Here is a 71,581-nt window from a genome sequence, read left to right as displayed (position 1 = left end):
CGTCCGGTACCTCTACAGGCACCGGAAGCGGCTCTTCAGCACGTCGATGGCGCGCTCGACGGTGGAACGCATGGAGCCGTGCGCTGCATTGAATAGCCCCTCTGGAGAGGCTGGACTGGGATGCCCTGGCACAGGTGTAAGCAGCCAGGGCTCCAGAGGGTACCCACTGTCCCCTGTAAACCAGAAATGACGTTCAGTTAAGCATGGCCTTTGTAGTTGTCACTCTCAACACCCTTGATACAATAGAACATTCATAGCAGGTAGCCCACAGTCAAGCTTTGCTGAACTTGACAGTGATGGGAGTGCAGACAATGCATAATTTAGATGTTTAAGGGAGCACCGTTGTAAGAACAGCCTAACTTCTTACTGATATAAATGACGACAGAAGTGTAATACCGTCGTCTACCTGCTGCCTTGGCTTCGTAGGCAGTAAGTAAGCACTTGAACAAAACCTGTGTGTGTTGTATTTCACCGGCAACAATTACCACAACGACGACAATACACGCCAGCGTCTGTATCGTATTGCAACATGCTTTCGTAAGCGTAAACATGCCTGATTTTTCAAGCTTCCGCACATGCACGTTAGCTCCATATATGTAACCGAGGTCAGAGGGCTTTCTTACTGCTTACCGAGAAGAAACTCCCCGTCTGCCAGCAGGCCCTGCTCCACCACCTCACGGCGCAGCCACGCGTGGCGCCACGAAAAAGCATCGTGGTCTGATCCAGGGCAACGCGGATCGATGGCAGAGATCCGCATTGTGGAGTCGCAGACCTGAGAGAAAACAGCAGCACAAGCTTAGTTGTGAACGCCCGCCGTCGAGGCCCGAGCTTGCAGCCAAACACATGCAGTAAAAAAAGGAGAACGAAGCGTACTCACTATCATCGTGTTTAAAGCGTAGTAGCCCTTGCGGCTCCAAAAGGCTGCCCATTGCCCCGCGGCGCCTTGATGGCGATAAGGTTGCCATCCACACACCCAACGACGCCGGGGATGGTGCCGTGGCCGAGGAAGCCTTCCTTCGCCGCCGCCTTCTCTTCAGTGCTGGCCGGGAAATGTACGCATCCCTCCCGCGACCCCACTTTTACTATAGCCGCTGCCACCCGCCTCACACACTTGCTAACTGTTGGCTGCGCGATGTCAACGCTTGCCTCGCTGCCCACGGCACCCTGAAATCCCCCTGTCGCGAAGAAGCGCAGCGCGCACAACACTTGCCGCTGCACAGACAGCGCGCTCACCAGCACCCCTCCCAGTTCGTCCTCCAATTGGTCGCACAGCCACAGTGCCGTCTCCTTCTTCAGTCGAAATTGTCGACGAAATAGCTCGTCCGGCATGTCAAACGCATGTTCGAGCACCCTCCTACGCCGTTGATCGCGAGGCCAACCGCCGCTCAACGCATGATAGACAGCCGCCATTTTGCGTCTGAAACGGTTTGAGATCGCCCGTCCCAGTCTCAAAAAATCGTCTCAATCGGCTCGCATAATTAGGCAAGCAACGTCAACACTTCTGGCACACTTTTGACGTCGGCCGGTGACGCAAAAAACCAATATGGCCGCTGGTCACGACCGACCAATAGGAACGGGGCAAATGAGACACTTTTTGAGACACTTTCTGATTGAGACGATTTCGAGCGACTCGTAATCGCGCCCCTGATGTCAAAAACAGCAGGTAAATCCGCGGCCGCCTGCGAGCCCCGAAAAGACAGGCAGCGCTATCAGTTGGCCACGCATGCCTACACTCTGTCGTCTCGAGCAAGGCGTTATCGCTAAACATCGAGTACGTGGCTCCGAGCGGCCCGGAGCACGCAGGTCGGCCGTTCAAGACATGCATTTTGCCCTCTGTACTGGCTTGCTGGCGGCGCGCGGAGTTGGCGCGGGGCAAGCTGGCCAAGAGAGCCTTTCAACATTGGTCTGTGGAGTGCTGCTTGATTGTACTTTTCCGCATGCGATCGCAGGAGCACCGGTGGCGGCGCGCTGTCGGCGCTGGCTGGCCAAGCATTCAGCTCATGGGGCCAGTCAGCGGCATGGTCGCGGCGGCGTCGTATTTTGGGCAGGTTGCTGCCAGCCGCCAACAGCAGGTATGCCCACTGTCTTTATTCAACTGCTGTGGCGTTACTGACAACTGAAAAGTTTGCAGGTTGCTGCTAATGAAGGGTGCCTGACCGATCCTCAGGGCCATGGGCTGCAAAGAACGTAACACTATGAGGAACGTCCAGACATTCATGCTTTGAAAATGGGGCACGGTGCCGCCTTATTGCAGGAGCAGCCCAGCCCACCTAGACCTCCCAGCACCCCCCCCCCCTCTTCACCAGTTCAGTGGGCAGCGAGCCGGGGACCATTGTATGTGTATACCTTACAGCTTGTGTACACTGCTGCGACTTGATCCGTGTTTCTGCTAAGTTTGGAAGGTGCAGAATTGCATAAACTGGAGGAATTTTTAAACTTTACGTTCTCTTTTCTGGTAGTGCGTTTTCACCTCCTTTTAGCCAGAGTACACTCTAAACACAGTGACCTATAACGTAACCTTTGGACGTGAGTAACTTTTGTCACAAAGGTTACAATTCATGTTTTTTGATGTTTTCATTATGTTTTCTTTATTTTTGTGGAGTTCAAAGGTTACAACGGCCAAAGGCAACCGTTTTAAAGGTTACGATGAAAAAATTTCCGAGTAACCTTAGCGCTGCAACCTTTGCTCAGCACGGTAACCTATATGCGTCGTCAAGCCAGGAGATATGCACATATAGAGGACGTATGCTGCTTTATGTGCGGGAATGTGCTTTTCGAATGCAATGGGGCTGCAGTTTCGACCGCAAGGGGGAGACATCATCGTAAGCTATCGCCATAGAGTTTCTTACTATTACCTAGAGGGAAAGCTGGCAGCCCGTCTATGGGAGTTTGCATGGCGACCCCTCGAGACCACTTCAGCCACCATGGGCGCTCAAAGCATCATGGGGCGGTGAGCTACTTGTTGCGGAACTGCAACTTTCGGCCAAAAAATAATAGAAAAATTAAGCTGTTTGATAACTACAAACGTCCTAATATTCAATATCTTGTCTAATGATTGCAACAAACGAGCAGAAAAGCATTTAAGTGCAAAGTTTGCCCAAAATAAGAGACGACTCGCTCTCCTATTGGCCTAGTAATGAACACTATAAAAACTAATATTTTGTAATTAACAGGCGCACTTTTAAAAGTAAATATGTTTTCAAAAAAGATGTTGTTGCTTAAATACTATAAGAGGTTTTTTTATAGCATTTCGGAAAAGTGAAGCCTTTTATTGGCGTCGTGTGTCGTCGCGTTTTCACTGCTATGGGTTTTGCACACTGCGTTCGCGGGAAAGTTGTCTGCGCACACACGAACAGAGTTTTCGGAATGAAACATCTTAGTAGTGCCACTCCATGTTTCCGAAAAATTACGACTGTGCCGCAACAAGTACTGTATTTTCCGGTGTATAAGACGCGTTTTTTTTTTTTTGCAAAAATCTTGCTGCTGCGTCCTATATCAAGGTTGCGTCTTATATGCGAATTTTCCGTTTTTTTTGCGAGTTCAGAAATTACTCAGGTTCATGTTCAAGCTTTTTTCACGGAAAAAATATTACTACCCATAACGCGGTTGTAAAATGGTTAACACTTCAATACGGAGACCGCCGCGCGCAGCTTTTTTAGGTGAACTTTATCATGAAACGACGGGGTTGACCATTTCCGGGATCTTAAACACGCGGCCGTTTCGGAGGCCCCAAGCAAAGGTAATGTGAAATGCCAAAAGATGGTGACAGTCGCGCTTCTCGCCTTTGTCAAGACAAGCCAAGAGAAGCCGATATTTTTTTTTAGTCACCCTTTGCAAGTACGAAGTGCGAAGAGAATGCTTCAGACGTGTTGCCTTTTCGATAGCGCATCCGAAGATGAAGACTTTGAAGGTTTTATGTAAAAATAAATTGTTATGGACATAAAGAGAGTTCTTTCGCTTTTTTTTCTTTTGTGCTAAAACGTGGGCTGGTATGGCGTGAGTATTGCCTTTTTCGATCACTTAGCGTTGCTTAAGAACTTCTAACACGTACGGTGCATTTTGCGATGGTCACATAAGCATGTTTAATTAAGCCTCACTAGCCTAACTGGGTAAATTGGGGTGCGTCTTATATACCAATTTTTTCAATGACAGCCTGCATATATGACGGGTGCGTCTTATACAAGGGTGCGTCTTGTACACCGGAAAATACGGTAGCTCACCGCCCCATGATGCTTTGGGCGTCCATGGTGGCTGAAGTGCAGCGCCGCCAGCTTTCCCTCTAGGTAATAGTAAGAAACTCTATGGCTATCACATGGGCCCGATACTACTGTTTTGGGTCGCAGCCACATTGAATCGCGCGTCATCATATATCTGCCTTCACATTTACCAAAGGAGGCTGCGAATGCAATGCAAATGCAGTATTTTGCGGCTGTATATATATGAGAACACATCTTGAAGGTTCGATTCCTATCCATGAGTTTTGCAAAGAAACCCAACGTGCCACTTCTCTAAGCATGTTCTGTACCGATTTTATTGCGCGAATAAACGTTAATAAACAAGTATTTCAAATTCCATGTAATTTCTCGATGACTCGGATAGAGCCTATTTCTCACCTTCCTTGAACCGATATGCGATAGCAGCGGCCGCAATTAATAGTAAAAAAGCAGACATATCGAAGGGGAACACCACGGAAGGCGACAGTGGACATAACCGCATTCGCGGGCCGCCGAGTGCGCGATTCGATTTCCCTTCATGTTGCTCTCTTCATACACTTCCAATGTATCAGTTCTGGTTGAAAATATATCTCACAAATGAAAACGTAATGCACCCACGGTACGAACGGCGGCGCCTATAAGAAACGAGTAATTGGCAAACAACTACTCAAAATATGGCATGACAGCCGCTCCAGTATGCGTGAGACGCGCATGCGCAGATGGCCGGCGCTTCACCCAATGAAAAGCGGCGCTTCTGTTTCAAACGCTTGGCATCGTTGCACGCCGGCAAGTCTGGACGGCGGGAAGGCTCGGACGTTGCAGCGTTGCGGAGGCTGCTTTATTCTTGGAACCTTTGGAACCGAGAGTTGGAACCGTTCGTGAACCACGCCGTCTTTTGGTGGCGTTCCTGAAGTGGTTTGTTTGGGGGAATGCCGCTAAGCAGCAGGGACCTGTGGGGTACGCTGCGCAGCAGCTGCAACGAACCTCAATGTGACTGTAGACGCTACGTCGTTGTGTGCTCGGCGGACAGCTCCGCGCCCGGCGCTATTCGTTGCGACTACTGCAATCACGTTCCTGGGGTTCATGGCAGAATGACGAACTTGGGTGAGTGGCTTTTTTTTTACCATATGCACAATAACGACCTGCGAAGCCATTTATTTCATGCTTGTCAAAGTGCGCATTTTATTTGTTTGCCAGAGCAGGTTCATTCCTAAGCCTCGTTGAGTGCACTCAGTAATTTGAGTGCCTCATTCACCTATTGCGTGGGGTTTCGTTGCCAAAAGTTTGGTTATCCAGAATATTTGTTTTCGACTATTGTTGTCGTATGTCATTTGGGGTCATTAGGTGCGATAATACAGGGGTAATCCAGCGCTAATTCTTGATCGTTTGCATGCGTGTGAACGCGGTTTTTTTTTTTCATACGTACAAAAGAACATAAGTAAAACGCACGACGGTACATTTTTAATTAAGGATGCGATTTGGGCGAGTTGGTATCGTAAGCTATCTTATGACGCAATTCCTCATCAGCGCTATGCTCTCGCCTAGGCGACGGCAGTCGTCTCCTCGACTCAAGTGGCGATCACGTGAATCTGGCTCGGTGCGCAGGTCGGTCCCAGTGCCTACCGCATTGCCTGCCTATCCTCTTTCCTCTATTCCCGGCGCCGTCTGGATGACGTTTGTGTTTGTTATGGTTGTTTTTCGCGAGTTCGGCGCTTCGACTCATCAGCGTTGGCGGCGGGAAGTGTAGCGCAGGGTGTGTGGTGCGCGAGCGATCTGAGCGGACGTGCGAGCACAATTAAATGCGCTAACAAGAATTAAGTTGTAACTGCAATATATCCCTTTTTTATTCTCACAAATTTGTGTGAGCGTCGAATGTTCTCACTCGCTCCCCCTCCCGTTTTGGTCATCTCTAAAAGTATTGATTCATATATTGAAAACAGCGCGGGAAAATGAGACGATGTGTCGTGTCTTTCTTTGCTCGTCTCGTTTTCCCGCGCTGTTTTCGCTATGAAGCGGTACTTTTGTTTTAAATCTGAATTTTGGAACTTTGCACGCCGTTTCATTGATTATCAATTGATCGGTGCGTCATACGATTTCGGCAATACAACTGGGCCCATTAAAAAAATTGGCTGTGGTTTGACCAATCGCCATCCTGAGTGAATTGCGGAAGCAACAGCGCAACAATCACAGCAGCGGCGCTGCGATGCGGTGGGCACTGCGGTGTTCTTTGTATACCATGTTTCACTCTGCTAAGAATATCAGCCATGATTTAAGTATGAATGGTTGCTCACCGGCGCTAATTTAACATTCTACAGACTCAACTGCCTGAAGATTTGCAAGTGACTGCACCTCATGTATACACCTGTGCTGAGTGTTTACGCTGGAAGTAGTAAAGAAGTGGTCTCGATCAGCAACGGCAACCTAGAGCGTGCCCTCATCTTCTGCCTGGTGACATATTACATAAAAAACCTCGACTATCCACCGGAATTTTCCGTCATACTCATCCTGCTGCAGAAGATTGCCCTGGCAGACACTTTAATGCCGCGTGGACTACTGACGAACCGACTTAAGGGCTTGTTCATGGTCTTAAAAAAGAATATTTTGTTGTAATTTTCTGGAAAGAAATTTGTTTCAGTTGTTCACTTTCTAATATGTTGAAGTATATTTTGTACAACTAAATTGAGCAAGTTTTTTAACTGCAGTACACAGGTTGATGTACAGTCTTTGTCAAAAGTAACCAGGCTGCATGGTTTACTTCTAGCTCATACAGTGGAGCTCTTACAGCTTCGCTGAAGCTGAAATGGTCGTTAAAGGTAACGACTGGGGGTCTTCTTATCTTCCAGCACCTTTTTGATCTTAAGGAAAGCCAAGAGGGTTCCACTATACAAGCTACAAGCAAACCATGCAGCCTGGTTACTTTTGACAAAGACGGTACTTATGCGAGTGTTGTGAGGCTTATAGCACTGTTAATGTTGCAAGTTATTGGTCATGTCATTGTGCATCTTTGTTAATGAAGTGACTGGAGGAGTCAGAAAGGGCTTTTCTTTATATGATCTAGGCAAGTTGTACTGAATTTGCTGATGCTGTGTACCTCTGAAAGCTGTTAGGTACATGTATATCTCTGGTTGCTGTTTAGCCAATATGTTTAAATCGATTGATTGTTGTTTGCGTTTTTATGTGGCCGCGAGTTTTAAAAGAACTTATGTTATCTGCACTGCTTGAACCACCTTTCTTGATTTCTTATTGTATAGTCATGCTAGTCTCTTTTAAGAAGTGTGGTCAAATGTGTGATCAAAATATTGCCTTCTCTGATATTTTTGCCATTCATATTTTGTCTGTTGTATCCCTCACACAATGTCAAGTTGACTTGGCACTTGGTCTTGAATAATAGAGCTTTTATTTTGTTCTTTTTGGTACTACAATTACAGTGCCTATGTTTTTATTTGCATTGCAATAAGAGTGATATGCCTAGCCAAGCTCTATTCGAAGCGAGACTTCAGCTCAGCATGCTTTATTGAGTTGCTTGTTCAACGTGGTTCTGTTTCGCATGCCAACAGCAATACTGTAATATGGGCCCATATTTTAGGGGCTTGCATGCCCATTTATTGCGATTTCTTTTTGCAAAAAGTTTGCAAAATTGGTGCCTTGAACATACCTGCATCTGTTACATTCCTTAGTTTTTCTTCAGTGTAGACAATATTTTGAACGTTTTGTTGTTTTGTATTTCCTCTGGTCTTGAAGTTGTTGGAGTCAATTAAAAATTTGCCTATCATATGCCGATATTTGCAATTTTTCTCTTTTCTAAACCATTCTCTTGTTTGGCCATTTTTTGTTACATTCAAATTGAAATCCAGCAGAGCTCTGTATTGCATCACCTTCAGCAAGTTGGAACGACATTTTTGCCATTTTTAGGCCAGCCATTGCGGCTTGCAAAGGTTACACATTTTGGAGCACGTAACCTATGGCTAACTCAATGATGTATATCTTTATAAAGGTTACAGCGCTAAAAAGTCGCGTAACCTATGCGTAAAAAGAAGTAACCTTTACCATTTGTAACTTTTACAAAGGTTATAAGTGGAATGGTTACATTCTGTAACCTTTAAATTATAGGTATACTTCAATGTGAAAATGTGCACATTTACAAAGGTTACCCAAAGGTTACCGTGTTTAGAGTGTACTCCTGCTCTTGCTGCTTCTCTGCCAGCAGTTGAGCAGATGTCTCCCCGTCTCTTTCACCCAGTATGTTTCACTGTTGTCTTCTACATGAAATTAGTACACAAAAGACTACTTCCTAGTGGATAGTTTCAGCAAGCCTGAAATGTATTGGAGTAAAATCTGTGGTTAGTTGGTATACCAACTAACGCTGTTGGTATACCAACAGCGTCTGAACCAGCGCCTAATGGAACACGGTCGCAACGTCAGAAACGGGCAAGGCGGATCGCTGGTTGACCACATTCTCGTATGCAAGTCGAAAACCTGTCAGCATTTTTTTGATAAAAGTCTGGTAATAGGAAAAAGCAGAGAAAGGGTAACGCGCGAAATCATTGAAGCCGAAAAAATAAATAGGTCAGGATGCTCGTGTGTAAGCACACCTTCCAGTCTCCTCTCAGATAAAGAGCTCGTTTTTCTAAGAAATTGATACTGTTCGCACGTGTGATTACTGTTTTCTGGCGTATAAATGCGATACTTCAGGAGAATAAAATTTGTTGGAAGTTAGCGCTCGTGGTGTTCGTCTCTCGTCTCTTGTGTCCTCGTCTTTTGATGCGCTACAGTGTATTGGAACTATGTACCAACAAGCCCAAAAAGCCACGCTACATCAACTTGTGTAATGCAGTTAAAAAAAAAACTTGTTCAATTTAGCTGTAGAAAATATACTTCAACATATTAGAAAGTGAACAACTGAAACACATTTCTTTCCAAGAAATTAGAACAAATTATTCTTTTTCAAGAGCATGAACAAGCTCTTAAGTCGGTTCGTCAGTAGTCCACGTGGCACTAAAGTGTCTGGCAGGGCAATCTTCTGCAGCAGGATGAGTATGGCGGAAAATGCCGGTGGATAGTCGAGGTATTTTATGTAATATGTCACCAGGCAGAAGATGAGGGCACGCTCTAAGTTGCCGTTGCTGATCGAGATCACTTCTTGATACTTCCAGCGTAAACACTCAGCGCAGGTATATACATGAGGTGCAGTTATTTGCAACTCTTCCGGCAGTGGTATCTGTGGGATGTTAAATTAGAGCCAGTGAGCAACCATTCATACTTAAAGCACGGCTGATATTCTCACCACAGTGAAACATGGTATGCAAAGAGCACCGCTGTGCCTACCGCATCGCAGCGCCGCTGCTGCGATTGCTGCGCTGTTGCTTCCGCAATTCACTCAGGATGGCCATTGGTCAAACCACAGCCAATTTTTTTAATGAGCCCAATTGTACTGCCAAAATCGTACGGCGCACCGATCAATTGATAATCAATGAAACGACGTGCAAAGTTCCAAAATTCAGATTCAAAACAAAAGTACCGCTTCATAGTGAAAACAGCGCGGGAAAACGAGACGAGCAAAGAAAGACACAACACATCGTCTCGTTTTCCCGCGCTGTTTTCAATACATGAATCAATACTATTAGAGATGAGCAAAACGGGAGGGGGAGCGAGTAAAAACACTCGTCGCTAACACAAATTTGTGAGAATAAAAAACGGATATATTAAAGTTACAACTTAATTCTCGTTAGCGCACTTCAATAAGGCTCACACTGTCTTACGCAGGTCAGCTCAGATCGCTCGCGCACCACACACCCTGCGCTACACTTCCCGCCGCCAACGCTGATGAGTCGACGCGCCGCACTCGCGAAAAACCACCATAACTAACACAAACGTCATCCAGACGGCGCCGGGAAGAGAGGAAAGAGCATAGGCAGGAAATGCGGTAGGCACTGGGACCGACTGGAGCACCGAGCCAGATTCACGTGATCGCCACTTGAGTCGAGGAGACGACTGCCGTCGCCTGGGCGAGAGCATAGCGCTGATGAGGAATTGCGTCATAAGATAGCTTACGATACCAACTCGCCCAAATCGCATCCTTAATTAAAAAAGTACCCGCGTGCGTTTTAAGCGTGCTCTCTTGTACGTATACAAAAAAAAACGCGCGCACACGCATGCAAACGATCAAGAATTAGCGCTAGATTTCCCCCGCATTATCGCACCTAATGACCCCAAATGACGTACGGCAACCATAGTCTAAAACCAATATTCTGGATAACCAAACTTATTGGCACGAAACCCCGCGCAATAGGTGAATGAGGCACTCAAACTACTGAACCAGATTTCGCTTCGAAGTGCACTCAACGAGGCTTAGAAATGAAGCTGCTTTGGCAAACAAAGTACGCACATTGACAAGCATGAAATAAATTACTTCTCAGGTCGTTACTGTGCATATGGTAAAAAAAATGGACACTCACCCAAGTCCGTTATTCTTCCATGAACCCTTGGAACGTGATTGCAGTAGTCGCAACGAATAGCGCTGGGCGCGGAGCTGTCCGCCGAGCACACAACGACGTAGCGTCTACAGTCACATTGAGGTTCGTTGCAGCTGCCGCGCAGCGTACCCCACAGGTCCCTGCTGCTTAGCGACATTACCCCAAACAAACCACTGCAGAAACGCAACCAAAAGACTGCGTGGTTCACGAACGGTTCCAACTATCGGTTCCAAGAACAAAGCAGCCTCCGCAACGCTGCAACGTCCGAGCCTTCCCGCCGTCCAGACTTGCCGGCGTGCCTGCCGGCGTGCAACGATGCCAAGCGTTTTGAAACAGAAGCGCCGCTTTTCATTGTGTGAAGCGCCGGCCGTCTGCGCATGCGCGTCTCACGCATACTGGAGCGGCCGTCATGCCATATTTTGAGTAGTTCTTTGCAAATTACTCGTTTCTTATAGGCGCCGCCGTTCGTACCGTGGGCGCATTACGTTTTGATTTGTGATACATATTTGCCACCTGAAATGATAAATTGGAGGCGTATGCAGAGCCACATGAAGGGAAGTCGAATCGGGCACTCGGCGGCCTGAAAATGCGGTTACGTCCGCTGTCGCCTTCCCAGGTGCTGCCCTTCCATATGTCTGCTTTTTAACTCTTAATTGCGACCGCTGTCATCGCGCATCGGTTCGAGGAAGATAAGAAATAGGCTCTATCATAGTCATCGAGAAATTACATGCAATTTGAAATATTTGTTTATTAACGTTTATTCGCGCAATAAAATCGGTACAGACCATGCTTAGAGAAGTAGCACGTTGGGTTTTTTTGCAAAGCTCATGGATAGGAATCGAACATTCAAGATGTGTTCTCATATATATTCAGCCGCAAAATACTGCATTTGCATTGCATTCGCAGCCTCCTTTGGTAAATGTGAAGAGAGATATCTGATTAGAGCGAAACAAAACTGCGCGAAGAAGACGGGACAAAATTTTTGAAGGCATGAATACAGACACACAAAGCGCAGACTCTTGACTGGCACGTTGACAGTGCGATGAGGTTAACATAGGTAGTTGCCGCTTGTCCCTTGTTCATAGGAAGAGTGGTCGAGCCCAGAGTAGAAGAAATGTATCGAAGTAAGACATGATGTTGGGCTAGTCGGTTCATGGTTAGAGCGAAACAAAACTAGCCCTACATCATGTCTTACTTCGATACATTTCTTCTGCTCTGGGCTCTACCACTCTTCCTATGAACAAGGGACAAGCGGCAACTACCTATGTTAACCGCATCGCACTGTCAACGTGCCAGTCAAGAATCTGCGCTTTGTGTGTGTATATTCGTGCCTTTCTTTTGTCCCGTCTTCTTCGCGCAGTTTTGTTTCGCTCTAACCATGAACCGACTAGCCCAACATCATGTCTTACTTCGATACATTTCTGCTACTCTGGGCTCTACCACTCTTCCTATGAACAAGGGACAAGCGGCAACTACCTATGTTAACCTCATCGCACTGTCAACGTGCCAGTCAAGAGTCTGCGCTTTGTGTGTGTGTATTCGTGCCTTTCTTTTGTCCCGTCTTCTTCGCGCAGTTTTGTTTCGCTCTAACCATGAACCGACTAGCCCAACATCATGTCTTACATCGATTCATTTCTTCTACTCTGGGCTCTACCACTCTTCCTATGAACAAGGGACAAGCGGCAACTACCTATGTTAACCTCATCGCACTGTCAACGTGCCAGTCAAGAGTCTGCGCTTTGTGTGTGTGTATTCGTGCCTTTCTTTTGTCCCGTCTTCTTCGCGCAGTTTTGTTTCGCTCTAACCATGAACCGACTAGCCCAACATCATGTCTTACTTAGATATCTGATAACGCGCGATTCAATGTGGCTGCGACCCAAAACAGCAGTATCGGTCTCATGCGATAGCTTACGTTGATGTCTCCGGCATATGAAAGCATCTCCTTTGCGGTCGAAACCGCAGCCCCATTGCATCCGAAAAGCACATTCCCGCACATAAAGCAGCATACGTCCTCTATATGTGCATATCTCCTGGCTTGACGACGGATATAGGTTACCGTGCTGACCAAAAGTTACTGCGCAAAGGTTACTTGGTAATTTTTTCACCGTAACCTTTGAAACGGTTGACTTCTGGCCGTTGTAACCTTTGGGCTCCACAAAAATGAAGAAAACGTAATGAAAACATAAAAAAAAACATCAATTGTAACCTTTGTGACAAAAGTTACTCATGTCCAAAAGTTACTTTAAAGGTTACTGTGTTTAGAGTGTAGCAGCAGCGTGCTGACACAGCCAGTGAGTTGACTTGCCAGTATGCAGGCTCCATATTACTCTTTTCGCAAGATGCTTCAAATGAATAGCATATGCGCAAGTGTCATACAGTCACTGTTGTTTTACAATGACCACAAAAGTTTCCTTCACATCCGGCATTGGCACGGTGTGCAAGCTTTTCCCTCTTACGGCGGGAGCTGGGACGAGGCTGATATGCACATTGCGTACACTGAAAAAATGCTGCCCTTGTCGTATCACTGACTGTAACTGCTTTTATGTACTACTCCTAACCTCAGACATTGGACGAAACAGTTTGCTTATTGCAGATCTTGCTGTATTCTATTACGAGTCTATATTCAGTGTTTCCCTTCAACAGGCACCCACCAGCAGCAGCCTACTGCACCTCCCGCACCGCCAGTTCCGGGCTGTCCATTGCACCTGAAGAGCAATAAGTGCCAACTACTTAGTCGTGGACCACTTTCATTGAAACTGCTCCATTGTTCATCGTATGTAGTGATAATGGGCATTTGTGATATCCACACTTTTTTACATATCAGAGGTTTCGAGCGATGTAAAATGTCTTTGTAGTATTGATTGAACATTACGCTAGTTGTGTACCATGTTTCTACGCTTATGTGCAAAAGTGGGCTTCCTGCCTGCACAAGCTGTGCGAAGCTCTAATGATTATCATGTGAGCTTGTAGTCTTGCAAACCTGTTATCATATCTGCGCGACGATTTGTGCTGCACTTGGCAAGACATATGGAATTGACTGTCGTTGTTAAGGCATGCAATATGTTTTTCTAACGCCTGTGCTGTTGCAACCATGTGTGAAATGGAGCAATCTGCAGTAAAAAAAATAGTGCGCACCAATTAAATTCCAGAAGAGGGCAAATACGGGCTGGTTGGTACATGTTTTACGAATTGTAAAAACAGCGCAATCAAAGACGAGACACAAGAGAAGGACAAAACACCAGCGCTGGTGTTTTGTCCTTCTCTTGTGTCTCGTCTTTGATTGCGCTGTTTTTCGAATTCGTAAAACCAATTAAATGCTTCGGTGGTACTTCCCTATTACAACTAACATTACGAACATTTCCTGCCTTCCTCCAACGTTACACTATTTATTTACGTGGTTTATCACGCAAACAGCGACCACAGGTAACTCAACACACAGAACGGCACGGGGAGGCTGGAAGATGACAGCAGTGGAGAGGCAGGTTGGTCCAGACGGGCAACGGTGTAGCAGTGCGCATCAAGACGCTTTGGATTGCGGCACTAGTGGCTTCGGCGCGAGTTCCGACTGGAGAAGGTGTACGCGCAAATGCAGTGGCAGTGAAGTGGCAGCTGGTGTGCACGCTTCTTTTTTTGCCACTGCAGGCTTTCAGACACACACCGTGAACAAAAAGCAATAAAAAGTCGCCACTTGGCTAACTGTAACGGAAACAACCACTACAAAAACACTAGCAGTGGCTGGACACTGCCTTCAGTGCCTGCGACGACCTGGCCGGTTAGTTCACTGCCCATACTGTTGTAGTCTGCGCAACCGTGCGAGTCGCTGCTGGAGAAGGTTTCTCCGCAGCTCGTTGACGTCATGCGCACGCGAGTCTTGCCCCCGCAGGTAGGTCAGGCAGGTTCCAGTACCTGGCAAATAGCCCGCAGGCAGATGCGGGTAGTTGTCTTTTGGGGCAGGCGCAACCTCGTCGTCCGTTGGCATAGGGGCCTCCAAGGAGAGGTTATGCCGCGCGGCACACGCTGCACATGGAGCTTCCGTTACCGTTGCAGGTACCGGAAGCGGCTCTAAGCCCGCCAATGGCTCGCTCGACCACCGATTGCATTCAGACGTGTGCCGCGTTTTACAACCCCTCTGGTGACGATGCACTTGGGTGGCCAGGCACAGGTGTCAAAAGCCGAGGCTCCAGAGGGTGCCCATTGTTTGCTGCAAAAACCAGAATGATGCGCTGTTGAGCACGTTCTTTGCCCTGACTGATCTCGTCTTTCTCAGCCAAGAAACAGAACGTTTTACTGTTTCAGTTGAAACTGGGTTATCTGATCACTGCATGGTGGTTATTACTTGTCCCATTCAACAATATGTCGACAGTGAACCTGCAAAAATTATTTCCGTGAAAAACTTCTCCAGAGTTAATGATGAAAGTGTGTTAGACTACTTCAGCTTACACCTTGACATGTTTCGAGGAACTAATGTTGATGAACTCTGGAATAAATTTAAAGAAATCTGTACGTACTGCATTGATAACTACATTCCTAATAGAACAAAGAAAACGTGTAAAAAAACTCCTTGGATCACGCGAGAAATAATACATTTGAAAAGAAAAATAAAACGTCTGAAGCGTGGGGGTGCCTGTCGAAATATAGTTAAACTACATCAGGCTAACTTCACAAGCGCTTTGCGCCAGGCTAAACAAAATTACTTTCAGCATAGCCTGCCAAATTTTCTTCGTGACTCACCAGATAAGTTCTGGAAATTTTTATCGAAAAAGAAAAAAGCAATTACGCGCATTTCATGTCAAGGTGTGCAGCTTGCTGATAAATCGCAAATCTCTGAGGCATTCAATAAGTATTTTCAGAGTGTGTTTTCCCATCATAGTTTATTTGTTCAACCCAGTACCATGTTTCCCAACTCGACCCCCGACATTGTTTCTTCATCTGGCGTATTCTCCATGCTACTTAACCTCAAACCTAAAGCGTCCGCTGAACCTGACGGGATACCAAATATTTTTTTGCGCCGTTATGCAGAAGCCATCACAGAGTTCCTGGTTGTTATTTTCCGCAAATCATTTGAAACAGGAAACATTCCTTCCGACTGGAGGAAAGCGCGGATTGTGCCCGTGCTGAAAAAGGGTGATCCTGCCTTGATTGCTAATTATCGTCCCATATCAATAACTTCCACATGTTGCAAACTAGCTGAGCATATCATAGCTAACTATATTACTACATTTCTAAACGATAACAAGGTACTTACCTCCCATCAGCACGGGTTTCGAAAAGGCTTTTCCACTGTCACTCAGCTAACTTCTGTCATTCATGCTTTTGCAAGTGTACTAAATAGCGCTGGTCAAATGGATGTTATATTTTTAGTCTTCAGCAAAGCCTTTGATGTTATTTCTCATGCCAAACTAATTTACAAACTTGAACTTATTGGTCTCCCTAATTTCATAATTCGTTGCATTTCCTCATACCTTTCTCACCGCACACAATTTGTTTGTATTGATGATTGCTATTCAAACCACCTGCCGGTCACTTCAGGCGTCCCACAGGGAAGCGTCCTCGGACCTCTCCTCTTTTTGATATATATCAATGACATTATTAACGTTATAACTACCCCTGTTCAAATTAGATTATTTGCAGATGACTGCGTTTTATTTCACCAAATTACTTGCCAAGATGATCAAGTTTTACTAAACTCCAATCTTCAGAACATACATACATGGTGTAATAAATGGGACATGAAGCTAAATTTAGAGAAAACAGTATACATGACGATAACTAACAAAAAGGCTTCCTTCTCATTTCCTTACAATATTTCATCTCACCTTCTGACCGAAGTCAGCGAGTACAAGTATCTAGGAGTTACAATAACGAAAAACCTTAGCTGGAATAAACATGTATCAAACGTATGCTCCTCAGCCTTTCGTAAACTCTGCTTTCTTAGACATAAACTAAAACTTGCCCCACCTGAACTTAAAAAATTAACCTACTTTTCGATAATAAGACCATCACTAGAATATGCGTGCACCGTCTGGGATCCCTACACTAAACGTAACATCGAGGCCCTTGAAATGATTCAACGCAAAGCCGTCCGTTTTATTTTTTCAAAGTATCGTGTAACTGACTCACCAACGACCCTCATGCGAACTCACGGTATTGAAACATTACAGCTGCGGCGGAAAATTCAAAGACTGAAACTACTTTTCTTACTAAAAAACCATAAACTGTCTATGAATGCAGACCCCTTCCTCAAACCTAACACTACGCGCCAAACACGAAATCATCATACACAATCATTAATCCCTTACAGTGCTAGGATTAACGCCTTTAAATACTCATTTTTTCCACGCACCATTGAGGAGTGGAACAGGTGTCCGCCAGATCTCTTAACCAGAGCTGATTCTTTTGACTCTATGTTTTCTTCACAGCATTTAATTTGAGAGCCATTTATTTCTACGTTTACTTTTTGTATTTTGCATCTGAGCCTTGTATTTATTGCTGTATTTTGTGTTACAACTTGTATTTAACATTTTTCAATTTTGCTAAACCTGTTCTTTTTTTCATATATTATGTATTCGCCCCTCCTGCTTGGGCCTACTGTAGGCCTGCAGTATGTTCTAAATAAATAAAATAATAATAATAAATAAAAAGTTTTCAGGTATACCCTATATGCAATGGAAGATTCAGGTGAAGAAGCCTACTGCCTGGTTTTGCTGAACATGACATTCATGTTTAGGCAAGCACCGCTATACGAACACTTGCAATATTATATTGATGCAAACAGGCCGCCGCGGTGGCTCAGTGCTTATGATGCACGGCTGCTGACCCGAAAGACGCGGGTTCAATCTGTGCTGCGGAGGTTGAATTTCTATGGAGGCGAAATTCTAGAAGCCCGTGTACTGTGCGATGTCAGTGCACGTTAAAGACCCCAGGTGGTCGAAATTTCCGGAGCCCTTCACTACGGCGTCCCTCATAGCCTGAGTCGCTTTGCGCATTAAAGGCCATCAACCAAACCAACTAAACCATATTGATGTACAGGGTTCGCTACTATTTCCAACATGCCACAAATGTCGTATAAAAGCCTTAATTCTGGCTTGGTTTAAGCCTGAAATACCCTCCATTTCAACAATGCTTAATGTGTGTTGTGTTTCTGCTCCATTCAGTTACGACAGGAGTGACAACTCGCATAAGGTGCATGTATCGTACTGTAAAGTGTATTCCTAAGGGAAACTAGCGCGCCTCATTCTTGTAGCTTAAGTTCATGAGGACAATCTGTAGCTCTGTATATGTAAGTGAGATAGGGCTGTCGTACTGCTTACCCAGAAGAAACATTCCATCCTCCAACACGCCTCTTACCATCTTACGCCACAGCCACGAGCAGTGTCAGGATAGTGCGTCGTGGCACGAGCTGGGGAAGCGGGGTTCTATGGCCTGGAGTCGAAGGTTGCAGTCGCAGACCTAAAATAAAGCAGTTACAACACTAGCTCAGACATGTAGTTTCGCTGTCGCGACCCGGACTTGCATCACAACACATGCAGTGAAAACCAGCAGAGGATGAAGTCTACTCACTATTATGGTGTTCAAGGAGTATTACAGCCATTGCGGGTTCGGGATGCTACCATGGCCGCCGCATTCTATTCGGGGTTAGCCAGAAAGCAAACCCACCTGTTACGCGACCCAACCTTCACGATGGCTTCGGCAACCGGCCGCACACATTTGCTTACCGTCGGTTGCGCTATCCCGACGTTGGTCTTGTTGCCCACGGCGCTTTGGAAACCGCCGGTGGCGAAAAAGCAGCGCGCACACAGGCCCTGCCGCTCCACTGACAGCCCATCTGCTCGCAAACCTCCTATTTCACCGGCAATTCCGTGGCCGAAACCGTCTTCGTGGACTCTCCTACGTCGTTGCTCGCGCCGACGCAACCGGGGTATCACGAAGTAACGCTGCAACGTTTGCCGCAAATTTCGATCAGAAAGATTGAGGGAGGTTTAGCGGCTACCTTTTTGGCACGCAAGTTTCAGTCAGATTCAGCTCGCATAATAAGGTACGCAACGTCATCACTTCAGCCGTGTTCACTAGGTTAACAGCAGCCACCCGTGACTCAAAAATTCATTACTTTCGCCGGCCAAGCCCGACCAATAGGAGCGGGGCATTACGAGCGTTTTAGTATTGAGAGCGGTACGTAATTCTTCTTTCCCCAGTTCTTTCCCTGCCGTCGAGGAAGCCCGGAGAAAAATTGCACTAGAGGAGGCAAAACGGTGCGCTTAGACGATGCAACGAGGCTAAAAATTGTAGCATTGTGCATAACTGGACAAAGCCGAAGAGTGATAGATAGAGAGGTTGGGTGCTAGGCTGCAATGGACCGAGCCATAGAGCTGTACGAGGATCGCGGAAGCGTCAGCAATGCCCCGCGGCACGGACAGCCGCGAATAACATCCGCTGGAGAGGATATGGAGGTCAGTGCGGTGATGAACTGCGAGTCGTTACTCTCAACGAGTTCGAACAGGAACTTGAGCTCGGCTGCATGCAGGCGTCTGTTTCTAACTGCAAGGGAAAAGCGAGCACGCCTCGAATACTGTAGTGAGTACTTGTCCTGGAACGAGGACATGTGGAAGATGGAGATTTTCAGCGATGAGTTGCTCGCTGCGTTTACAGCTTAATCGGCGAAGTGTTAATTTAGTGCAGTGTAATATATCGGCAGATAAAAACCTTTCTCCCCAAGTGAAGCGACTAGTGTGCTGGTGATGTTTGCTCACTTACGGTGTTCTCCTCACGGACGACACACATCACGCGAGGTTCTCGAATTGTGCGTGATTTTGAGGTCTCGTCCGCTCACATTTTACTCACGTTTTTCTTTCCAGAGAAAAAAATGGCGAAGGTCGTGGTTATTGCCGGCGTCCAGACCGCGGTGTACCCACTAGCCAACGAGGAAGTTACACAGCTTTTTGAGAACGGCCTGCCTCTGTATGAAATGGAAGGTATGTGGTCTGTGTGAAGCAGATTCGAATCATTCGTCATGTGTACATTTGCTCGCATCACCTCGACTGGGCTCTGGTCTGCAGACGGCCTCCGCGGCTGTATAGACGACAGGCCAGAGGACAGCACCGAGCCGTCGGACGCAGCCATCGTTGAAGGCCCATCACCCCTGCAGCAACCTGTTGACCGCCTACCAACCCTGGAGCCACCCGTGGACGTCCCAACACACTTGCCTTAGCCAAACGTTGCTGGTACGGCTGATCTCGAGCCGCCCGAGGAGCTGTGGGCGGCTCCTCAGGCTTTACACTGGCCGTAGAACATAATACAGAAATTACTAGCACGCCCCCCACCGCAGTGAGGCAGAAAACATCTCGATACATAGAAAATTTGGCTGTATATAACTTTTAATAGTGCACAAATTGCCAAGGTAGCAGGATCGCTGTCTGTTGCGTGCTAATACGAGCAGGCGTGCAACTTGTATGATTACCTGCTATTTTTTATGTCCACAGAGCCAGCGAATGTCTTCGACAGAAGCCACGCAGTGCATCCTCCATACCGTCTGGGACCGGGCCTGGTGCGGACACCACAAGGGTAATTACTGTATTTGTAAGCCTGTTGCAGGCGCATAAATACCATGCTGGTGTAACTGCGCAACTATAGCAGCCTTCTCGTTAGAAAGAAACGGATTTGAGTTCGATTACGCCAATGATATTATATAAAGGGGATCACATTTCCAAATCTTGGGAGTTGAAAGAGCATTACTATGATCACTATTAACTTTTTAATAACGAGGCAAACGAGACGCATGTTATTGTCTCATGGTGTGGCGATGTGTCCTACCATGACTGTTCGCGTCCCATAAAGTGCTAGCTTACATATGTCAGCCGAAAGCTCTTGTATGTGAATTTAAACGTAGCACACTAGGCAGAGATTGCTATTTTTCAAAGCCATTCATATAATCCATCAAATTGAAGGCGCATAGACTCGACAATCAGACACTCACAAAGATTAAACTACAAAAAGAAAAGCAATCACTGAGCCATTTGCGCTTTGACACTACCTTCCCCTGGTGTGCTCCACTCAAAATATATATGAAAGAAATGATCCGGTTCGGGCAGCATAGTTTCTTTTTTACAATATGTACGTATTGACGCCACAAAAAGACATTGCCCATAATGGGGTGTGCACTTCTACCCTTTGGGCCAAAGATCCTACGGGTAAATTCAGACATTGCTTGAGCGGTGTAATGCGCCGACGCTGTGCGATGATGCCCGCCATGAAGAGAACATGGTTAACTGCGGCCAACTGGGCAGAAACCTCAAGGACGTTTCCGCATTTCGCCTTCATCAGAAATACTGCCTGCACAGCCACGAATAGAACTCGCGCTCTTGTGCTGTGCTTCGGAAAGCTTCCACCGCTATACGAACGAGCACAGGGACCGACAGGAAACCAAGTGTGCATTTGCGACGTTTTAATGGCTAGTGCAGTGCATGTTTAGCTACGGAAAGTAAGAATAGTCAGTGGAAATTTCCCTGGCATTCCTCCTGCTATGCTCATCTTTTACGCCGGCACTGAGTATGGCGAGCTGTTTTCTCCCTCAAAGACCGGCGTGCACGCCCAGAGGTGAAATACCTACGGGAATCTAAATTGGCATTGGCGGATGTCATATATGTAGTTGGCATGTTAAAGCGACGTTTTGACCTCAATAATATTGAGTCACAAAAATCCCCATCGAGCGTTCTAGGGTCCGGCAAATTATGCTTGGGTTGAACGTCTATAGAAGCAGCTCAGGCTATGAGGGACGCCGTAGTGAAGGGCTCCGGAAATTTCGACCACATGGGGTTATTTAACGTGCACTGACAGCGCACAGCACACGGGCCTCCAGAATTTCGCCTTCATCGAAATTCGGCCGCCGCGGCCGGGATCGAACCCGCGTCTTTCGGGTCAGCAGCCGAGCGCCGTAACCACTGAGCCACCGCGGCAGGGCGGCAAATTATGCAGCTGCGCATTTGTTAATGTTACGGGCATGTCTTACCATGTATCATGGCACCAAAATGTACAGCGAGTTGAAACTGGCCACGAGAGTACCGCCGACCGAAATTATTTGATCTGCTTCAATGGCATGTACAGGGAACGCTGAGCGCTTCGAATGTTAAGTACTCGGACCAGTGCAGAAGAGAACAAACCTTGGGACCATGAATAACGATGAATACAAAGCTTGCACTTAATTGAAGAGGCGCCTCCAAGTTTCGTGGTGCATGAAAGGCATGTTCCTGATCAGCAGACACGCACGATGTACTCCAGCCACTTGTGCACCGTTTCCTTTCAGGGCTCCATGATGGATCGGTGTCTTTTTGTTTTCACAGGCCGTCTCCAAGGTCTGTGCGGCAGCGGCGGGCGCGGACCGCTTGCTTGCCTGCTTGGCACTCGTGACTGCAGGCTGTCCTTTTCTGGAATGCTTTCTTCAACTTGCCTGTTTTGTCTGATATTTTCGGAGATCCCGAGAAAATACTGAGCACAGCATCCGCCAAGAGCACTGCTTTCTTCAGTGCATTTAAAAGGGCCTTGGTATTGAACTTGATGTAGTGAAATTACTATTGTATGCTTGGGAAAGTGCTTCGCGCAGATGCGGTCGCTCAGTTGTAATATGCTATCTGCTCTGACGTTTGCCTGGCGCCAAAGTTCTAGGCGAGCAGCCTCCGACGAAGCTTTAAGAAGTGACACTTCGTTCGGACAACTCTGGTACCATGATGAGCAGTTGGGTACGAAGCATAATCGCGTCTAGTCGGCCGGCTGGACACCTCAGGTGTGCCTGAACAACAACCAAACACCATTGCCATTATGTACAGGGTCAGTCACACTTAGCGTGAACACGGCTCCGCGTGGCACCGCGCTCCGCCGCTTGCAGCGCCCGAAGCGCCCGGCGGTGGATTCTCCGGCAGGCGCAGAGAGCGCGATGGGCGGGGCCACCAGCGCGTCGTCTGCTACTGCGCGTCTTCTGCTCTCGTGTAGAGTTTCGCAGCGAAGAGCGCTTCCCTGAGGTGCTGATAGGAATCCGTCGACTGTTTAAGACCGATCAAAATGCTCGGTACGCAGCATACACTTCTCTAAAACGGTAGCTCAACATCACTAAAACTATCTCGGCGTGTAATAAGGCAATTGCATGGCTCTGACTTCATACTGTAGGAATGCGAAATTCCTGGTGAATGGCAGCCGCATGCCGCGCTCCCTTCCTCGCCTATCTCTGAAGAGCAGCGAGGGAAAAAAAAGAGTTTGAATTGCTTCTTTGTTTTATTTCGAACGAGAATGGTGCACGAAACTCTCACACGAAGCATGTTTATCTCCGAGTTGTACTACTGCATTTCAGTGATCGTTACACGAGAATGCAGTCGACCTGAGTTTCCAGACTAGAAGCCACCAAAGACAAGCAAATAGCTGAACAAAATATCTTCAAAATCATCACGCAACGCGGAGTGCCGCATTCTTCAAGTCATTGCGCTGTCTTGGCCGGGAGCTGCACTGATGGTGAGGTTAGATCACTTTGCAAACCACGGTAGCTGCATGTAGCGCGCTTGCACGAAAAAAATGCTAGGCGTTGCTATTAAGGGTAAATACTCGATGTGGCATAAATAGACGTCGTGGTTATCGCTCTGATCGAGACCAAGCGCCGCTGGCGGCTGGCCAGCCGAGTCAGCGCAATGAGCTGCAGAATGGCGCACTCGCGGAAAGATTGTGTGATGAGTTTGCAGAGATTTTAGGCAGTCATCGACTTATCACTGGCAGCTTGCAGTCAGAAATTGCAGCCCCTGAGTGCAGAAGCAGTTAATCTGTGAACAGAGAAGCACGTCGTAATGTCTCGTGTCCCAGAGGAGCAAAAGAGTACAAATTGTGGAGAAGTGTGTGCGTAACGAGCATTTTGATCGGTCTTAAACAGTCGACGGATTCCTATCAGCACCTCAGGCAAGCGCTCTTCGCTGCGACACTCCACAAAACAGCAGACGACGCGCTGGTGGCCCCGCCCATCGCGCTCTCTGCGCCTGCTCGAGAATCCACCGCCGCTTCCTGCGGGCGCTGCAAGCGGCGCTGCGCGGAGCGCGGTGCCACGCGGAGCCGTGTTCACGCTAAGTGTGAACACCCCCTGTACTCTTGGGGACAAAAGTGGTATACTCCACGCGGCGGGAGCCGGAGAAACGAAAAACTGCGACATTTTGGCGAGCTAAAGCACGGAACATTGAAACGAACCAAGCGACATGCCTGCTGATAATAAAGTTCACTCACTGGCTGTCTCGATCACAGATTTAGCTTGTAGATGACGTTGTATACGTAGTTTTCCGGAACACACTGGCGGCAAAGCGCGCGCGGCACGCCGCCGGCGGCGAGAACGCCGCGCGACAGAGAGGCCACATCGGTTGTGCGCGCGGAGGCCGCCGCGGAGTCACGTGACAGCGCTTATCTCGCCGTGCCTGGAACTGGCCGAGTATACCCGTGATTGCTCTGTTTTCGCGCGCTTTTTTCTTGCTCGGATAGCTGACCCGCGACCGCATACCTCCTCGTCCCTCGTCATCTACCGCGCTGATCGCGTTGACTTCTGCAATGGCAGATGCAGACGACGGTGTTCTGACGACGATGAGCGTTTTGGTCATTCTGTGTTCTCTGCTGTTGCGACGGCGGCGCATGCAAACGGCACGTAGGCGAAGATTTTGGGTGCACCCCTGCTGGCGCTACCGAGACGCTGACGGGCAAGCGAATGCTTTGCTGCCCCGGCTGCGCGCTCGAGATGAATGCTTCGTCAGAGAGTGAGTGATTACAACATTTTTAAACGCGTAGTGTGCCGTGTGTGGCGTGACATATAGTGATGTTGCTTTTGATTCTTGATTATTGCTTCCTTCGGATGCCGCCTAGCTGGTTCGACACACTGCTTCAGCTAGTTCGGCCTTTGATTGAGCGGCAAGACACTCCGTTCAGGCAGTGGATATCCGCACACGATCGACTTGCCATAACAGTAAGGTAAGTCCGAAAGTCCGTGACCGGGCACCGTCCTGTCATAGTGCCTGATCAGCAGTCCCTCGGACAGTATTGTGTTAAAACGTACCACATGAACACTATGATACAACTCAGCCACGCCCCCCTCCTACCCATTTATCCTTTCAGAGGTATGTTATGAGAATACGCTTTTCAGATTTCTCGCAAACGGCGACACGATGAGAAGTTTGTCATTCAACTTCCTGACAGGGCGATCAACTGCTGGAATGATCGTAAGAGAAACTTGTGCTGCATTATGGGAGATACTTCAGCCAATCTATGTAAGGTTTCAACAAACAGCAGAAGAATGGAGAAAGTAAGTGCACTACAGCCCGTTTTCTTACTGCGGAGAGGGTATATAGTGTCCACAAGCGTCCACCTTGCATTTCTTTACCTTATTTGTTATGCTACTGACTTTCCCAATGCCCCTTGCATACTGACTTCAGAAATGTGTGGAACTCCTCCATCTCATAACGCGCATAAGACAATTAAATGTTACCTTATGCATTCCTACGCTATTGTTCTTGTCACAGTCTATATTATATTGCCTCTCGAACACTCTTTCAGATTGCCACAGACATGCTTGCAGAGTGAAATTTTCCCAACTGCATTGGATGCACTGACGGAAAGCATGTGAGCATTGAATGTCCTACAAATTCAGGGTCTACAAGTAGTCATTCATTACAGTCCTCATGGCAACATGCGATGCACATTACAAGTATGGTTCATTATGGCAAAACAAAGATTTTGTAAAACTGCTCGCTAATGGTATTTTTCTTGAGAATCATGAAAACAGTGTGTTATATTAATTGAAAGAGCGTGCCATTATATGCACTGAAAGAAAAGAGGACAGTTCAATGCTATAAGTTACATGACGAATTAAGGGGCATAGCGTGACAGGCGTATGATGACCATGGTTTGCTCACGCAGGTTGACAGTAAACATATTTGATTGTGCACAAATTGCAACAGATTTCAAGATCTTAATCTCCGAGTTCTGATTGTGTGTGGCATGTATATTTAGTCCAACTATAATGCAGCACAGGAATGACTACGAGAGTTTAACGCAGTAGTGACTGCAGAAGGAGCAAGGTGAAAGTCATGTGCTATATCACATGCTAAATGGGTTACATTGATACTTGCTTTATTTCTGATTTGTGCATGTGGACGTTGGCCACTACAGGGGAGAAAGTGATGGGGGAGTTTTCTTAAGAACAACGTTGACGCGCATATTGGGTGAGCGCCGATTTGGTACCCCCCCAGCAGCAACAGTGGGCTCAGCTGGTCTGATATCATACTTGATTGTGGGCGACGAGGCCTTTCCATTGAAGCCTTTCCTCATGCGGCCTTATCCTCGACGTGGCAAGCTGCACTAATTACTTTTAATGCTGACATGTTTCTCTGATTGCCGAGATGAAACATCAATGCAGCTGTACTGTGCTACTGCTGCCACTGTTTTCCATAGCAGATAGTTTTGTGCAATGCATGCATGCAGTAAAAATGGTCAAACAATTTCTACAAAAAATTTAGAAATGCAGTTTAGCGTGCATGCATGTTATGGGGGTTATTCCTGTAGTAACGCTCAAAGGGCTAGAAGCAGTTGTCGCTCTCTAGCACCAGCGTGCCAGCCCTAGCAGTCAGAGCTGTGACCCCCAACCCGCGGTGCGGTGAGTCGCAACCACGGCGGGTTCGGGCCAGAGGGGACAAACACGAGTATGCTACTCGGAGGAGCGTTTATTGCTCCCGAGCAATACAGTGCAGCAGCAACAATACAACCGCCGTAACGAGGGCGAGTGTTCCGCTCGCGTACGGGGGTGAAAAACACAAAGGGCAGAACGCACGCAAAAATGTGGGGGAAGAAGGTTCCGCTCACCTCGCGTGGTTCCTCGCTCACGGCCCGCGGCGGTCAAGTCACACACGGTGGCCGGGCGATAAGGGCAGCGGTCTCCGTGGCAGATCTCTGATCCGTGCGTGTGCACGGCTCCCGCCAGAAGAGAGCCAGCCTCGGAAGAAACGCGTCTCCTCCCGGGCTGTGGAGAGGAGGTCTCTCCGTTGTAAGAGGGGAAAGAGGGAATGTCTCCGCGGCGGGGAGCGAAAGGAAGCGGCGGTGGCGAGAGTGCCCTCCCTCGCAAAACCTCCCGAACGGCGCGCGCATAGCATCGCGTGATAATTACGCGCGGCCGTTACAATGGGGCAGGGGATTCATGTGTATCCCCACATCCCCCCCTCCTTAAAACTGCCCTACGGCCGAGAAGTGGCCGTGTTCACACAAAAGGGTATACCGAGTGGGGCCGGCGAAACGCCGTTTAACTTTAAAACTAATCAAGAAAATATTCAGCTCACAGCCAGCAGTGCCGCCGTCGAAGGCCGTGGACGCCAGGGCAGGAAGGCAGTGTAGACGACCGCCATGGACGACCGTGGAGCCCAGGGTTGAAGGGGGTCGATGACCGCAGGTCCCGTGAGTCGGCCAGGGCAGCTTTGCCGGGACGCGCGGGCGGCAGGCAGGCTCAGGGCAATTACGCACCGTGTCGTAGCGTACGGCAAGCCCCCACTCAGCTGGATGAACCGCTTGCTCTTGGCTCGCCCTCTTTTCCTCTGGTTGGGGGGTGACAAAGGCGCGCCGACCCATTTTCCCTCTGCCGCAGAGAACTTGCGAGGCGGGCCCAGCGGGGCACCAAGCTTCCCTTGTGGGCGAAGCCGCTGCCGCGGAGACAGGGGGACTCCAAGGCGGCCTCTCTGCTGCAGTTTTCGCCATGGTAGACACAGGCCCCGGTTTCTCCGAATTCTCGTTCGCTCGTCCCGCGGCCGACCGGAAGCTGTTCTTCTTCTGCGCAACTTGGTGGCGACAGCGGGCTCTTGGCTCCGGAATGCGGCCGCCTTCCAAACGGCCTGGCCCTCGGTGTTCGAAGCAGCAACGGTCGTTGGGGCGTCCGCTGGCTCTCCTCCGGGCACGCTGTGAAGGCTAGCCTGCGGCTGCAAGGCTATCTTTTCTTTTTAGTTACATTACCAATTTACACATTTTTTTTTTTGAGCTAGTCTAACCCCGCTCGGTCTTTTCCGACGAGAAAGCGTGTGCTTTCTCCGGAAGCCGTGCTGCGAAATATGGAAGGGGTGTTCCGTCCATATTGAACAGGAAAAATTACTCCCTGCATGCGCGTTGGTCAGAGTTGTTTCTGCCGTGGGCGCAAGTTGTAACGAGGTGCCGGGCTCTGTTGTCGAGCCTTGCCTCTCGGTGCGGCTGCCTGCTGGCGGGGGAGGGTGTTCTCCACAGGCCACTCGCTCCCTCTGTCAAAGTAGGGTTTGAGATCACAGACATGCACTGGCCCGCCGGTCGGTCTTAGCGTCAAGTCCGCCAGCTTGTAGACGAGAGAGGAAAGTTTCTCCCGAACTACATATGGTCCCGTCCATTTCGGCGCCAGAGGAGCAGAAAACCGCTTACTGGCATCGCTCAGAACGTGACTGCGCCTCAACACCAGGTCACCCGGTTTGTAGTGAACTTCCCGGTGAGAGCGGTCATACTGCTCTTTCTGCTGGGCCCGAGCAGTGCTCAGATTCCGGCGTGCTCTGTCCAAAGCCTCCGTCATCCTCGCGCGCAGCCCGGTCGCATAGTCGGCGCGTGCCGACCAAGCAATCGGGGTGTTGCTGCGAACCTGTAGAGTAAGTTCTAACGGGTTCGGCAGCTCCCTGCCAAGGTTGAGAGCGGCAGATGTGTACCCAGTCGAGCGGTTCACGGTCGACCTGAGAGCAAACCCAATCTCGGGGAGACAGGTGTCCCAGTCGATGTGCGTCTCCGCAAATGCAACGAGCATGTGCTTGATGTTGCGGTTTACGCGTTCCGTGGGATTCGCCTGGGCGTGGTACGTGGTTGTTCTCCTGTGCTTAATGCCAAGGGCCGCACAGGAGTCCACGAAAAGTTTGGCAGTGAAGTACGATGCATTGTCCGTTATCAACTGCCCGGTGTAGCCGAATCGTGTGAACACCTCGATCAGCTTCCCCATGATTACGCGTGCCGTCAGCTTTCGAAGTGGGAACAGTTCCACCCATTTGCTGAAATGGTCTGTGACAACGAGCAGATATTGGTTTCCACTCGGAGTCCTGGGGTAAGGTCCCATGACGTCACAAGCCGCAATTTGCCAAGGACCCTGGCTATTGATCGGCTGCATAAGCCCAGGTGGGCGTCCACCACGTGGCTTGACCCTTTGGCACACGTCGCACGAGCGGGCGTAGCGTATCGCATCCCGCTTCATGCCAGGCCAGGTAGCGAGGCGGCACAACTTGAGGTAAGTCTTAGGGCCACTCGCATGCCCAGCGATGCACGTATCATGAAAGTAGCTTAAAAGTGCTCCTCTCAACGTGCGTGGAATCACCACCTTGAAGGACTCGTGTGTATCCTTCTCGGAGGGGATATATCTCAGCAGGATGCCATCGGAGTCGAGCAGATAGGAATCCATCGCGCTCACAGCATTCCCAGCTGTGTTCGAGCGCCCCGCACGGACAACAATACCAGTTGCCTCCATGTGCGCCGCGGCCGCGCCGCCCGGCTCCCTGAGCCCATCGAACACTTTTCGACAAAATGGATCCTCCCGCTGTGCCTCCAACAGCTCCCTTCTGCTGAAAACGCTCACCACTGAACTGAGGCCTTCAAAGTGGTTTACGCTTTCGCCCTGGGAAGGCGGGGTGTCCCTTCCCTCGGGGCGTTGTGTGAGCTGCGCGGCAGTCGCGCTGCTCTGGCTGTCGGGCGCGGCGGAATGGGCAGTGTTGTTACTTCCCAAGCCGTCAACGGGCGCGCGCGAAAGTGCGTCCGCCACCACGTTGTTCTTGCCCCTCCTGTAGCGCACGGTAAAGTCGTAACGCTGGAGGAGCAGCGCCCATCGCGCTAGGCGTCCGGACGGCTCGCCTAGGCGTCTCAGCCAAGTGAGTGCCATGTGATCAGTCTCAATCACGAAAGCGACTCCATCGACATAGTAGTCGAACTTCCGCAGAGCGAAGATAATCGCGAGACATTCTTTTTCTGTCACGGAATAGTTTCTCTCTGCGGGAGTTAATGAGCGGCTGGCGAACGCCACCGGTCTCAGGCTACCTCCGTGCTCTTGAAGCAGGACTGCTCCTAAGCCCAGGTCACAAGCGTCCGTGTGGATCACAAATTCCCTGTTCAGGTCAGGCAGCCTTAGCTCTGTGGTTTCCGCGAGCGCGCAAGTGAGATGGCGTAGTGCCGCCTCTTGCTCGGGTCCCCAATGCCACTTCACACCTTTCCTTAACAGCGCTGTTAAGGGGGCTTGCAGAGCTGCGCAATCTGGGATAAACTGTCGATAAAAGTTCGCCAGCCCCAGAAAACGTCTTAGTCCGCCTATATCTGCCGGCGACGGGAACTACAAAATAGCCCGCAGCTTGTCTTCGCACGGCAGAAGGCGTCCTTTGTCTAGCGTAAACCCCAACAGTGTTATTCGGGTCGCCGCTATCTGGGTCTTGTTCGGGTTCAGAGTGATTCCCGCAGACCTCAGCCTTTCCAGTACATCCCTGAGATGGCGTAAGTGCTCATCAAAGGTTTCCGAATACACGACAATGTCATCCAGGTAAGCAAGAGCGTGGTGCCACCTTGCATCGCCTAGGACACGGTCCATCAGACGCTGGTACGTCGCGGGCGCGCCGACCAGGCCGAACGGCATTCGGGTAAACTGGAAAAGTCCCCTGTGACAAGTGAAGGCAGTTTTCTCTCGATCACTGGGGGTCATCTCCACCTGAAAGTATCCTCTGCTAGCATCGAGCGTAGTGAAGTACTTCGCTCCACCAACATTGGACACTATCGAGGGAATGCTCGGAAGTGGGTATGCGTCCTTCCGTGTCACCTCGTTCAGGCGTCGATAGTCCACACAAAGGCGGGTTGTTCCATCCTTTTTGGGCACCAGCACCACTGGAAACCCCCAGGGGCTGTTTGATCGTTCCACAACGCCTGTATCGAGAAGCTCGTCCAGTGCGTTATCGAGCGCTTTCCTCTTAGCCAAGCTGACTGGCCGAGGATTGCACTTCCATGGAACAGCGTCGCCTGTCTCAATTTTGTGCCTAACCAGCGTAGTGCAGCCAGGCCGCTCCGTGAATACGGCGTCGTACTCGTTTAGGAGCAGAGACAAACGCGCTTTTTCCTCCCGCGACAAGCTGTCTGAGTTTTCCAGCAGCGGGTGGCAAGGCCTGCATGCCGCCGCGGCACAGAGTGCAACCGCAGGGGGGACAGGGGGTCGCGCGGGAGGGGAGAGGTTCCCTTCCGCGCTTTTCCTCTCGGCGCGGTCGACAGGCTGGTTGTTCAGCCGGGCCGAAGGCGTTTCGAGGCTCTTTTTCGGGCGATCGTTGCGTACGTCTGCGCGCGAAGCATCGGAAAGCGAATGTGCTTTCGACGCTTTTTGGGGTTGAACGAAAGGTTTCAGGGTGCCACATGCTCGCTCCCTATATCCTCCGTTGCAGACGTCAATAACAATGCCCGTCTTGGCGAGGAAGTCTCTACCAAGAATAATTGGAACCGATAGGCCGGGGAGGTGAGCGAAGCGCTGGCGCCTCACTCGTTTCTCCCACCGCACCACAAGCCGCGCAGCACCGCTCGCGTGTGCAGTGCCGCTGGCTAATCGGAACGTGAGGTTGCTCGCTCGCAGTCGGAGTCCGTTCCGACGGAGATGCTCACATACCTCGTCGCCAAACAGGGATGCGCTCGCTCCTGTGTCTAGCAACGCCATGAACTTACGTTGTGCCACTGTAAGCTCAATAAGCGGTACTGGCGTGTCGCTGGGTGGTTCCAAACGACAAGCCAGCGGGGCTAGGAGTTCGTGTGACTCACTGAGCACCGCTGTTGACGCCGCCGCCGGTTGCGAAGCGTTGCTCACCGGCGGCTGCGTTCGTTTCCCGAAAGCGCGTGCTCTCGGTTCACGGGGCGACTGCACTCCCGGGCGTAGTGCCCTCGTTGGTTGCACCGGTAGCAGAGGGTATTCGGCCGTTGCCGGGCGGGGCAGTTGTCGCCTCGCGCCGGCTGACCGTTCCTCCGTGCCGGGTGAACCGTCGCAGATGCCCTTTGGTCTAGCGTCCTCGGGTCGGTATGTCGGTCCCGATTCTGCATACCTTGGCCACGCGCAGCGTGTGCTGACCGCATAGCATACGTGTACGGGTCGAGAGCTCGGTCTGACAGTTCCCAACCGTTTCTCAGTTGCCCGTCACTGAATGCAACCAATTCGGCTCCCCGGGAACGGTTTCGAAAAGTGTCTCCGTTCCAGGCGCATCGCGGCTCAAGTGCCTGCGACGCTGGCGGGGGTGGCCGATACGCGCGGGAGGCGAGTATGTCCGCCTGTATGCGCTTGGCTGCCGAGGCGAGTTCGTCCAAGTCCCTGAACGGTACGCCTCGTAGGTAGGCTGCGAAGGTAGGGTGCGCTTGTCGCGTGACACGCTCTACCTTCTCGCCGTTCGAAGCTGAGGGGTCTGCAAAACGATAAAGTTCGTCCATCGCCCTCACGTACTCAAGCAAGGACTCGTCCGGATGCTGAGTACGCAGCTCCAACTCGCGCCGCAGACGACGCTCGTAATCTGCGGGCAAGAACTCCTCGCGAAACCTCGCTCGGAACTCCTCCATTGTGCGAGACCGATAGCCAGTAAGGCGGAACCAGCGGGCAGCCTGATCAGTCGGTGAGATTGGCACGACACGCGCCAGAATCTCGCCATCGGAAAGCCCTGTCGCCTGCTGGTAGGTCAGCATGCGCTCAAGGTACTCGTTGGCACTGACAAGATCATGGTAGCCACCGTAGCTGGGAAGGTCCACCCTTAGCCTCGGACTCGCCGCTGGAGCGGGTGTTTGCAGGTTGTTCTGCACGATACCCGTGAGGCTCTCTATGAGGCGCAAGGCGTTGCGCAACAGAGCCTCTTGGGCCTGGCCAGGTAGTTCTGGCTGAGGGCCCAGGTGGGATGAGCAAGATTGCACGTGTCGCGCCATGCTCTCCCTACCTGGCGGCATAGCGCTTGGCGAGAAGTGCCTAGCGTCGCCGCTCGTCTGAGCCGGTGTGTCGTGTGAATCACCGCTCGGCTCAAACGATATAAGATCGCAGGGGCTAGCGTCAGCCTCTGGAAATACACCTGCAGTAGTTGTTACTGCCGTGCCAAGATGTTGCTGCTGAGAAGCCGTATTGGACAACCACAGCAGGGACTGGAAGTCAATCCCGCTCGCCGCCATGGCTAGTCTGTGTGTCGGCAGTCGCTCACACAGACACTTGGTTTGTCACACCTCTGGCCCCACGTTGGGCGCCAAGAATATGGGGGTCTATTCTTGTAGTAACGCTCAAAGGGCTAGAAGCAGTTGTCGCTCTCTAGCACCAGCGTGCCAGCCCTAGCAGTCAGAGCTGTGACCCCCAACCCGCGGTGCGGTGAGTCGCAACCACGGCGGGTTCGGGCCAGAGGGGACAAACACGAGTATGCTACTCGGAGGAGCGTTTATTGCTCCCGAGCAATACAGTGCAGCAGCAACAATACAACCGCCGTAACGAGGGCGAGTGTTCCGCTCGCGTACGGGGGTGAAAAACACAAAGGGCAGAACGCACGCAAAAATGTGGGGGAAGAAGGTTCCGCTCACCTCGCGTGGTTCCTCGCTCACGGCCCACGGCGGTCAAGTCACACACGGTGGCCGGGCGATAAGGGCAGCGGTCTCCGTGGCAGATCTCTGATCCGTGCGTGTGCACGGCTCCCGCCAGAAGACGAGCCAGCCTCGGAAGAAACGCGTCTCCTCCCGGGCTGTGGAGAGGAGGTCTCTCCGTTGTAAGAGGGGAAAGAGGGAAAGTCTCCGCGGCGGGGAGCGACAGGAAGCGGCGGTGGCGAGAGTGCCCTCCCTCGCAAAACCTCCCGAACGGCGCGCGCATAGCATCGCGTGATAATTACGCGCGGCCGTTACAATGGGGCAGGGGATTCATGTGTATCCCCACAATGTACATGACATGTCTTACAAGGAAAGGTTTATTTCTGCATGAAAAAAAAAAATGGTTCAGAGGACTAAGTTTTGAGTATGCAGTGCAATATCAGTGTATTAAAATACTTTTATCACTGCTAATTTACATGTTAGCTTCCATTTTGTGTGAAAGCAATGGTATTAAGCAGTAATAAAATCTAGTGCTGACATATATGGTTTAATTGCATGACTGCAAGCAAATGCATGAGTAATATTTAACCTGTTTTTCTAAAAGTATAATATACTGGAAACGTAAAGTTGTGCAATGTAGCCAAAGGTGGCCCCATGTATTATTTCTTGAGCACAACTTAAGTATGCAAAAATTGAATAAAAACCCCTACATCAAGTAATGTAGTATATTAAATTGGCTGCACAGGAAAAAAAAAGCACCTAGAAGACATAACATGTCGAAACAGTTTTTTCTTTTGAAGTTGATTTCAGCGGGTGCGCACAGCTGCCCCTTATTTCAATGATTTGAAGTTAGTGCCATTGCATTTTTCATCTATGTACATGCTTGCTGTAATTTTAATGCCCTGACCTTATGGTTTTGTCTAGCTCTTCATGCCTACAGGGCCAGCCAGTAGAGTATTTGAGGAGGGCAGTATTTAATTACCGGCTGAGTCATGCGAGGAGGCTCGTAGAAAACAGTTTTGGTATCCTGGCCAGTAGGTGGCGTATACTGAAGAGAACCTTTCGAGCGTCAGAAGAAACCACTGAGAACATTGTAAGGGCATGTGTGGCGCTCGACAATTTTCTAATGAAAGACTCGGTGTCCTCAAGAACAACGTACAACCCTTCCGGATTTGTCGACCATGAAAACTAGGAGGGGAATGTCACAAATGGGGCATGTAGGAACGATAGTAGTGCCCTACCTAGATGAACAGTCCAGGGGTATCACTCTGCTCGGTAATTATTTCCAAGACAGTATGAAATCAATAATAGTTTCCATTTGCTCCTTTATTTATATTAAAGCAATTGAAGCTCATCAATAACAAACAGTGAAACCTTCAAAACATTTCATTTAAATTGATCATTTACCACAACATGACATAAGATGTTGCTCATTAGAGTTTGCCTTAAGAATTGTAACGGTGCAAAAACACATGCTTAGTGCATGTTTTGGGTACAGCTAGCGGCGAGGAGTAAAAGACGCTCATTAGAAGCTGTGACAACAGTTAGACAGGCAGAATAAGCTGAAGGAAAAGGATGAACATCTCGTGCATTTCTGTGTTACAGGGCTGCATTGACAGTAAGGGATAGGCTGGCATCCTACTTCATGAGTGACGGCCAGGTGCCATGGCAGCGAAGAGTCGTGACCCGTGCAGGACGGCAAGTAATTTCCGATAACAGGCAGCTAGTTGTCAGCATGCAAAAACAGTATCGTGCCGAAAGAAAACCGAAATTGCTTGCTTTTAAAAAAATATATTTTCAGATTGGTCGCAGTATACATTTCATTTAATTATATTGTTCCATTTCACCTTCATACAGCAGCTTGTGGTACTTGAATGTTACCTCGGGTCTTTTTTTTTTGTGGTAGAATCCTCAACTTAGCAGCGATCCAGTTTGCTGCCTCTTGACTGTCGTCTTTCAGTGCAGGCATTTCATTCTTTTTTTTATTTCTAGCAGAGTAGCTGAGCAGCTCCCTAAAACTTTTTTCACTGCTTCACGAAGCTGTCGGACAGCCTTCTTTTGGTCCTGCATATAAATATATCAGCACAATGTTTTCTTGCAATCACTGATTATCATTCAAATCCTGCAGGAAATGTGAACCATACCAGTACCGAGAGGAAGGTCCATTGGATGCTCGCCTTTTGGCAGACCTGCACGACAGGCCAAATGCAGGACAGGACTCAAGAAATGCACTGGAAAAGTATATCTGCTTCCACTAAAAGAAAGTGTGAACAGCTTTCTTACCCTGGATCTGGGGTAGCGGCTCCTGCTTGTGGAGTTGAGAACCTGCTTCAAGAAAATGTTTGTTGTTGTATCATACCCCAACACAAGAAAGTGAACACTAACTCACCCTGAAGAGCCAGCAGAACATGCCTCAGCTTCTGACGTACTGGGGAGCCTATAGGAAAATAAAAAGTGTGTCATTTATGCCATGCAGAAAACATGTTGTCTACTTGCAATGCTATGAAAACGAACAAGACACATTACACTCATCTAGTAACCGAAAGCTTGGTTTCAAACCTTGTTGCAGTTTTTGGGTGTGCAGTCATTAAATCTGACACTGAAAAGTTTGTTTGAGTTTGGTTTAATGGCGCATAGCCACCTCAGGCCATCATGGGTCAAACTCAATACACTGAAAAGATTTTCCTCGTACATTGCAATGCAGTGTTGAGTGTATGATTCACTTGGAACTACAGACCAGTGGCGAGTCATGACAGCAACAAAGCCAAGATCTGCATGCACATAAAGCTAATCCATTTCTATAGGAGTGCAGCATAACACTACAAAATAGTGGGGACCCACTCTTAAACGTGAAAACCTGGAGGAAAGGGTGTATTGATAAGGGACATGTCATGCACCATAGCTAGGAAAATTGAAAATCACCACCCATCTCAAATCATCTTCATCAGTGAAGTCATTGGGGCTGTCAGTGTTACTGCATTATTAAAGACATACGATGTTACTCCTATTGGCGGATAACGACACCAGAATTAGTACACCTTACTTATATTTCTTGAAAAAGCGCAGTAGCCGGGCTTGAGGCACAGCTGCACAGGTTAATGAAACGGCAATGCTGTACATAAACTGTTTCACTGCAGTAATCGTTATGGTAAGCAAAAAATGAGGTGCACACCAGGCCACCGGCCTTGGACTGGAAGGGCTGTTGGATGACAGCAAAGATGGCTGAATGCAGCTGCACAAAAGCACAGATGCACTTGCTTTCAGTGTAACAAGTTAAATCACTTGAAGCTTTATAAATTAAAGTTACACTTATGGAAACAAGACTTAACGTACATGTCCTCTTCTGGGGGCACATTTTTTGAAGACCTGAAATGTAAAATGTGAGGTGTTTTGATGCAATCCCTGCAGATTTATCGCCAGGAAAAAGGCAATATGAAAATAATAACAATAGCAAAGCAATAACAATAGCAAAGCTGCCAGCGCAGCTGAAGGGAAAATATATTCTTAAAAACACAAAAGCTTGGGCAGCCAAAGCAGGTAAAAGATATTAAACACGAAGAAGGAGGCTTAAAAGAAGAGTGGTAGGGCGGGTGACAGCAGTGAAGTTATGAATGCCAGACTGGAGTTCGCCCAGATGGCTACTAAGAGGTGTTTTTTTTTACCTTTCGGCATAATGTGGCGTGTTCCTCAGCATGCCATCCACGATGTCGAAAAGTGTCCACTTCGTGTGGACCTTTCCGGCCTCTTCTCCGGCGCCACTTTTCCGGGCCCCTCCGACGCCGACACAATTTTCAGCCAAAGATCTTTAACATTTTTAAATTTTGCGCCTGCTTGCGGTCGTGCAGAAATGTCACAGTTTATCACCAAGCAAGGTTGCAAAATAAAAAGATGAGTAACTTGTTTGAGCGCTCAAGCGGCGCTGTACGAAGCGCAGCCTTATACGACACGCGAACCTCTCAGGCAAAATCACCATGCCCCTAGGAAGCCGAGATTCCACAACATTTGCTCCGCAGCACACCGCTTGAGCACTAAACAAGTGTGCTCACCTCTGCACATTCCTCCCGACGTGAACATTCAGCGGAAGCTCAGATAAAGAATGAAAACAACTCACCAGTCAGGTCGAATGGTCTGCCGATGATCGCAAACCGGTTCATTTTGGCGTCCTTATTAAGGCGGAAGCCTTTAATGTCTCATCGTTGTAAGCAGCAGTTGTCGACAGAAAATGTCACGCTTTTCAATTGGTGGAAACGGTCGTGACGTCACAGTGCGCGAATTTCAAACGGGGCCAATTGCACTTTGGCTAGTAACCATACAACCAATAGAAGGGATCGTATAGTGATGCTCCAAGTAAGTGGGACTGAGCTTAGTTAATTGCTTAATTACCCAATTAGCCTAATTATCTTTACTAGTCAGGCCATATAAATAAATAAATGCGATTAAGAAATTGGTCGAGCTCAGGAATCGAACCCCGGTCTTCGGCGTGAGAGACGAGCACGCTATCCACTCCGCCATGCCAGCTCGATGGTTTCGAATGAACAAAGGCGCGTCTAGTGAATACGGTGTCTTCACTCACTCTCATCCTCCTCCATTCCCTTCCGGTGAGGTTTAGGTGTCCACCGACAAATGAGAGACAGATACATTTCCTTTCCTCAAAAACCAATTTACCGACGAGCGAGGCGTAGAACCGAATGGGCGATGGCGTTCTATGGACTCCTTGGCAGCGTTGCAAGACGCTGTCGCGTTCCACTCTTAGGGGCGAAGCTTAACATCTTAATCACACATCAGTGACCACACTTTAGGTCAAAAAAGTGCCCCCCCCCCTGAATTTTGACTGGTGTCCACCGAGATATGTGAGACAGTTACTGCGTAATTTCCTTTCCTCAAATACAATTTTCATTTTCTTCATTACGGCTCCTCTTTATCTTCTTTCACTCCCACCTCCTTTCCTCTACGGTGCGGTTCAGGTGTCCACTGAGATGACAGAGAATTACTGCGCCATTTCCTTTCCTCAAAAAACGTTGCGTTCAAAGGGCAAGGCATCGCGCCGAACGGGTGGTGGCGTTCCGTGGACTCCCTGGCAGCGCTACAACGCGCTGTCGCGTTCCACTCCTAAAGGCGAAGCTTAAGCGTCATTAATTAGCAGTTAATTAGCATTCAGGCATTAATCAGTAATTAACAATTAATTAGTGATTTGCCATGACTTAATAATTAGTACTCAAATATATGTGACGCCACCAGTGGCACAGAAACAGCGAAGGTGGTGCGGAAAACGCTTCCGCCTCTACCCACTTTAGACAGTCAAAGTGCCCCCTGAATTTTTTTTGTACTCCGGGTGAGTTTTGTCTTACAAAAAGGGGAATACGCGAATAGTCTCCGGAAATACTTCCATCATGTTCTCTTGGCTGACATTCATTTTTCAACGCGGCTGCACATGAACGAGGAGAAAGCTCTCTGTCGCGGCCGGCTCGGAGCGCTCGATCCTGGTCTAGCCGCCGCCGCTTGAAGTTAACTTCGGCAGTCGCCAAGAGGTGGCGCTGAGCCAGACGCCTCTCATTGGTTCTACCCGCTCCACGGCACGCGGCAAGCCGCCGAAAATGGCTCCTCGACCCATCCCACTACAGAGGCTAGAAGGTTTTCCTAGTGTCGCGACCGGGCCGGCGCAGCTGAAGTAACTTGCTATGCTCAAGGCAGATGGCGCTGCCGCCCGCTGGCGTGCGCGCGGGCGCAAGAAGCCCCTATGGGTAGTGCTCGCTGGTTCAGTCGGTTGATCGTGTGTGGGTTGCTATCACTGCTTTGTTCACAAATGAAAATTGGGTCACTGACCAAGTCGAAAGATGAAAAATGACGTTTCGGGTCCCATACGGGGCCCTTGTTCACAATAAGGCTGTCACAGAAGAAGGGATGGTTATATACGCTTCAGAATCTTCTGCAATCTTTTCACGTAAGTATACGGGGCCCTTGTTCACAATAAGGCTGTCACAGAAGAAGGGATGGTTATATACGCTTCAGAATCTTCTGCAATCTTTTCACGTAAGTATACTTACGTGAAAAGATTGCAGAAGATTCTGAAGCGTATATAACCATCCCTTCTTCTGTGACAGCCTTATTGTGAACAAGGGCCCCGTATGGGACCCGAAACGTCATTTTTCATCTTTCGACTTGGTCAGTGACCCAATTTTCATTTGTGAATAAATCATGCTTCGCCCTGACCAGACGGTGTTCCGTCGAACCTTGGACTATATCACTGCTTTGACAAGGCGTTAAAGTGTTAAAGACGGTGCAAACACTGGCATAGGTTCTCTTCTCATTTAGATTCGACACGGACTAGCTGTAACACCGACAGTTTGCCGCGGCAGCAAATGCAAGCGTCACGTCGGGCCTCACCTACTGCGCCGTGAAGAAGCGTAAAAACGCATTTTGTACATGATACCGAAATGAGAAAAGGAAGCGGCACAAATTGCAGGGTGGAACGTCTTTATTACACACGATTCCATGACAACAATGTACTAATGCCTTTTTTTGTGCGAAGTGCCCTGTGCGAGGCTACTGACAGCGCCTCATTTTCAGCAACTTTTTCTTTTCTCGCCGCGCTCTTTGTTTACCGACTTTACAAGGAAATGCATCCTAGTCAAGGCGTAAAACTTGACCACTTCTGTCGTAATTCGACGTCAATGCTCCGCGCAGCCCACACCTTGAAGCTCACGTCCCTGAAGAAAATGCAGAAAGCTGACCATGCTATCTGCGTGTAGCTCATTGCGGCTGAAAAACACCGTAAATGCGTCCTCAAGCTTAGCTATGAGCTGTTCAATTGGCCTTGTTGGATAAACTAAGCATCCATAGTCAAAATTTCGAGTAAGTGAGGCATTGTTGTCTGACTCGGCTTGCAAAGGCAAAGTGCTGAAACAAGTTGCACATTCGGGGCAAGGAAATCTTTTAAGGATTTTTATTACAACATACCCAGCTACATAAAAAATTAGTCTGCTGTCACTTTTTTTGTCTACACAGCCCTGATGATCGCTCAGGCTGCTGTGCTCCTCGAGCAGCTCTGCAGCAAAAGCCAAGTTTCCGCCATCCAATAAATTATCGACAAGTTCAGTTATTCGTTCATTTTTTCCTTTGGGAACATCAGATGGTTGCAAGAGGGCAGTCACGACTTCTGCAGGTACGTTTGCTCCTTTTGGAGGCTTTGCGAGGCTGTAGAAAGAAAGGTTGTTGATAATTATCAAAAACTGCCCCACAGTTGGATGATCATTGCAACCGAAGAACTGGCGCACAATCCCAAATACTTTCTCCATCCTGTCTTGGCTTAGGTTTGCAGTCAACAAGTGCAGCGACGTGGTCAGGTATTTTACAAGCGACAGTGTGCTTTGCAGCTTTACACGCAGCCCAAGGGCAGTTCCTGCACTTAAAAAGCCGCCACCATACTGCAGCATGTTCCTCCCATTCCTTGAGAAAAACAATGAACTCATTCAAAAACTGTGCACTTCTTGAATCAGCACGAAGGCCTTTTGATGGGATTCTAGATGACATTATAAAAATTAGTCTTTCCATTAGTTTTACAAACCGTTCTGTCGGCTCGATGTTTCTGACATTGTCCCTTTGCAAATGGTCCCGGTAAAAGAAAATACCCTTTAGTACCTCCTGACTGAACAGCTGAAATGCAAGGTTTACTCGCATTTTTTCGAATGCGTTTGGATGCACATGTGATTGCGTGATGTGTGGCATCACCTTCAATGTCACAAATCGCCCGCGCGCAATTGCCAACAGGCTGGGCGAACGGCGCGGCTTGCATAGCGCGCCAAAAGCCGCACGCCTGGCAGCTGCAGCGCCACCTACGCTGTGCATCCAAACCGGTTTCACAGGGGCCCCTTGAAACGGCGGCCATTCACGACACTAGGAAAACCTTCTAGCCTCTGTAATCCCACGGTGTAAGCATATTTTAGGTGAGACGACGCCGCCGCTCTCCGCTTCGCGACAAACCTCTGCTTCTCAGCTCTCCAACAGATGGCGCTACCAACTCAGACCCGGTAGTGCCCGGTCGCTGTGTGGGCGAAGTCACGGTATAAGAATAGGTGCGACAAGTAAACAAGAAACCAACTTGGTCTCGCAACGTCATCGTTGCGAGGCCAAAGCAAATCGTCCAGTAAAATAAATAGTATCACTTAACAGCTTCATGTTAACCCCTAGCGTTCGGTTTTATGTGCATCGAAGGCGAAACAGCGAGTGGGGGGGGGGGCTAGGCCCCGTTCGTCCGGCCGATTTTGGAGCATGCGTTAGGTAGTTTCTCTGATACTGGCTATCGCATGAATAAACGTCTGCAATGTTTTCGCTTACCCCAATCACCCGTCGTAGGCGGTCAAGCGTAGCTACTGTTATACACCGACACCGAGCTTATATTCTACCGCTCACGAGTGGCCCGTCATGGCAATAACGCCGCAAGTTGGTGATAGCGTCAAAGTAAAGGGAATCCACAAGAAACAGTTGCAACATTTCAGCCCAGAAAACGTCTAATAAACCGTGATAACCGTGATAACCCGTAACAACTACAGATTCGATACTGTCTTTATGCTTTAATATTCCTACGTTAAGATACATACAGTTTATAGTGTTGTTCATGAGAAGAATGCATACATTTGTGTGGATGGCAAAAAGGCATTGACATGATAAATTTCATTTATTAAGGCGGAAGCCTTTAATGTCTCATCGTTGTAAGCAGCAGTTGTCGACAGAAAATGTCACGCTTTTCAATTGGTGGAAACGGTCGTGACGTCACAGTGCGCGAATTTCAAACGGGGCCAATTGCACTTTGGCTAGTAACCATACAACCAATAGAAGGGATCGTATAGTGATGCTCCAAGTGGGACTGAGCTTAGTTAATTGCTTAATTACCCAATTAGCCTAATTATCTTTACTAGTCAGGCCATATAAATAAATAAATGCGGTTAAGAAATTGGTCGAGCTCAGGAATCGAACCCCGGTCTTCGGCGTGAGAGACGAGCACGCTATCCACTCCGCCATGCCAGCTCGATGGTTTCGAATGAACAAAGGCGCGTCTAGTGAATACGGTGTCTTCACTCACTCTCATCCTCCTCCATTCCCTTCCGGTGAGGTTTAGGTGTCCACCGACAAATGAGAGACAGATACATTTCCTTTCCTCAAAAACCAATTTACCGACGAGCGAGGCGTAGAACCGAATGGGCGATGGCGTTCTATGGACTCCTTGGCAGCGTTGCAAGACGCTGTCGCGTTCCACTCTTAGGGGCGAAGCTTAACATCTTAATCACACATCAGTGACCACACTTTAGGTCAAAAAAGCACCCCCCCCCCCCCTGAATTTTGACTGGTGTCCACCGAGATATGTGAGACAGTTACTGCGTAATTTCCTTTCCTCAAATGCAATTTTCATTGAACCGCACCTCCTTTCCTCTACGGTGCGGTTCAGGTGTCCACTGAGATGACAGAGAATTACTGCGCCATTTACTTTCCTCAAAAAGCGTTGCGTTCAAAGGGCAAGGCATCGCGCCGAACGGGTGGTGGCGTTCCGTGGACTCCCTGGCAGCGCTACAACGCGCTGTCGCGTTCCACTCCTAAAGGCGAAGCTTAAGCGTCATTAATTAGCAGTTAATTAGCATTCAGGCATTAATCAGTAATTAACAATTAATTAGTGATTTGCCATGACTTAATAATTAGTACTCAAATATATGTGACGCCACCAGTGCCACAGAAACAGCGAAGGTGGTGCGGAAAACGCTTCCGCCTCTACCCACTTTAGACAGTCAAAGTGCCCCCTGAATTTTTTTTTGCAAAAGAGCTTGCCGGTCGGCATGGATTCTGAGAGTATCCGATAGGCTACTGCATGCACGACATATGTCTCCCACCGGTAACAGCAGTGGGCATCTTTTATGCCTTCATTTACGCTGGCAGTCAACTAAAGCACATTCAGGAGCCACAGAAAGAAACTCCTTCATATTAGGTCCTCCACTGCAAATGGTAAGTTGTGAACGGTTTTTAGCACATCCTCAACTTGAGATTTCGACACAGCAAAATTATTTATGCCTACAGCACTACATTCAACCGGCTTGCCGAATATGTACGCTTGCAAATCCATGTCACTTTTCACATGCACAGACTTTCTGTTAAAAAACACACATGCTCCGTCACTTGCGCGCAGCAGAGAGGCGTCGTAGAACACGATATCACGAAACTCTTCCGCGTCGATGCGATGCACAGCCCAGGACGGTGTCGGAAGACAGAGTTGATGCTGTGTTGAACATTTCTTCGAACGGCGATGAAGTGCAGAGGTCACTTGCCCCGACAACATCGCTGCTCTCGTTGACTTGGCCGTCTGCGCTTTGAGCAGATGGTGCTGCTGGCAGGGTTTGAAGTCCGGTACCTCCACTGCTGGTCCTGCGCGTACACGCGGAGGAAGCTGCACGACAAGCCTGCCGTCTTGACTGCTTGCGAGGACTTCTCACCTTCTTTGACAAGTAGCTCGGCGCTCCTTCGAAAATAGTTGGCAGAGCATCCTTGGCAAGTCCCGCTCTCCTGTTGCCCGACATCAGAACGCGGCCATCAATAGCTGCGGACCACGTTTTCAGTATGAAGTGAGGAGCGAAATGTTTTTCACAGACACGGTCCGTGCGCTGCAGTACCCGGTCTTTGCGAGGGATCGCCCGTACGTCTCCATGCGTCGAGCCTGGCTTGGTTGTGCGGCGGCGTAAAAAGCGATAACTTCTCTTTACAGGACTTATAGCCTGTGTTGCAGTAAGGTACAAAGCACTTCCCCGTCGTGCAGCATACCTGTACACTAAACAACCAAACAGATCGACGCGCAAACACACGTGCGCGCGATCACAAGAGCAGGCGCAGAGGCGGGCGCGGCGGGCTCTATAGGGCGCGACTCTATAGGGCGCTAGTTTCGCGCGCCACCTCTCGAGGGCTCTTCTTACTAGAACTCAACTCTCCTCTCCCCGGGAAGCGTCGCCTCCGCGCCGTTCTCTCACCTAAAATATTCTTACACCGTGACCCATCCCCTGCGCGCATGCCTGCGAGGCACGCGAACCCGCCGCGGCGGTAGGTTTCGCGGCAAGCGGCTTGCCGCCGGCGGCGTGCCGCGCGCGTTTTGCCGCCAGTGAGTCCGTACCTTACCACTTCTGTTCCCGATAGTACATAGGCCGCGACGACCGCTCAGGGCGTTGGCCCGCGCCATCACGTGCGTTTACAAAACGATCACTGCGGCTGCATGGTCACAAACCGAGACAGAAAAAGCTAGCTCTAAAAAACTTTCTTCGTGTACGGTGCCTACTACAACATGGAAGCGGAACCAAACGTTTACACCTTGTGATGTAGTCTGGCAGCGCAAAACATCGACAAACACAGCCTAAAACGGTAATGAAAGAGGTGCAAACCGCTCAGCCGCGTCCAACGCTCCGCAAGCGAATGGCTACTACACCGCAGCGCCCCACGCCGCTGCGACCGGTGCATGTACTAAAGGGCGAACATGATCTATCCGCATTGCATGATCTGTGCGCACTCTCCGCCGCCGCGGGCGCTCAGTGTCAATAGCTAAAATATTTTTGCACCGTGATGAAAACTAATATAAATTAACAATGTCAAAACTCCTCCGTTGCCAATGTATAGGTACGACATATTTTATATAATAATTATACCTTTTGTACCAAAACTTCGAAAGCAAGCGCCTTTTCTTTACCGCTTTTAATGCACCGTTCTTACGAACTTCCTGTTGCGGCACGGTGCTCTTGTTTTCATTCTTGCTGTAACCATAAATAGAGAGCACAATTAGTGCACAAACGGCCTTTCTTTTGTAACTTGTAATATCTCAAACAATCTGTTTTCTTCTTTCTTTTTCACCACCAGGAAAGTGAGCACTGGGTGCCATTGAGCTTCAACGGCCGCCAAAATGTGCCGATTCCCTGTTATTGAAAACATCTGCGGGATAATGATGCGCGAACTTTCCGGACAGCCATTTCAGCTCCAGGCAAAAGAGCAGCTTCAGGCTACTATCTTCGAGGAATGGGAGCGCCTGAGGTCACGGCAGAAATTTTTCAGCGACTATATGCGTCACCTCCAGGACGTGATCGAGTATGGCGGTGCTTTCACGGGCCACTAACCTCGCACTATAATTGCATACGATTGAAGAGCACGGCTGCAAATGGCTCTCAAAGAAGGCTCTCCAGTGAATTGTATAAGCCTTTTGATATAGTGGTGGTAATTTCTTTTGGCCCTATAAATGCAACTCAGGTTGCCGGCAATGGAGATTATCCCCGTTTTCAAGACAATCAGTCAACGTCATTGGCTGATTATCCTGGGTTTAGAGCAATTTGTTGCCGTGCTCTTGATTTGAGAGGGCACCGAGTACAGAACAGTAGTTGTGCTCAGAGGCTAATGCTCTAAGACTGATTTCTGCACGGCGAGAATCTCTTTAGCTAAGATATCGCGTGCTATCAAGTGATTTATTTACTTCTTAATAATTTTTGTCACAGAAATGAACTGTCATCAATTTTGAAATAAAGGAGAGTGAATGTGAGCTTGCGATGCTTAAAGCTTAAGTTTTTGTGTTTCTGTGTGCTTTTCCGCTAGGTACGCAGCGGACAAAGCACTAATGAGAGAGGTAGCTGTGCTTTTTGACATGGCTGAATCCACCAAATTATGTGTCACCGACTAAGTGCTTGGCTTTCTATGCAGCACTGTACCAGAAGTTGCTTATTTCTCAGTGACAAGGATACTCAGCAAATGATTTTAAAAAGGTGAGCTAAGCAACCTGTACCGCCTAAACTTAGTGTAAAAAGCGTAAGCCTTAAAAGGGATTACACGTCGGCCATTTGCTTGCTATCGCTAAGCGGTGGGAATGCGAACAATGCCGACGCAGGTAAGATCTACCTGCTCCAGAAAGCTAGCTGGTTGAAAGCTTTCACAAGAAATGACTGCTGCAGTTTACACTTATGCATGTTTCATAAAAGACATTTTCATTTCATATGAGCTACACAATTTTTTTCAGACTGCTCGGTTCCCCAATGTTATTTGGTGCATAGACGGAACTTACACTCCCATTTGCTGCGCGAACAAAAAAACCAAATCAACGTATATAAAGCAACACGATCAAGTGTCACTGGCCATGCAAGACATATGCGACTCCAAAGACAGGTTACCATATGTTTTCACTGGCACACCAAGTAAGATGCATGATGCCCAGATCGTGTGGCTGCTTACATTGTTCAAAAACTATCGGAGCAGGACCGCAGTACATGCTGCATGCACTAACGGTCCCTCTAAAGGGGTCATACAGAAAATGCATTTGGGCTCCTTAAGGAGAGGTTTCGACAACTGCAGTATGTTGAATTTACAACAGTAGACAAAACCACAGGTTTATAATTGGTTTTAGTGTGTTGTATAACATCTGCTTGATGTTGGCGATTGGTGTGGATGACGATGTTACTGGAAAAGGAAGGCATAAGACATTTCAGAGCATGAATTATGCAAGCAGAAGCGCTGGAAAGCGAGCCTGAAAACTCCGACGTTGCGTGAGTCGATCCTGCGTCGTTTGGAGGAACTGAACAGAAGCAGCCTAGCACAACTGTTATGAGCTCCACCAGGCGGTTGCATTATTGTCATTGCAGACTGACTTATAAACAGGTCTTCTGCGCAGCAGCAAAGAATTTATTTATCAAAAAATTTGACAAATAAGGAAATAAGCTGTCTTGCTTCCACGTTCAGTTCAACATTTGTACTTTATCGTTGAGTAAAAACAGAATGGAACAATAACACAAGCAAGCGCTCTTGCTTGCAGGTTGCACTGAAGACGGTACTGAATCCTAAAAAAAGAAATTTTGACCAGAAAAATATGTAAGCTGCTTGGTTGTAGGAGTACATCGAACAACGATACTGAATAATTAAAAACACGCATTCTAAAAACAATGTAAACAACCTGTATTGCTTGCAGGTTGCATTAGGCAACAGCATAAAGTTTTAAGAACAAATAAGATTTGCATATTAACATAAACAACCTTTCCTACTTGTAGATCACAAAATGAACAAGGGAGGAGAAAACCTCAGGTTGATGGCGCCAACGTTTCAACAAGAGGACTTGTCTTCGTCTCGCCCAAACGAAGACAAGTCCGCCTGTCGAAACGTTGGCGCAAGCAACCTGAGATTTTCCCCTCCCTTGTTCATTTTGTGATCGCCAAGGACCATCTACCACACCCTCTCTCTACCATGGACTTGCTACTTGTAGGTAAGTTTGGTAAGGCTGACCTATTGCAAGTTTAAATTACTCACATTTGGAACACATCAATATTCTGCGGACCCTGTGCGCTTTCAAAAAACACTAAACAGAGTTCAAGCGCTGCCATTTCCAGCAGATTCAGCACATTCGTGTCCTCTGCACGCGCCTTCAAGTCGTATTTGTGCCGGTCGTTCCGCTTCCACGCTGCTCTGTTCTGGCTTCTCGTTCATGGTTGATCTGGCGAATCTTTTCAGAAAAGAAAAGCATGTTCTTCATTATCTGAGTATTTTGCCGCTCACTTTTTTTAGAGGCTTGGTTTTGTGATGGTCCAGCGATGTGGAGAGGCTCAGGAGACGGCGTTCTGGTGGTTCTGCTGCTTGATTCTAGCGTGAAGTCAGATGCCCTTGGTGATAATGTTTGGACATTTTGCTGTTGGCTTGCAGCAGAAGATGCCGGCACATTGTATAAAACCATGTTCATCCCTCTAAGCACGTCTGGTAAGGGCTTATCATCCAATGGTCTTACTGCGGAAAATTCTTCATAGAAAAGTTGGCACCTTGACTTCCCCAATGTGTTGTTGTTTATTTCATCATTCCTTTTGCGCATTGCAATTGTCTTGAAACGGGTTTCGCATTGTAACCCAGTAAAAAAAAATTCCGAGCATATCAAAAAAGGTCAAGAGCCATTCGGTCATACATTCCTTTTTTGGATCTGAATTTTTTCACTGGACGAACTACGGGTGTCTACCTAGCATAGTAGTCTAGCAGCTTAGGCACTCCAAGTCCTCTTGTCTAAATGCTGGCAAGAACCCTGAAGCTACAGCCTCCCTTGTTCACTATGTGTTTTCAAGAAACGCATTTGATCTATGCGCAGTGGTGTAAAGTCTTTTTTTGTGGAGTTCATGTCCTGAAGCTGCATTGTAGCTATAAGAAATGCGACACGGAACACATGTCACCAATTGAAGTCGCCCATCTGGGGTGTTTAACACTGTCGCTCAGCACGTGGACATTTTTGCCTTTTGTTGCGAATGAAATGTGAATGCTAGAGCTAATATAACACTTGCAACTCATGCTAAGCAGGTGAATACTATAGCCTCTGCTTCACCACATCCAATGAAGAAGCATTTGGCTTTCTTTAACAGTTTTGTGCAGCATTTCGAGCAATTAAGGTGAATATAACCAGGCACGTGCACTTTACTGCTTTGCTCATGTCTGAAAACTTTCACATATTATATCACAGTGCTAATTCGTTCCCTTTCTCTGTATACATTGGCTTGGTTTCTGTCTCTTGCATTAGTAGCAGGTCATCCTGTGTTTGCAGGTGGCAGCAAGATTTCTTCTGTCAAAGTCAAGGACATGCCCCCACCCCCTATTTTCATGTAGAGTAATGCATTCATGTACACGCCTTTTGAGACATTTTTTATACATATTTTCACTCTGCACTACCATTGGTTTAGTAGGATGACTGTACACTGCATATTTAGCTTTAGTGCTTATTCATGGCCTCTGTGCATCAAACATACATGGTCTCGATTTTTAAACTGCATTAGCAGCAGGGCATCCTGTGTTTGCAGGTGGTAGCAAGTTTTGTCCTTCAAATTATGAAATGTCTGCAGGCCACTCTTGTGAACACTTTGCTACCAGAACAGAACATCTGCAGATCACAGCCAACAATTAACATTCATACTTGCATATTTTACCCGAAAAATTTGTTCTGCTTTCAGTGTGGGGTACCAGTGTTTATAGTGACATACTGATATTGTAGCACTACACTCCATATGTGTTTAGCGGCTCCTTACATTGGTCGAGAGAGCCAGTTAAAAATGTCCCTTCTACGGCTGCGCCACTTGAAGTCCTCTCTTAAGATCTCGTAGAGGGGAACTGCTGTTGAAAATGATAATTGTAGGATGCTTGACGTCTTGCAGATTAGTTTTGCTCAATCACATTGCAAGAGGACACTTCTGGAGAGGTAAAACTTTTTGGTTTTCTTGCTCGGTACCGCACTGAATTTCCTCCCTGTATAAAACGAATGATTTATCATGCCCCATTCCAATCACACATTAACTATTGCCACATAGTTTTGGCTACCACATCCAAAACAAATCTACAGAAAATTCTAATTCTCCAAAAGAAAGCTATCAGGATTATCGCAGGTGCCAGTTTTACTGCCCATACGGCTGAATTATTTACTAAGTATGAAGTAATTCGTGTCAATGTTTTTCTTGAGTACCGCCTATTATACTATCTCAAATTTTCTTCACCATCAATATGTAATTTTTTGCTTAATATCGCAATGTTAAAGCCCATAGAAAAGTATGTTCAAACCTATTCAACTGCAAAATGGACACTTCCACGCGCTAGAACTAACTATGGTAAACAAGCACTTAACTTCCTTATACCTAATGTTCTAAACAGCTACGAATCTAACCAGCTTAGCATGTATAACCTCCGACCACATGATTTAAAAGTGTACTTTGTAAATAATATTCCATAACTTCTTTTCATATATTGTAATTTGTGTATGTATCGGTGTCCTTTTCCTCTTTGTCATCAACCCAGCAGTGTATAACTTTCAAATGCATTTGTTCAGTTTTAATTGTTTTTTTCTAGTACAAACTACATCTCTGTGTACCCATCAGTTCAATCGTAAATATTATAAATTCTTTCTACAGTGTGCTCGTATTCGATCTGCCACCGTTGTATGCATGTGTTTATTTTACTATTTTGTAATGGCTCTTAGATGAGCCACAGGCATTTTCAAGCTATTTTCTTTAGCTTTTGGCCTGTGGCTCATCCTAAAGACTGTATGCACATTTGTTAAATAAAATAAAGTTTGTAAATAAAAATAAAAAGAAACAGCAAAAAAAAATAACAATTAAAAGCACCAAAGAAGATACAAGCAAGGAGAGAACATATTTACACTTGACTGGCTCGTACTTCTACTTGACGAAACCAGCCCTCGGTCCTGCCGAAGCAGCTTGTTTTAAAACCAATGTTCCCGCCCTCGGTGGGAGAATAACCAGTCAGGTACTGTATAAACATCCACCCAATAACTTATCGGGGAAAGGAAAATACAACCAATGAATGACTGGGGGAAGAAGGTAGCCCCTCGCGACACCGTACACATATGTACACTTTCTACTATCACTGCTGCGAGCTTCGCGAACATTCACTTTCCCAACGTCCGGTTGACCCAAGTTCAAGGAAAGCCACTTCAATCCATCTGTTTCTCATCGTCCCTCCTCATGCCTGCAGCTAGCGTGACAATACGTCAAAGCACGCCGCTGCCGACATAGCCCAAAAGCCACGCACTGTGACGCGGGTCAGCCTCGCCGTACACACGTGCACACAGAATGCCACCTAACGACTCCGTCCATGAGGGGAGTTTGACCTTTGCCGTAACAGCGCTGTCCGGCGCCGCCCGTATCCCGCTGGGTTGAGCTCTCCCCCTTCTGTCTGTGCGGAGGGCCCAAGAGAGAACGTAATGGGCATTCCAATATCGCGAACCGGATGCGGCAAACAAAATACAGCACCGCGAACTTCACTGAGCCTTAATAAATTTTTTTGACCAATATGCATTTGTGCTCAATGCATTACTTTGACAATTGAAGATATTAAACCACTGCATTGAAAGACAACGACTTTCCATATTATGTCGGCCACACTTGTTAGACGATAGCCAGTAGAAAATAGGTGACTATGCTTGGAACTAAGCTACATTGGACGTGGACTGCATGTGATGAAGACGCATGAATCAAATAGCCCATATATGTGCGCGCAGCAGCACTCTTCCAAGACGTCCCTGTTACACAAGGCTTCGAATAATGGTATATTCTGCAGTGGTTGCACGTGCACTTAATGCTCAGAGATTTTATGCAAAGAAATTGACTTGATGCGCGAGAAATTCCTTGAGTGAAATTTTTTATTACGGTCTTGTTTTAAATGTGCTGCAGAAGACACACATATCAAAAGAAATTCTCTTGCAGTGTAGCTGTACTACTCAGCGCACATTTTAAAGGTGTATATGTTTAGCACGTGCATGAGTTGCTTACTAATTGTTTTCGTTCCTGCACTTGGGAGCAAATTTATCCTTGTCAACCAAAACTTCCGCGCCAATAGCATACCGGCATTGCAAAAGACGCAACTGGTTACTTTCTAGTTACTCAGATATTACTTTCTGTATTGATGTGTTGTACTTCGGTCTGCTTATGATGTATAATCATATGTACACTTGCGCTGCCTTTGCTGTCAGGGGGACATAGCTTAGTCAGGCCCCATCAGGGTCTTTTGCTATTGCCTCCTCAGCCAATTTGTAGCAAATTGTCTCAAATAAAAAAGAAAGAAATATGTGACACACGTCAGTAGTGTAAAATGTCGACGCGCAAATCGGCCTCAAAAGATCGGCTAGGATGAAATGCGCCGTTGTGGTCCGATGCCAGCACCGGGAGCGTGCGACGAAGAGCCCCCGCCAACGCTGCTTTGTTTAAGCGCTTCGTAAAAGAAAGGTAAAAAAACCGCACCGCTCGCCACTGCACTCCTACACCTCCATCCCCGCAAACACGCACCTAGATACAGACCGGCGCACAGGTGCGGTGAACCTTTTCCGACGCCAGGCGAAGAAAGACGACACTGCGCGCCGCTTATAGCGCAGCTCACCATCCTCCTCGGGCTACCGTACACCCGCCGTGTGGTCTTCGAAACGCAGCTCAGCATCGCCGAGAGCGGCTTTATGTTTCTGAGCTGTTTGGTTAGGTGCAAAAGTTCGCTCATCAAAACAATCAACGCTTCTTCGCGTGTCGAAGCGCGGTTCCGGAGTGCCACCTTTTCGCGAGATTAATTTCAATGCATCGATCGCTCCGCGTAACGACACCAAGTTTGACGAACAAAATATCAAATGAGTGGTTATTAGCCGCATTTAAAAGCAATCCTATATGCGTGCGTAACGTCACGACGCCAGGCATGTAGACTTTAACACGCAAGGCCGAACACACCGTGCCGAAAGCCCGTCCACCGCCACCGAGAAACACTCGGGTCCCTAGCAGCAACGACGCCAACGACGCCGTACGCCGTTGCTAGTGGCCCGAGTTTTTTTAGCAACAACGACAACGTTGCTAGTGGCCCGACTTTTTAAGCCTAAATTTTGACGTCACTTCCGCCACATTCTCGCCAATGCATTGGGAATACGAAGGGCCTCTCCTTAGTTTTCCTTCCTCCCTGCGGCCGCCCGGTCCTTACAGCCATGACTACAGCGAGTACGAGGAGTGATTACAGATGATGATGAGGGAAGGGGGGGACGAGGTGCGTTCAGCTGTCTCCTCTTGTTGAGGGAATCACCGCCGCTGCGCCTCGCTGGGGGAATGGGATTAAAAGAATAGTGATAGAAAGGGTGAAGGAGGCAAATGAGGCAGGGCCATGGGCAAGACAAGGCACGAGACAGGTGAACAGGGGTCTCAAGTAAGGAGAGCGAGGCATTCGCCATCCGTAAACGAGATCGGCCAGAGCCGGTAGTCGCCGCGGTGGGAGCGGGGTGCGTAGTCTACGAGGAGAGCGAGCGATGCGACCGACCACCGCGCGCGCCGCAGGAGAAATGAGGGGAGAGGGGACTCCGGAGAGGCGCGGCCCCTCCTTGGACAAGAGGTTGGGCCCATCCCAAGCGAGCGGAGTCGCGTGCAGTGGGGCCGCGAAAGCGGCGGCGCCGAGCCGAGAGCCTGGTGAGTTAACAGGGGGCAAGAAAGCGCGCTGGGAGGAATTTGTTCGGAAGCGTGCTCGTAAGCACGACTGCTCAAGAAATGCGAGAACGAGGTTAAATGCGCGACATATTTTGTCGCGTGGGGCTCTAGGAAAGAGGATGTCATTCAGACATGCACAAGGTAGAGCGAGACCGCGGAAGCCATCGCGGAGAGTCTGACGATGAGCATCAAGGGAGTGACAGTGACAAAGAAGGTGGGAAAGTGGCAGCCAGCGCGACTCTGTCTCCGTAGCCAGTCTGGGAGCAAGAGAGCCTTTCACCCTAACCCTTTATATCCTCGCGCCAAGCTTGCTTGGGAGATGTGGACGCCACCACTCCGACCGGCAGCCGTTCTTGAGTTTCTTCTCGCCATGTTCACGTTGACCATCGCCGTCCTGCCTGGACCCTTCTCTGAACCGCGGTGAGAGGTGCGAAAATACTTTATTTGGCACGCCTCGAACTTTACAACCGACTACCACTCGGCTCTGCTGAAGTTAACTCGATCCGAGGCTCCGACATGCGTGGGGACACCGCCGAGAGCCGTTGGTGAGCTTGATTTTTCTGCGCTCTAAAGCAATCTTGCACGTTCGCTAAATGAATGCCGGTGGCGGAGGCAGACTTCGTCATCGGCTTGTTGTTTTCCTGTTTGCTTAATTATAGTGCAAAAAAAGTTGTGGCAATTTCCTCGCTGGCGTCCCAGAACCCTCCTCGCAGCGCCGCCCGTCCTCCTCCTGTTTTTCCCCCTTCTCTTCTTTCTTTCTTTCTTTCTTTCTTTCTTTCTTTCTTTCTTTCTTTCTTTCTTTCTTTCTTTCTTTCACGGCTGTTGCGCTCTTCGGTCTATTCCTCCGGCGAGTCTGCCTCCGCGCACCGCCGCCGCGAATCTGCGCGTCTTCTGGACCGCGCCCTGGTCAGCGCGCCTCTCAATGTGCTGACGCATGAGCACGTAGGTGGTGGTGGAAACGTTTATTGCCAATGATGTAAATCGTACGGGCGCCTGGTTTGCCGCAAAAGTTTGCATGATGACGAGAATTGGTCTGGGTATCGGGCATCCATTCACGCCTTATTCATCCCTTGGTCCACTATCCGTTTGGGGTGTCCACCGTTAGCTGCAGGAATTACTTGACCTGAGCGTATTTCTACAGCTATGCGAAGGAAACCTACACAACTTTCTCAGAAGATTAAGAGTCGTAAAAAAAATTCGTCGTTGGCAAAATTAGGAACTTAAAGGACAGAATAGCATTGTCAAACGAAGTAAAACGAAACCCGAAGGTAAAGTAGGTTTCAATAAATGACCATACTATTTCGCATCCACCTAAGTGCTGTGCATGACTACCGAGGAAAGCTATTCACACTTGCAGCGAGTGTGGCTCAGCCCGAGCCAGTGGGCAGGCCCGTGGACTTTCCCTTTCATCCTTCCTACTTTTATTTATTCCCTGGCTTTGAAACATAGCATGCAAAAAAACACAATCAACAAAACACACTAAACGCTATGTACATACACATGGCACTGTAGCGGTCAGCCATCATGAATGTGGGTTCGTCAGATTAAAATTCACGCAAATTGCACAGCAACTCTAGTCTCTAGAGCCACTCCGGAGGTTCCGCAGCGGCTGTCTGGATGGCCAGAAACCAGTCCATGCTTTCGCGGAAGCAACTTCAGGCAGGTCTTGCGTCTTTATCCCAATGGTAGCGCCATATACAGTGGAGGCCTATCAGCATTATTCAGTCAAACGGGACCCCATTCTCACTGTCTACAGATAAGTACCGGATGCCATACGGGTCAAGTGGTAATTATTTCTGTAGGGTTCGCTGTAATACATCCCAAAAATAAACCCCTTCACAACAGTGTAAAAACACGTGGTCTGTTGTTTCCGGCTTTCTTTAAACCCCGAGACCGCTAGGGTAAAAAAAAATTCCTTTCCGTCTAAAAATGTTTTAACCGGTAAGGTACCAGTGTGCATCTTAAAAAAGAAGGTCTTTATTCCTGGCGGCACCTGCATTTTTTTAACCCTCTTTAAAACATCTCTGCCTGGGCCTTGTGCAAGGCCTTGTACAAGGGCACTGGGAAAACTATATTGCAGAAAGCACGGTACAGCTTCTTCCGTTTCACAATCGCGCGGAAAGGAATCTCACACTCGCAACAATTTGCCGGTAAAAGCCACTCATACTAAAGTAAACCTCAGTAGTAGAGACTACGTACTCCGGCAGCATGTGCCGCAGCCCACCTTGGCATATGGTGCGCAAAAACGGGCCTCTTGTGTCCCGAAAAAACTAAAAAAGATCGACCAGCTGCCGCAAAAACAAATGGCCCAGTCCCAGGAACATTTAATTTCAGATCACTAATTAGATCACGCTTAGGTTTATGGGGTTTTACCGCCCCAAAACGCCTCAGGCTATGAGAGAGACCGTAGTGAAGGACTGCGGAAGTTTCGACCACCCGGGGTTCTTTAACCTGCACTGACATCGTACAGCACACGGGCCTCTAGAGTTTCGGCTCCATCGAAATTCGACCGCCGCAACCGTGATCGAACACGCGTTTTTTGGGTCAGCAGCAGAGTGCCATAACCGCTGAGCCACCGTGGCGAATGTCACTAATTAGCATTATTACACGTCATAATCCATATTAATTGTTTACTCTACTCTAGTCACCAATTAGAGCGAACAATTAATGTGGATGATCTGTGATAAAGCAATATATCATGGTAACAAGCGTGTCGACGACTGGAAAAAAAGGTGTACCATGGGACCAAAAGGGACTGTAGTGATTGCTCTAAGGCTATTGCATCATGCTCTTAAGGTGAAGTTAAGTCTTCCACATTTTCTGTTGCACACCACTGGGGAAGGAATCACTGGGAACAGGAAACACACCACTGGGGAAGGAATCACTGGGAACAGGAAACCAATAAGAATGCGCTTCTGCGAATGCAGCTATACTCACAGTAATGAACGAAAAGTGGCCATTGTCTTTTTGAGCGCAATTCAGAACGTGACTGTTAGGTGGCATTCTGTCAGGGCCCTGCAGGTGGTGCACAGTGAACATATCTTCAATAAACACCACCCATCAGACAATAATGCCATAAGTATGGTTACCCCTGCTCTGAAAGGAAAACTTATTTCATCGTTACTCTATTCCACAGGCTATGGTCTTCCAGCTCATCACCCAGCTCTGCATAGATGAATTTGGGGCAGGATTCCCAGTCGCCTTTTGTGTTACAAACTAAGTAGACCAAAAGGCGATGAAGTTCTTCTTCACCTCCATCAAGAAGAGCATCGGAACATTAAGAGCTCGTGTATTCATGAGCGATGATGCACCATCCTTCTACAACGCCTGGAGAGCCGTCATGGGCGACGCAGAACAACGCCTGCTATGTGCTTGGAACATTGATAAGAATTGGAGAGAGGCAATCAAAAAGCACATCAAAGGAAGTGAAGTCCAAGCATTCACTTATAAGGTATGACTACCAAATGAGCAAAATCAGACTAAAAGGAGCACGAGTGCCAAATGCAAACATTAGAAAATCTGACAGAATTGATTAATAGCAGCGTCAACTTAAATATGAAACAAGAACATTATGTTTAGAGAGAAGGCCTGCAGCTGGCAATATATGAGCCAGCAATGACATTATAAAAATGGGCAGCAGCCAGTGACATGTGCCCCAGCTAAGGAAACCCTGAAACATGAAAATTACATAATATATGCTGATATATGTTGATATTGGTATATGTTGAAGGGCTCTTCAATGAGGTGAGACACCCTATTCAAATTACACTGCACTTGTACAGTCTCTTGACATCTAGTCTAGCCCATACATAGTACCAAGAGCTCCTGTGCAGCTTGAAAACCCACATGAAGGAGATCATTAATTTGCTTTCCCTTTTCCTTGCATGCACATTTTCCAGGCACTACGAACAGTCATGGAAGCGCAAACAAAGGAAGAGTTTCAAAGGCTCACGGATGCTTTCATGATGTACGAGCAAGAAGAAGACACGGCCAATGGCCTAGGAAGCTTCAAAGAATACTTCAGGGCCCATTACGGACAGCGTCCACAAGTCTGGGCAGCATGCTTCCGGACAGCAGCCGGAATCAACACCAACATGACGCTCGAGGCTCTCCACAGGGTCCTCAAATATGTCTACATTGAGGGAAAGACAAACAAGAGAATTGACAAATTGGTTTCCATTCTGTTCAACCTGAGCAGAGACAAAATTTTCGACCCCCTCATGAAATTTGCATGCAGTAAGGACAGTCAGTTTCCAAAGGAGACACGAGAGCGGCACAAAATTGGCCAATCAATTCCTTCCATTAAACGTGACAAGGGCCAGTATCAAGGAGTGGCTGGTATAATCGCAGACAACCTCGAACACGAGCTATGTGGTCACTGAAATCCGAAGCGGGACCTGCAAGCAGTGGTGTGCATTCGCATGCCCGACATGCCACGTCTGTGTTCACCATGTCACATGCTCGAGCACAGACAATACCATGCGAAGAAACCTCTGCAAACTGAAATCCGAAACGGGACCTGCAAGGAGCAGTGTGCATTCGCATGCCCGACATGCCACGTCTGTGTTCACCATGTGACATGCTCGCGCACAAACAATACCATGCGAAGAAACCTCTGCAAGCACATCGACGCCGTATTTAAAGTAGGTGAAGAAGAGGGCCGCAGGAACACACCGTCACCAACTGAGGCATGCCAAGACAGTAAAAAAAACTCTGTAGTAGGCAAGAAAACCAAACCTTCCAAAAATCATCCCTAAACTATTGCCACATGTAGAATGAACAACATTATTTCTGTAGCATATATAATATGAATATTTCAGCCATTTAAGCTAGCCCCCAAAGCAAATCGTTTTCCCAGGAAAACTTGTTGCCTCATTTTATGCTGGTACGAAACAAATCCGTGTTGTAAAAAGACTAAAACTATACAAGAGAATAATCACTACAATATAAATGCAAGCGGACGGTAGTTAAAGTGTCATAAGTTCAGACAACATGATATGCTACCACAGCAGCCAACTTCTTTCTTGCTCTCTATGTACTAGCTGGTAGATGGCAGGTCGCAATGGCAGTCCGGATTAGAGGTCACAAAATTGCCCATGCCAAGGGGCAAGCGATGAGAAGGACTATTTCAAGAATTCTGGTCCGTCAGTTAGCGGGATATTTGGGGCCGTATGAATCAACTAACTTGAGCGGACCTACTAAAGTTTTACTAGTCTGATACAACTCAGAACAAAGCACCAAATGCCTTCAGAAGAGGAACTCCAACCAATGCCGCCGATGTTAGCATGACAGGGTGACAAATGAAAGGAAATTAACCATGGCTAAATTGGATTAACCTCAGCTTCATGAAAATAAGGTAATGACATTTGCTAGGCAGCATCCTTTGAGGGGCATCAGCCGCTTCATTCATCCGTTTTACCATACCAACAAAAGTTATGGACACATGGGAAGCACCTGGCAGACACGAAAATTGAAGCAACCATTAAAGGCATACCTACTTTAAAAACGGTAAACAAGAAAAGAGTGCTTAAAAATGTGCGAAAAGTAAATTTGTTATGGTATCCTTAATTATCTCATGCTCCAGCTCCTGTTGAGACAATAATCACATTCCAATGTCGTCTTCTTGCTTTACCTCATCAGCACCCAATTGCACAAGGAGCAGAGGACAGCCTGATGGCATCACTAAGATCCCTTGGCTCAGTGAAGGTAAAAGCTACAATAAACAGCCCAGCACGCTGCCTGCAGCTGTTGGGCACCATACGTGGACAACTGGAAAAGGTGCTACCGGATGAAGCAGTCATCACTAGGTTTGAGCAGCACCGGCATCTCACCACCACCATTTGCACCAATGTAAGGAGGTAGGTAAACCATTTTACCATTAACCTGTATGGCTTGTGACTTGTGCACATTGTTTAGCTCATCTGTGGGTTTGGTGTAGTAGTAGTAGTAGAAGACGTTTATTCGGCCAGAATTTACAGGCCGAGCATGTCGACCGCCTGGGCGACCAGAAGTCGCTGTTCTTCCTCCCCTTCAGCGCCAAGCCAGTCGAGCCAGGTGGTGATGGATAAAGAAGGTGGGGGGTAGGAACCCAATGGGCAAGGTCCGCATAGATGCAGGGGCAGTTGGGACAGGAAGGGTCCGATCGATAGCGAAAGAGGCGAGACGGGGTGATGACTGCATTCATTTGAACGTGCCGAAGAAGGCGAGCCTCCGGCACTGTGAGTGATGGATGAGGGGGAGGGTAAAGGCGTTTGTGGAGGCGGAGCTCGAGGTAGACCTCTTTTATGGTGCGGCGAAGGGTGAGTCTCCCACCGTGCTCCGAGGGCTTGGGCCAGGGGATCAACGGTGCCCGGAAAAGTGTGTCACGGGCGAGCTGATGAGCCAGCTCATTGCCGTCAATCCCTGAATGCCCAGGGACCCAGCGGAGGAAAACGATGGAAGGCTGCAATGCGGAGACCGCTCGTTCGACCTCCTGTTGAAGAGAAGGGGTTAGGGTGCGTTCCTGTATGTGGTGTATAGCGGCTTGTGAGTCTGAATAGACTGTGTACTCTTGAAGAGGGGGAGGGAAAATGACTGGAGGGCATGCGCAATGGCGAGGACCTCGAGGGACAATGCATCCGGAGGGCGTAGAAACGGCCCGCTGGTGCGAGTTTCAGGAGCGGGGAGGTGGGGGTGGTACAGGGCGTAGCCGCAGGAACCTCGAGGAGCCACGAAGGAGGCATCCGTGTAAGCTACACCCTGGGTATCAAAGAGAGGGGAATGGTGCTGTACGGCCGCATGACGACGGCCGGCGTGCAGAACGGGGGACATGTTGGACGGAAGGGGGAGTATCCGAAGATTGGGAGCCGGGGTGGGAATAGGAGAGGTAAACGGGGCGCAAGGAATGGGCGAGATACCCGCTTGAGTCAGTAACCACTGACCCTGACGGGTAAGGGAAAGCCGGGCAATCTGCGAGTCATGATGGAGAGAGAGCAGAGAACGGAGAGGATGAAAGAGGCCTGTTGCAAAAGATCTTTGCAGTAGAGGTAGTGATAGGGAGGTTGAGAGCTGCCTTGTAGAGGCCCACAAGGGCAGTCTCAAGAGCGTTAAGTTGAGTCTGATTGAAGGAAACCTAGGGTGCAAAGTACAAGACCTTGTTGAGGGCCAGCGCGTGGGCAACTCGGCACGCATGAGCCTCGTGGAGACCTGAGCGCCGAGTGACCACGCGCCGCAGGAGGTGAGTTACGGAGTGGCAAGTGGTGACAGCACGGTGGAGGGCTTGCACGTTCTTGGCTGCATGCAAAGGAAAGCCAAGAACTTTGCACTGCGTGACGACAGGAATGGGAGAGCCAGAAAGGTGGAGAGAGACGAAGTGGTTGTGTGAGCGCTGGTATGAGGAATGATTGAGGAGAAGGAGCTCGGCTTTTTCAGGAGCAGGAGAGAGGCCAGCAGTGGTGAGAAAGGAGTCGATGAGATCTAGGCCACGTTGCAGGGTGTCCTGTACTTGACCGGGAGAGCCAGACGAACACCAGAGAGTGATGTCATCGGCGTAAAATATATGATGCAGGTCGGGAATTTCAGCTAGCTGGGAGGCGAGAGGGGCCATAGCAAGATTGAAAAGGGTAGGAGAGAAAACAGCACCTTGAGGAGTGCCTTGGGTGAGGTTGTGGGGGTCGGACAGATAGGTGTCGACTCGAAAGCGAGCGACACGTTTAGAGAGGAATGAGCGGATATAACAGTACATGCGGGAGCCGCAGTCTAGGGAGGCGAGTTGGGAAAGGTCGACGGTCGACGAGTCGACGGTCACAAGTGCGTGAATTTGAGTGGGGGCAGGTGACAGAAACGTGTGCTGGAGAACCAGAAACATGTCCTGTGCACAGACGTGGCGTCGGAAGCCGATGAGAGAATGAGGGAAGAACTCCCTCGTCTCGAGAAAATTGGAGAGGCGAGTCAGGGCCATTCGCTCAAGAGTCTTACCAACACATGATGTCAGGGAGATTGGGCGGAGGTTAGAGAGAGAGGGAGGCTTGCCCGGCTTTGGAATCATAGAAATGAGGGAGGAGGTCCAGGAGCTGGGCAGGCAGCCGCTGTCCCATGCATCATTGTAGGTTTTAAGGAGGAATTCTTTGGCGCAGTCAGGAAGGTTGCGAAGTGTGGTGTATCTAATGGCATCCTCACCGGGAGCCGAGCGTGTAGCATTAGCAGCCAGAGCCGATTCGAGCTCCCGGAGAGGGAAGGATTGGTCCAGATCGGGGTTAGGTCCACCGCAGTACACCGGGTAGGAGGGTGCCAGAGGGGGCAGGAGATAGAGAGAGGCGAGCTGATCAAAAACATCGGAGGGAGTTCCTTGAGTGAGGGCTTTAGCTAGAGTGGGAGCAAGGGCAGGCTTAGTGCCAAGGAGGCATTTGAAGATGGACCATGTGGATCGCGAGTGCAATGCAGAGTCAAGACGGTCACAAAGAGCACTCGAGTGCTCTTTGTGAGAGTGCTCGAGTGAGGCGCAGTGGGCGACGATCTCGGCCCGCAGAGCAGTGATCCGGGAAGAAAGTTGGGCATTGTGGGGTTGGCAGCGGAAGGAGCGTTGAAGACGTTTACAGCGACGCCATAAACGGAGTAGGTGAGGATCTGGGTCTGGGACTGGGTGACAAGAGCGAACACGACGGCTACTGGAGGTGAGCGCTGCAGTGATGCGCGACGTCCAGTCGTCGTAGGATTGAAAGGAGTCAGAGGCGAGATTAGCGCGGAAGGCGTGCCAGTCAGTATCAGTAACCGGATGACATCGAGGGATGTGGGAAAGAGAGGTGCAAATGTGGACAAGATAGTGGTCACTGAGAAGAGTTTCGGCTGTCACTTGCCAGTGAAATGAAAGTGAACCCCGAGAGAAAGAGAGATCGGGTGTCGTGGGGCGCTGTGAGGCAGTGCCCGCTCGAGTAGGGGAGCCAGGAGTATTGAGAAGGGTGAGGTGGCGTTCCTGGGCCAGACAGTGGAGGAGGCGGCCGGGTTTGAGGGTAGCCCCAGAGTGTGTGAGGGGCATTAAAGTCACCACCAAAGAGGAGATGGGAGTTAGAAGGAAGAGAGTGAAGGAACTTGCCCAGGGCGGAAAATAAAGAGGAGGTGACAGGGGGGTTGTAGAGAGACAAAAGGGCGAATGAGACGCGGGAAGAAGGGTGGTAATAGACCACACTAACTAAATATTTAAGAAGGACGGAGGGGATATCAAGTGGCTCCACGAGCACGTCGCTACGTACATAAATAGACGCAAGTGGTGTGGCCGTAGTGGCATGGTAGGCGCGGTAGCCTGGGACAGTGCGGGCCGTCCGGGTCTCCTGGAGAAGGAGAAAATGGGGCAGGGAGGGGCGGGTGAGTAGATACTGGTGGAGGGGGGCCTTATTATGGCACAGATTTCGGCAGTTCCACTGCACAATCTTGAGGTCCTCGCCAAAAGCCATTACGATAGTGTAGAGGTAGAACTTCGTGAGGATACGCGTTCCTTCTTTCTGGCCGGGGCCAGTGATTCATGCAGGGATTGGAGCGTAGAAGTGAAGGATTCTAATTGTTTGGATTGTGCTTGGAGGGTGGTAAGAATTTGCAGAACCGATGTCTCTAGCTGAACCAAGCGAGTGTGGTGTGCCTGTGTGGTGGTTTCGAGAAGATCAGCCAAAGGGGCGACCTGGGCGGTGGAGGAGGGAGTGGTGAGTGTGACAAGGTGCTCATTTAGCTTGGTAAGCTGGGAGGTAAGAGAGGAGGTGGTTGTCTGGAGGGTTTGGGTCAAGGCGTGGATCTGTTGTTGTAGGTCGTGAGAAATGCGCTGTTGCTCTCGCTGCTGGCGTTCCAGCATAGCGAGCCGGAGGTCGAAGGAGCGGCTCTCGTCAGTCAGGGATGGAGAGGGTGGTGCAGTGGAAGAGACGCTGGAAAGGGACGCTGGAACCGAGGATGCTTTAACTTTGGCGGCGTAGGAGCCTGGTGGTGACGTGACCGGAGCTGACGGAGGTTCATGATTATAGGAGGAGGAGGGGTCGGGTTGCGTGGCCCGGCGCAAAGCTAGGCGTCGTAGGTACGCAGCTTTGGCACACTCGCGTTGTTTATCGAGGAGGGAGGGGCAAGTGGGGTCGAGGGAGGGGTTGGTGTTTGCCTGGCAATGAACGCACCAGGGCTGGGCGCATACATGAGCGGAAGGGTCGGCGGATAGAGGAGCAGCACAGCGACGGCACTTTGCCGGAACGCTGTGCTGTGGACACTGGTGGGCGCGGTGTCCAAGAGCGAGACAACGGGTGCAGGTGGGAGGCTTAGGCTTATGGGGACGGCACCGGAAGGCAACGCGTTTGAAATACACAAAGTGGGGGATTACGGTTCCAGCGAAAGTTATGAGCACCGATTGAGTGGTGCCCATCATACGAGCAGCAAGAATATCCGTTTTGAATGATTCGATATCATGCATGAGGTCATCAGGGGTGAAGTGGCCACCGACGTTATGGATGACGCCGAGGCATGAGATGGGAGGATTAGGGGCATATGTTTTAATGGTGATAGGCTTACCGTGAAGCTGAAGATGCGTGATAGAAAGCAGGAGGTGGGCGGTGAGAGGGGAATGAGTTTTTAAAAAGACGAGGCTTTGGGCTCGCTTGGCCTGAAGGGTAATCTCCGCACTGCTCTCGGAGGACAGTTGTGCAGCGGAGACGACTGCGGCGAGCACGTCGTAAAGCGGTATCTTGGGGTTGAGGGTGCCAGGGGGAAGCTAGATGGCAACTGATGAGCTCGGTGCGGGGCCGGGTGGCGGAGGCAGGCTTACGGCAGGCACCGATGGTGGTCCAGCCGACCTCAGGGGCCGGAATGAGATGGCCGTCGACCGGAGACGCCGTAAGGTCCATGTCTGCTGTGTCGTCAGCCTGAGCCGCAATCTGCGACGCAGGTACCAAGGTGCTGGACTTGCTGTCAGCGGGAAGTGTGGTCCGAGTAGGTGCGGCGGCACTGGCGGCGGCGGCGACGAACGCAGTCGACTGCGATGCGTCTGTGGGCCCGAAGCTCTTGGCTTCCCTTAATGCGTGGAGTTGGCCAGCAGTGGACGCCGCGGCGGTGACGAACGCTGCCGGCTGTGTTGCGGCTGTCGATTCGGACCTCCCAGCGTCGGTGAACGCGACGGGAATGGGCGCGGTGGTGTGGCCGGTGTTGAACGCAGCCGGCTGAGACATGGCTGTAAGCGTGGTTTTAGTAGGCCCCGCGGCGGCCACGTCGAAAGAAGTTGACACCGGCGAGGTATGGGTGGGTTTCGGCTTCAGGGGCTTGTTGAGACGCTGCATGCCAGAGGTGCAGGTGCGGCGCGTTAGGGTTAGTGAGGCGCCGCGCCGGAGCAGATTTTTGGAGGCGCTTGGAGCGCCAGCTCGACAGCGGGCCGTGATGCCAATGGTGCCCACGTGGTGCGGATGTCTTCCTGACGCGATGGAGTCTAAATCCAGGGGCGGGCGAGGCCCTGGACCAGGCCAGGGGCAGGCGAAAAACGGAGCACGATAGTCAGCCAGCTAACCAGGGCGGCGCCACCTAGCGATCTCTCGGTTTGATGTATTTTGAATGCAGGAAGTGGAGGTTGCAAACTTCCGAATTTGTAGTGTTTTTGTAGAGTTCCTATTGATGTGTATGTCGTCGCTGTGCCTCAGATAAAGTAGCCATTCATTCTACTGTGATGCAGTACACGATTTGGTGAAACTGTCCACTGATCAGTTGTGTTGTAATGCTTGCATACAGACGACAGCGCAGCAGCGTGCTGTTGGAGGAGCTCTTTGCCGAGGAGCTGAGCGCTGCAGCCGAAGAGTGGGCCTGCTAATATGTAGCCTCAGCAGTAGCCGAGTTGGAAGCTGCTTGCAGTGCTAGATGTATAACCATAATTATTAACACTACCCAGAAAACTATACTTCACATCAGGCATTTTCAGCTCGCCCAAAGTTTGTCCTCTTTCTTGCATTGGAGATTGTGAATGCACCTATTGGTTTGGGGAATGCGCACATTAGATACATCACTAAGAGCATCTGCACTTATAAGCGGCATAGTCCTCTCATACATTGTAGAGATCGGTTTGGTTATTCTACAGCGTGCTGAATTGAATGATCAGTGCAGGTTGCCCTCTGACAGCCCCCAACCGCCACAGCCAGGGCCAAGCCAGCAAGTTTCACGCCCGGCAAGAAGGAGTAGGCGCGTGGAACAGAATGCAGTGGAACAGCTGCTGGTGGAAACTCGGCGTAACGCTGACCTGGCGGGCGCGAAACCGTCGCGACGCCAAGTTCCACCAGCGACTCCTCGGCAACCTGGAAAGGTTCATTGAGATGTGGAGACAGATCGTACCAAATTGTGCACATAAATATTACAAAATGTATGGCAGGTGGAGGCTTCATTCAGAGACAGGGCGACTTTTTTCGCTAACAAGCATCTAGGGCTAGCACACTAAACAACGTGATACCACACACTGTTCTTGCCTCGTTAAATCTTTGGATAACCTCGCACATGCGAAACTCTGCATTTTTTTTTGTCAACTTTATGTCGCAGTATAAAAGGTGTGCATCAGTGCCTCTGGAAATAAAGTACATAGATCAGCACATTTGTGCCTTTTCGTCATCCTGTGCATCTGCCTGCTCTGCCCTTCCTAGAATGACTCTAACCAAACGAACCAGCCCAGGTACCTGATTAGTTGGACTTGTCTGTGACACATAAAATAAACTGTAAGCATCTGGTTAACTCGCATATATTTCTCAGGCACAGGACTCCGCATGATAAAGTGGCAAGGAGGTGTGAAATGTGGAATGTATGTTTTGCCGGAATGACCGTGAAAGAGGGCAAAAAAGGAATAACCGTTGTCTTGATGAGCACGCACGGGGCCACGACTTTCGCTTGTGCCACTTACTGCTGCCCAACACGGAGAGAGCTACCATTGCCGGTAATAGCATGAACATCCGTCTTTCTTCATTGATGAACAATGCTGGGGTAGCGCAAATCTATAAAAAGGCATAAGAAAGGTGTGCAAGCGAAAGGGCCTTTTTGTATATATATTGCGAAATTTCAAATGGCTAAAATATATAACTTCCTGTAGCTCTGTAAAGGTATAATATTGTTACGGTTATAATCTCACAGCCGGGGTGTTCTAGCTGCTTCAACAGGCAAGCGGTTGAAGTGGCGAGCGGGAATCAGCGTCCAACGGGGCACAACACTCTCAACTTCCTCCTCTTTCGTTCTCCGCCTTGCCCTTCCTGAGTTTCTTTAAGCCCGTAACACTTCCCCCGTCGCAGGCGAAGCCCGCTGGGTGAGTCAGGCATCGGCACGTGGATGAAAAAAGTTTCAGCCGCGCGACATGGGTGAGTTGTGTGCGGGCAGAACGTCGGCCGCTTGCGGTGACGCCTGCAATCCTATAAGTGAGGTCACTGTGTCGCTCCAAGATGACATAGGGACCGGTATAGTTCGCGAGCAGCTTCAGGCTTAAGCCACGCTTCCTGAGTGGACGCCAAACCCAGACCAAATCGCCAGGGATGTAGGTGACTCGGCGATGATGGTCGTCGTAGCGGGCTTTGGAGCGGTCTTGTGAGAGGAGAGTTCTCGGGCGGGCTAGTTGGCGGGCTTCCTCAGCATTGCAGAGGATATCAGCGATGCCAGCGTCATCGTCGGTGGAGAACGGAAGTATAGTATCCAGGGTGTGTCGTGGAGAGCGGGCTTAGAGGAGGAAGAACGAACTGTAACCCGTAGTTTCGTGTTGAGCGGTGTTGTATGCGTATGTGATAAAAGGTAGGATGGAGTCCCACTCTTTGTGGTCAGGAACGACGTACACGGAAAGCATGTTGGTGAGTGTCCGGTTGGTTCGCTCCGTTAAACCATTGGTTTGTGGATGATAGGGGGTAGAATGTGAGAACTGCGCTGTGCAGAATCGGAGGAGTTCTTCAACAATATAGGCGGTGAACTGGCGGCCACGGTCGCTGATTACGACTCGCGGGGGTCCATGGCGCAGGATCACAGAATGCAGCAGAAAGTCAGAGACTTGAAATGCAGTAGACGAGGGGAGAGCAGCTGTCTCACAGTACCGAGTGTGGTAATCTGTAGAGACGACAATCGAACGCTTTCAGCTACGGGACTTCGGAAAAGGTCCCAAGAGGTCTACCCCGACCTTCTCAAAAGGAGATCTAGGAGGCGTCACTGGGTGAAGACCAGCAGGAGACCGGTGGAGCGTTTGTGACTGGCACACTGTGCACAACTATCCACATACTTCTCAGTCGTATCGCGCACACGTGGCCAGTAAAAGCGTTCTTGGATGCGGTGGAGTGTCCTCGCAGAACCCAGGTGTCCCAAATTGGGATCGTCATGCATGACATGCAAAACAGAGGAGCGTAGGCTGTCAGGCACCACCAGAAGGAAACGGAGACCAGTGGCGGAGTAGACCTTGTAGACAAGACCATCGCGTACGCGGAATGCACAGGAGTTTGTAGGGGCCTGCGCAGCGGTAAAGGATGGCGTGAGATGCTGGTCCTTCCGTTGCTCCTCGTGGAATGTACTGGCATCGGGGAATTTAGGTTCAACGGAAGCGATGTAGTGCTCAAAGTCGCCGGCGTCACATTTCGTCGTTGCAAACGGCAACCGAGAGACACAGTCCGCGTCAGCGTGTCGGCATCCAGTCTCGTACGACACGGTGTAATCTAACTCTTGCAAACAGATTGGCCACCGTGCAAGACGGCCAGATGGGTGACGGAGGTTGATAGCCAACAGAGGTAATGGTGGTGGGTAACAACTCAGAAAGGTCGCCCATACAGGCAGCAGCGAAACCGCTGAACGGCAAAAACTACCGCAAGGCACTCCTGTTCAGTAATGGTATTGTTACGCTCAGATTTGCTCAGGCAGCGGCTGGCGTAAACAATAACGTGTTCTTTGTCGCAATAGCGCTGAATTAGCACGGCACCAATGCAAACACCACTGGCATCAGTATGCACTTGTGTTGGAGCAGAAGGATTGAAATGGCAGAGAATTGAATGCGATGTGATGAGAAATTTAAGCAGGCGAAAAGAAGAATCGCACTCAGATGTACACTCATAGGGAACGTCTTTGTGGAGCAGGCTCGTGAGCGGGTGAGCGATGTCAGCGAAACGGGGAATAAAGCGGCGAAAATACGAACAAAATACGAGGAAGCTGTGATGTTCCTTTGCAGTCTGAGGTGTTGTAAAGGATGCTACAGCCGCTGTCTTCTGTGGGTCAGGGCGGACACCCTCACGGTCGACGAGGTGTCCGAGCACCAACTTCTGACGTTCACCGAAACGACATTTCTTGGAACTAAACACCAGACCAGCGCGTTTCAGGCAATCCAGCACAAGGGTGAGGCGTTCGTTGTGCTCATTGAATGTCCGGCCAAAAATGACATCATCGAGGTAGCACATACAAATATGCGATTTAAATTCCCGTAAGATCGCTTCCATAAATCGCTCAAAAGTTGCAGGAGCATAGCAGACCCCAAAATGCATTACTTTAAATTCAAAAAGGCCGTCCGGTGTGATAAAAGCAGTTTTATCTTTGTTCTCTGGATGCATAGGACTGGGCCAGTAGCCCGACCGTAGGTCAACGGATGAGAAATACGATGCAGAGAACAGGCAGTCAATGGCGTCATCAATCCGAGGAAGTGGGTACACGTCTTTGTTACAGCATTCAAGCGGTGATAGTCCACAGAAAAGCGCCAGGTGCCATCTTTCTTTTTGACCAGAATGACAGGAGCGGCCCTAGGACTGGAGGACTCTTGTATAGCACCTTTTTGCAACATATCCGGAACTTGTTGATTGATGACCTGGCGTTCTGTTGGGGACACTGTACGGCTTCTGTCGAATGGGGTGTGAGTAACCGCTGTCAATCCTATGCCGTGTACGTGACACGGAAATGCAACGAGAACCACTGGGCTCTGAAAAGTGAAAGATGGACGAGTATTTGAGTAGCAAGGCTTCTAAGGCATCACTCTCGACACTGCTCAGAGACTTGCTGATCATCCCACGCAGTTGTGAGTCAGTGGCTGGAGTAGCAGCAACTGCGTCTGGTGCGTCAGCAACCAAAGCCACCCAGGCAGGGTCATCTTGATTACACGTGGCGATCTTCATGTGCACTGGTAAAACCACTGGTTGCGAAGAACAGTTGATGGCCCACAATTGTGTTCTGCCCTGGAACACCGACACCAGGCAACGCGGAACGAGAATGAGTTTTTTATCGCAGTTAGAATAGAGAGGCGCCACTGTGGCATCGAATTTATCGGAAGCACGGCTGGGGCATGAAACTGGGACGCACATGATAGAAAGCGGGGGCACACTGGTATCCTCGGATACGCAAAACGCATCTTGTCGAGCCGGCGTCTCCTCGAAGAGTCCAGATGGAAGGAAACCATCAACGCAGAGTTCCCCAGAGCGACAGTTGCGCCACACATTAATAAAAAGTCAATACCTAGGTTAACGTCATGCGTACATCTCGGAAGCACTGCAAACACCGCTGTAAAAACCGTTCCGCCGAAGTACACCACCGCACTTCATATCCCCAAGCGGCACAACAACTCACCGCCCGCGCCATGAAAGTTAACACTGCTGTCCCAAAGAAACATAACTTTGCGGCCTAGCTGGTTCTTGAATGAAAAACTCATAATTGAGATAGTTGCACCCGTATCCACTAACGCCATTGTGGGCACACGATTCACAATCAAATGAACTGTGTCTTTCAACATAATAACCGAGGAAGGAATTTCTAAACGGAGCGCACAGTCTCCAGCGGCGTCACCTCCCGCGGCCGCGCTGATTAGTTTCCCGGCGAAAGCGATGGGGAACGTTGCCGGGGTGACGAAGAACGGCGCGCAGAAGAGGAAGGTGATGGTGAGAAACTTCGGTCGGAAACGGGAGAGTGGCTGCGTTGTCCGTCGGGCAGGGGATAGTCGCTGGAGGTCAAGGGCCGTTACGAAGGAGAGTCGTACGAATTGTTATCCGGCGGAGGAGGATGGACGGGTCGCTCGTATCGAGGCGGTGGACGGCGGCGGCAATAGCGATCAATGTACCCCTCGATGCCGCAGCGGCGGCACACGGGAGCGGTGCGACGAGGAGCTTGTTCTCTAGAAGACTCTGACGAGGCAGGAAGCACTGAATACCCACGCGCGTCTTCAGGCCTTCTGGCTAGGCGCTGGAAGGAGCCTGCAGGCGGTCTTTAACGATGTTCGTAATCCGGACCGTAGTTCAACTCGAAGTCCGCCGAGCGTGAGTAGGAGTGATAGGTATGACTGGGTTCAGGGAACCTGGACGTGTGTGCAGTATTTACTGAACTTATCCCGGGCATCGAGCGGACTACTATTGGAGACCCTTGATAAACGGGAACTTCAGAGGGCAGAAATGGTGGACACCGTGCATGGGGCTCGAATCTCAGAAGTTCATCGCGAACGATCTAGCGGATCGTCGTTGAGAGATCCGCAAAACGCTCTTCGACGCTGGCCACAGTTGTAACGTTAGCCAGCCGCCCAAATTTAGGCGAAATACGGCGAGTCTTCAATGTCTCGAATGTTCGGACGTGCCGAATTACGTATGAGACGGCTCCCAGGTCATCTTTCGCGATTAGAAAATTGTACACATCTTCTGCAGTGCCCTTCAGAAGATGTCCTACTTTATCGTTCTCGGTCATATTAGAATTCGTTGTTTTGCACAACTTAAGTATTTCTTCTATGTAGGCCGTGGAAGTTTCGCCCGGTAACTGAGCCCTGTGTGCAAGCGTTTGTTCAGCCCGCTTGCGGCGCGCGAGGCAATAGCCAGAACACTGTAGCAGTTCGGTTATGAAGCGGTGCCAGGTGATGAGGGAGTCCTCGTGGTTCTCAAACCACAACAAAGCTGTATGGGTCAGAAAAAAAACAACGTTGGCAAGCTGAGTGGCGGCGTCCCAGCGGTTATAGCGGCTCACCCTTTGATAATGGGTCAACCATTCCTCTACGTCCTCGCCTGCTGCTCCGCCGAAACAGCCAGGCCACCGATAGTGCTGCGTTGAACCGGTCACTGTGCCCACAGGCTGGTCTGAAGCTTGGATCGCAGCGTCACTGCGTGCTGCCGATGGCTCTTCGGCAGGCTGTATGGTTTCGGTCTGCGGTTCCTGGCCGGTGTAAAGGCCTCTGTTTTGCTGACTGAAAGTTCAGTAGTCTCCCTCAATTTTCACAGCCCCGCCGGTGCCACATGCTAATTGCAGTATTTTGCTTCGAGTGTACAGAGAGCTTGGTATTGCTAGTGGACATAAAAAGGCACTCTTCTTACTTTCTTGGCATCACTATCAGGCGCACATTTGTCGACATCAAACTCCTGCATGTTTCCGACTACTCCACGCAACACAGACTCGCTTAAAGAGGGAC

At 49.2% G+C, this 71,581-nt stretch overlaps 2 protein-coding genes and 2 pseudogenes across 2 annotated transcripts; 2 read left to right on the top strand and 2 right to left on the bottom strand.

Moving 5' to 3' along the window:
- The first annotated feature begins 24,247 nt into the window (after nucleotides 1–24,247).
- On the top strand, nucleotides 24,248–35,145 carry LOC149369796 (uncharacterized; annotated as a pseudogene).
- LOC149369797 (uncharacterized) lies at nucleotides 31,297–32,659 on the bottom strand. The gene has a single exon (XM_089567437.1). It carries the CDS (start codon nucleotides 32,657–32,659, stop codon nucleotides 31,541–31,543), a length of 1,119 nt encoding a protein of 372 aa, XP_089423563.1. The 3' UTR covers nucleotides 31,297–31,540.
- Nucleotides 35,146–35,182: 37 nt separating the features above from the next.
- Nucleotides 35,183–38,684, bottom strand: LOC149369795 (uncharacterized; annotated as a pseudogene).
- A 14,531-nt stretch (nucleotides 38,685–53,215) lies between these two features.
- LOC149369794 (uncharacterized) lies at nucleotides 53,216–57,734 on the top strand. Its single transcript, XM_089578147.1, has 3 exons — nucleotides 53,216–53,668; nucleotides 56,378–56,692; nucleotides 57,141–57,734. Exons 2-3 carry the CDS (start codon nucleotides 56,477–56,479, stop codon nucleotides 57,621–57,623), a joined length of 699 nt encoding a protein of 232 aa, XP_089434273.1. The 5' UTR covers nucleotides 53,216–53,668; nucleotides 56,378–56,476; the 3' UTR covers nucleotides 57,624–57,734.
- Nucleotides 57,735–71,581: the final 13,847 nt, after the last annotated feature.

The sequence above is a fragment of the Amblyomma mixtum genome, chromosome 1, assembly GCF_055824585.1.
Source record: "Amblyomma mixtum isolate Tamu chromosome 1, ASM5582458v1, whole genome shotgun sequence".
Taxonomy (NCBI): Eukaryota; Metazoa; Arthropoda; class Arachnida; order Ixodida; family Ixodidae; genus Amblyomma; species Amblyomma mixtum.
The sequence above is the reverse complement of the archived record's forward strand: the minus strand, read 5'-3'. Positions and strand labels throughout refer to the sequence as shown.

What these genes read in the sequence shown, in the direction of transcription:
- LOC149369797 (XM_089567437.1), bottom strand. Translation starts at nt 32,659, where the DNA reads ATGCCGCCAGGTAGGGAGAGCATGGCGCGACACGTGCAATCTTGCTCA.
- LOC149369794 (XM_089578147.1), top strand. Translation starts at nt 56,477, where the DNA reads ATGAAGTTCTTCTTCACCTCCATCAAGAAGAGCATCGGAACATTAAGA. An exon ending in TCCAAGCATTCACTTATAAG is followed by an intron (nt 56,693 to 57,140) that starts GTATGACTACCA and finishes CACATTTTCCAG; the next exon opens with GCACTACGAACAGTCATGGA.